The following is a 72,089-nucleotide window of genomic DNA, read 5'->3' as shown; positions in this document are numbered from 1 at the left end:
TTGACTTTTGTTGACTTTTCAGAGTTTTAATTAAAATCAAAGAGTATTTTTAAAGGAAAAATACGATTTTATCCTCCTGTACGGCAAAATTTATCTGATTTTAGAAAACACATCAAAAACAGGATTAGCGCCTAACGCCAGACATTGGCGACTGGCGCTATTGTTGGCGCCTGGCGCCAATAAGCCAGCGTTGGCGCCAGCTCTGTTTTAGGTGCGCCAGACTCTGTTTTGATATTTTATCTTTTTGGCTGATTTTCTCTATAAATAACGTATTAAAAACTCCGTTTTCGATAACCAGTTTTAACCAGAATTCACCTACAACCAGTTTTCATTCATCGATTCTCTCATTCTCTTCTCATTCACCATCTCTCTCTCTCTCTTTTTCTAAACTCGCTTTAATTTTTACATACAAAATTCCGCATTCGCAAGATCTAGAAACACCTAGCCATATTCGAAGTTGCCTTCGCTCTAGACGTGAAAGGTTTAATTTCTGAGGGTTTGGTCCCAAATCTCTCTTTCAATTGTTTAGTTTAATTGTTTTGATTATTATTTTCCTTTAAGTTACTTACGTGTGTATTTTGTTATTAGAAAGAAGTACCAGGCATCAAAGTAAGTGCTTTAATTGATTAATTCATGTTATGATGTAGAAATTATGCTTAGATTGTTATTATGATTCCTAGTATCATTTCTAGGGTAACTCTAATATTAAGTATGATTAAAAGTATGATGGCTCATATGTTCTTCCTAATATTTATGGTTGTTAGTATCATGTTAGGGTTAAAGATTTGATTTTTATTGCTTAGTGACATGTTAGGGTTTGTTATTAATCTTGTTAGTATCATGCCTAAGATCTTGCTATGCTTTAACACGATTATTATTATTATTATTAATATGATTGTGATTATGATGATTATTGTTATGATTATACTTTATGAATTTATGATTATAATTGTTACAATGATGATTATTTTTAATTATGATCATGATTATTTTAATTATTATTATTATGATTATTTTTATTATAATTTATTATTATTGTTATGTTGCTTGATTATTTATTGTTATTTCTTGATCACGCCTTTTATGCATGTTTAAAGGGAATTTGTACTTGTAATCACGCTTAATAAGATAATTAATAATCTTGTTTAGAGTTAATATGATTATAATTTCAAGTGATCGCCAATAATAGTTTTATTTGTGCATTAAATTCAACCAACATAGATTAAACAGGTTTAGGGTTAATCCTATTGATTGTATGTTAATCAGAAAGCGCACATGAATATGATCAGAATAAAGTAGAGGCATATTATTAGGGTAGGTTCAATCTCTTTTAGGTTGGATTTGTACCTTCATCCCCGAACCCTTATTTGGTTCAAGGCCTTATGGAGTTGACAATCTCTTGGATCGTTAAGGGGTGTAACCTTCACCCTGTAAACGGTTTACAAGTTCCTAAAAAACTTGTTGGCGACTCTTTTGCTCTATCTTCTTTCCCTTTTGGACACCACCGTACTTTAATGTATGATCACAGTGGGGTTCAAGCAAGGGGATTAACGCTTGAATTATTCCCTACACTTAGGTTCATGCATGAGTCGGTTTTTCCCGTCATTTGAGTTAGGGGTACATTCTATTCCTAATTTTTTCATATCTCTCCATCTACATAATCTTTTCATTCTCTACATGATTTCTCCATATCACAACCTTCATTCTTCCTACCTTCCTCCATCCATGCATGTTGAATCGAGTTTGAGTCATGTGATTGACAAACAAAAAAATGAGGGTAGTGATGAAACAAATGCACAAGGAAAGCTTCTCACCAAGATCTCATGCTTTCTTCTTCTTTTTTTTTTTTTTTCAAACCCTTTCCCCAATAAGTCTAGCATAGGCACCCTTCATCCTCCTTGAATTTATTTCTTAGACTTTGATTTTTACCCTTCACTTTTAAAATAAAATAAGTATTTATTTCCTTGCATATGATCATAGCATTGCAAAAAAAATAAATAAATAAATAAAATCCATGTGAAACTAAGCACAAGGTATACCAGTGATTTGAGGCACCCCTTGTAGCCACATCATATCACCTTTCACCCTTCAAATATGCAATCCTTTTTTGGTAAACCACTTTGAGACTCGTCTAACGATAGACCCTTCATTTTTCAACCCATATCTACCTAACTTTGGGATGGGATTGTGTGCAACTTATACAATTTTCATAAAAAACTTGAGTGACTTCAAAATATTAAAATAGCAAAAATAGCAAAAGATAAATAAAAGTGTAAAAAAAGGGCAAGTGTTCCAATGTCTTTGATATGAAAATGTCTTTGATAAGAACACGTCTCAGATTGCGTCTCTTATCGAGTGCTCGGTACCGTGCCTGAGAAACATGAATGCCAAGTGAGTGATAGACCGCATGATCGGGATTGCCCACACTTATAAAAATGAAATAAATGCTAAATCAAAAGAAAGAGCTAAAAAAGAGTAGAAAACCTCAAGCATGAAAATACAAATATTCAATAGCAAAGTTGCAAACCTTGGGGGCTTATCAAGGGTCTTGAGCTTTTATCCCCTTCTTCTATAACCTTTAGCCTAACCACGTTACAACCCCTTAAAAAGACCTCTTTGAGGTATACAAACACTTATGCGAGGTTCGGCTAGAGCTACGTTCGGCCTGATTCCTAACGGATACGTAGGTGTAGGCGTCGCTCGAAGTGCGCCTACGTTAAAGCATGTTGTGAATATGCTTGGCACTCATAGGAAGTGGGAATTGACATAATACGATTAGAGACAAGGAAAGTAGGGAGCCGCCAAAAAGTTTTTAAGGAACTTGTAAACCGTTCACGGATCATAAAAAGGCAACCACGATAAGGGACAACGATAGGCAACAACGATTGATCCGTGAAGGTTACACCCCATTCATAATCCATGAGATTACTAACTCCATATGGTTCGGAACCACGAAAGGAGGATCGGGGATGATGGTACGAATTGAGTCATGGAGTCACATTCGCCCGTATTGGCCTCTACTCGATTCTTATAGTGAAAAGCATTCCTGCGATCTCAAAGGCATACAAACAAAATATTAAATTTGCTCCAAACAATTATTAAGCTAAATTAGTTTAATATTAATGCAACACATAATTCTAAAATATTTTGATCACTTGATTAAACAACAAGATTAAAAAGGAACCTAAACCGGTTGTCTAAATTATCTTATTAGGCGTGATTTTCAATTACATATTCCCTTTAAACATGCAATATTGTGATCATAAAAAAAATAGAATAAACATTAATATTGGAAGCAATTTAGCAATAATAGCGTTAGTCAAATTAAATATAAAATAACCTAATCATGATACTAGCAATAAGAAAATAAAATAAGAGTAATTAAATTAATTAATTACTCACATTCCGCGCGTTCCTTTAAAGTGCTACATCATGAATAAATTGTTAGTAACTTCAATAAAAATATAAAGTAAAAGGAAATTAAATTAAATAAAATAAATATAGAGTTGATTTGGTCCAAACCCTCAGTTAATTATACGGAAGAATAGGGAGGCTAGTGCTTAGGCTAGTGCTTAGGCTAAAGAGGGAGAAGAGAATTAACTTGTGATCAAGCTTGTTGATGATTGAAAAAGGGGTGATATGACCTCTATTTATAGGGAAAAAAGAGGGTCGAAGAATCAAGAAAAGATCGAGTTCGAATCGGATTAAAACTCTTGCGATAGACAGCAGTTTTTGCGGTTTTTATTTTTATCATATCTTTTGATCCAGAAATTGGAATAAGATGAATAAGATATCGTTGGAAAGATCTTGAAGTCTAATTTCTAAACCAATTAGAATCAGACTAAAATATTTTTTAGAATAAAAGATATGGCTGAAATAGTGAGACAATGTCAGTTTTGTATAGAGTTTGACATTTTATTAATATCTTTTCCGTTATAGCTCGGAATTGATATTATAATATATCATTGGAAATATAATTTCAAGGGCTATTCAACCATATAAAATTTTGATAAAAACTATGAGGCGCAAAAATAATATTTGTCTATCTTTGAACGTCTTTCAATTCGGATAGAAATAGGATTTTCAAAAAAAAGGAGTTTTATTCAATTTCAAACTATTTAATCTTATCATTTCAAAAAGGATAATTAGGGTCTTTTAGAAACTTATAGAAGCTTCTAATTAATCCTAATTGGATTAGGAATGGGAATAAATAATTTGGACCCTCCACATGATCATTGGGTCGTAGGTAAGGTGGGCTTAGGTTCGGTTTGGGCTCGGTTTAATATTTTGGCCATAACTTATTCGTTATAACTCGAATTTGGGCTTATAATATATCGTTGGAAAGCTCTTTTCAAGCCCCATCCAACTATTAAATCATTAGACCCATATTATGGACCAAAATAAAATGGATTAAACGTTTTAGAAAAAGGACACGAAATGAATGATTTTAAAGGATACGAAATGAATTATTTAGGGTTTAAAGGCACGAAAAGAGGAAAATAATTTATGGTTTGGGAAAATGGGCTATAAGTTGGGTTGGTTTATGAAATGGAAATATGGATTTAAGCACTCCAAGATTAAATACTAAACCCGACCAATAATGGCGGTGAAAGGTTGTTCATCATCGGGTTTGGTTTTGGGGAGACATTTTTAGGTGTCTACAGAAGCCCCCACTTTGACTGAGTTTGTAGAAACGTCAGTTTCGAAAACGATAGAAAAAGTATTCGATAAGGACGGAGAATGATTTAAGATGTTCTGCGATCCTAAATCACTCTGTATACGCCGATACCTGCAGAAAAATATTAGTTCCACAGATAAAAGAGTAAAGGGATAGAATACGTATCTGACACCAGTGTATCGGTGACAAATGAGTTTGGTATTTTCCTATGCTTGAAGGAATCCACCTGATGACGTTTGTTGAAATTCTTTCCATGCTTGAGGAAAGCCGACAGATGAGTTTGGTAGCTTTCTAAGCCTGAAGAAACCTACTGGATGACACTTTCCATGCTTGAGGAAAGCCGACATATGATTTTGTAGTTTTTCTATGCTTGAAGAAATCCACCGATAATGCTTTCCATGCTTGAGGAAAGCCGACAAAGGAATTTGGCGGTTTTCTATGCTTGAAGAAATCCACCGGATAATACTTTCCATGCTTGAGGAAAGTCGACAGATGATGATATTGCAAGTCTCTGTGTATCTAGAACCTTGCGCAGTGAATCGTCTTCGCTTGGGAGATGATCACTAAAATGATGATGGTTCGCTTGTCCCCGAACGTGGGCTGTTGATGGTCCGCTTGTCCCCGGACGTGGGCTGCAAATGGTTCGCTTGTCCCCGAACGTGGGCTGTAGATGGTCCGCTTGTCCCCGGACGTGGGTTGTAGTTGGTTCCCTTGTCCCCGAACGTGGGTTGTAGATGAGACCTGCAAAAATAAATATGCCAATGGACTCGTATATATTGTGATTGACTTTACCACTGACTTGACCAAGTTTGACTTGATGTGACATGACATGTGTATGACTTGTGAGTGTGTGTGTGTATATGTATGTGTGCAGACACAAGCCAACGAAGATGCAAAAACAAAAAATTTCCGTCAATTTTTGTCATGAGTGGAGGGTACCGACTTTCTCCCGAAAATGAAAGACATGAAAAATGAAATTTTATTTTCGAACTTCCCTCGATAAAAATTTTGAAAAAGTTTTTGAACTTCCCCAAAATAAAATAATGAAAAAGGGAAGAAGTTTTGAACTTCCTCGTTGAGCAAGACAAAATGAATCTCATGGATTGAATTGCTTTTCTTAAAAGTAATGTATGCATGATGCATATCCTTAGGCCAGGAGGCTAAGGACAATTACATCATGTGACACGATAGATGAATTAACTTAGGTCTTGGAGCTAAGCATCATTTATGGTGTAAAGAAACGATCTTGAACTTCACTTAGGTCTGGAAGCTAAGCACGTATACAGATGAAGTGATTATTGCATAATGAACGTTGCTTAGGTCAAGGAGCTAAGCACGATATGCTTTGTATGATTAAAAATCATTGATATATAAATGTTTCTCAGCACATTATGCGATGCATGAAACAATGAATATTGCTCAGGTCAGGAAGCTAAGCAAGTATACAATGTTTCTTCTAATGAATGTTGTCTTTAAATATGATGAAACATGCACAGTGTTGAAACAAGATTTCATGATAAGGGCTCTTAAAGGGAAGGATGATTGATATGGATATGGATGTGTGAGTGAAGTGTGTGAATGTGATACTAAGGCTGGCTGCAAGGGTTATGGTGATGGAAAAAGATGTGAGAAGAGTCAAAGATGATGACTCTTTAGGCTGGGTAGGCTAAATGATGTGGGTTCAAGCCCCCAAGTCTAGCATTGGATATTCTTTGACTTGATCAAGCATGGATATGAATATAAATGTGAATATGAATGTGGCCGCACCTCGATGTGAGGTTGCCTACGTATCCGTTAGGAATCAAGCCGAACGTAGCTCTAACCGAACTTTGCACAAGTGTGTGTACACCTCAAAGAGGTCTTTCAAGGGTTGTAAGGTGGTTAAGCTGAAGGTTTAAGGAAGAAAGGGGTAAAAGGCTCAAGACCCGAGAGAAGCCCCTAAGATATGCAATTGTGTATTAGACTTTGCAAGTTTTATTTTTCATATATTTTTTTGTTTTGAATTTCTTTTTTTTTTCTTTTTTCCATTCTTATGAATCAATGTAGGCAATCTCAGATCATGCGGTCCATCACTCACTTAGCATTCCTGTTTCTCAGGCACGGTACCAAGCACTCAATGAGAGACGCAATTTGAGACATGTTCATATCGGAGACATTGGAACACTTGCCTTTAGACATTGTTTTTTTTTTATTTACTTATTCTTTTCCCTTTTTTTTAAATTTGAACTTGCTTTCTGATTGTTACAAAAATTGCACACCTTCCCATCCCAGGGTTAAGTGAATGTGGGTTGAATAAATAAGGTCAATCGTTAGACGAGGCTCAAAGTGGTTGACGAAGAAATGGATATGTGATTAAATGGTTAATAGGGAATGACAGGGTTCCAAAGGTGCCTCAAGTCATTGGTGTACCTTGTGTTTAGTTCGGCAATTTTTTTTTTATTTTTGCTAATTATGTGATCGAATGTAAGAAAGAGATGCTCATTTATGAAGAAGGTAAGAAATGTGACACATAGACACATGGATAAGGAGAGCCTATGCTAGACTTTTTAAGAGGAGGGTTTGAAACAAAAGAAGAAGAAAACATGAAATCTTGGTGAGAAGCTTGCATCGTGCTTTGTCTTCATGATTGTTTATGAGTTACTTCTTGCCGCCTGGTGAGGAAAAAAGTTTGTTGTTTTTTATTCTTTGATTGGAAGGAAAGAAGGAAGGAGTGACGTTCCCCTTATTCTTCCAACTATTGGCTAGTGATTTTAGACTCAAGTACTTTGTAAGGATGAACTCACTTAATGCATTCACTCAATACTCAGATTGGAAAGGAAGAGTGTAAGAAACAATTTTGAAATCTGATGGGAAAAACTCCACTCATTCCTATTACGACGGAAAACGACGCATGCATGGTCCTAATATACGATCATAAACAATATAGTAAATTACTCGAAGACAAAGTGTGTGCAATGACTCAACATGTGTGATTGGGTGAGTTTATTAAGAATCGTGGTATGATCGCATGGCTAGACATGAAGACGTTGTGAAAAACAAAGGACCCAATGACCAAATAGCATGGAAGACTAAAAGACAAACTAACTTGATTAATTTTGTCCAATTTTAATGTTTATGCTATTTACTAGGTGAAAACGGTCCATTGTAAATCGTTAGTCATAAATAAGATCAACCACAATCAAAGACAAAGAACACATGTTACGGTTAGCACAAAAATCGATCACAAGAAACTAGGAAGAGGACTAGGAATCTAGAAGAGTTATGACTCATGGGTATATAAAAAAAAAATAAATAAATAAAAAAAAAAATCTATAATCCTATGTTATATGAGTTGACAAGGATTAAAGGACTTGGCTAAGACTAGCTTGACAAAATTTTATATTATTTTAAAAAAATAATAAAAAAGGTAACGCTAAAAAGACACCTAAACTGGACAGGCTGTAGTATATCGGTTATTTTACTTTTGATCTGTGACTCTGATTAGGACGAAACCAGCTCCAAATGAACGATAAAACCCGGGGCTACAGATCTATAGGTGGCACGACACGTAACTCTTTCTAGAACTCCGGCTATGACCAAAACAAGTTGACTCTTATGCAGTATACGGGAATAAAAATCCGAGTTGACTCAAATTTAAAAAAATCTATGACTCGACTCTAAAAAAAATAAAAAGGGTTTGATAAGAGAAAAAAATAATTAAAAAAAGTCAATAAAAAAATGCACATATAAGCATATTGTCACGCATGATGCAATGAAGTTCGCAACCTAAAGTCAAGTTCTATGTTCGACTATGGTCAAGCTTTTGGGTGTCAAAGGGTACCATGGTTAAGAGTTTGGACGCGTTAGCAAGGCAGACTCCCTTGAGGGTGTATGCCAACGGGCGGCTCCGCGATTTCGTGATGAAATCGAACTCGACTCCATGGTTTGGGTGGATTTAAAAACTCGGATGAACCCTTATTACCATGAGCGTTTTCGGGTTGATAGAGCATAAATCCCCCGGGCTAGCCACATACGTAGAACACATACTATTGTGGCAAAATAGGTAAGCTAAAATGCATATGCAAATGTGACAATGCCAATTAAATCACAGGAATATTTTTTCAAGAATCTTTCAAGTCTCATCCACTCATCTCAATTAAATACCGATCACTCAAATCAATAAATAACCAAGAATCCTCCCCAGTGGAGTCGCCAAATTGTAGGCGTCGCTCGAAGTGCGCCTACGTTAAAGCATGTTGTGAATATTATTGGCACTCATAGGATGTGGAAAATGACATAATACGATTAGGGACAAGGAAAGTAGGGAGCCGCCAACAAGTTTTTAAGGAACATGTAAACCGTTCACGGATCATAAAAAGGCAACCACGATAAGGGACAACGATAGGCAACAACGATTGACCCGTGAAGGTTACACCCCATTCATAATCCATGAGATTACTAACTCCATATGGTTCGGAACCACAAAAGGAAGATCAGGGATGATGGTACGAAGTGAGTCATGGAGTCACATTCGCCCGTATTGGCCTCTACTCAATTCTTATAGTGAAAAGCATTCCTGCGATCTCAAAGGCATACAAACAAAATATTGAATTTGCTCCAAACAATTATTAAGCTAAATTAGTTTAATATTAATGCAACACATAATTCTAAAATATTTTGATCACTTGATTAAACAACAAGATTAAAAAGGAACCTAAATCGGTTGTCCAAATTATCTTATTAGGCATGATTTTCAATTACATATTCCCTTTAAACATGCAATATTGTGATCATAAAAATAATAGAATAAACATTAATATTGGAAGCAATTTAGCAATAATAGCATTAGTCAAATTAAATATAAAATAACCTAATCATGATACTAGCAATAAGAAAATAAAATAAGAGTAATTAAATTAATTAATTATCCACATTCCGCGCGTTCCTTTAAAGTGCTACATCATGAATAAATTGTTAGTAACTTCAATAAAAATATAAAGTAAATGGAAATTAAATTAAATTAAATAAATATAGAGTTGATTTGGTCCAAACCCTTAGTTAATTATACTTTTCACGCCTTGGTTTAAGTATAGAACTTTGGGTATTGTATGGACTCCTTGGAGTGCTTAGGGGAAGTATTATGGAAGAATAGGGAGGCTAGTGTTTAGGCTAAAGAGGAAGAAGATAATTAACTTGTGATCAAGCTTGTTTATGATTGAAAAAGGGGTGATATGACCTCTATTTATAGGGAAAAAAGAGGGTCGAAGAATCAAGAAAAGATCGAGTTCGAATCGGATTAAAACTCTTGCGATAGACAGCAGTTTTTACGGTATTTGTTTTTATCATATCTTTTGATCCAGAAATAGGAATAAGATGAATAAGATATAGTTGGAAAGATATTGAAGTCTACTTTCTAAAACAATTAGAATCAGACTAAAATATTTTTTAAAATAAAAGATATGGCCGAAATAGTGAAACAATGTCAGTTTTGGATAGAGTTTGACATTTTATTCATATCTTTTCCGTTATAGCTCGGAATTGATATTATAATATATATTGGAAAGATAATTTCAAGGGTTATCCAACCATATAAAATTTTGATAAAAAATATGAGGCACGAAAATAATATCTGTCTATCTTTGAACGTCTTTCAATTCGGATAGAAATAGGATTTTCAAAAAAAAGGAGTTTTATTCAATTTCAAACTATTTAATCTTATCTTTTCAAAAAGAATAATTAGGATCTTTTAGAAACTTATAGAAGCTTTTAATTAATCCTAATTGGCTTAGGAATGGGATTAAATAATTTGGACCCTCCACATGATCATTGGGTCGCAGGTAGGGTGGGCTTAGGTTCGGTTTGGGCTCGATTTAATATTTTGGCCATAACTTATTCGTTATAACTCGAATTTGGGCTTATAATATATCGTTGGAAAGCTATTTTCAAGCCCCATCCAACTATTAAATCATTAGACCCATATTATGGACCAAAATAAAATGGATTAAATGTTTTATAAAAAGGACACGAAATGAATGATTTTAAAGGATACGAAATGAATTATTTTGGGTTTAAAGGCACGAAAAGAGGAAAATAAGTTATGGTTTAGGGAAATGGGCTAGAAGTTGGTTTGGTTTATGAAATGGAAATATGGATTTAAGCACTCCAAGATTAAATACTAAACCCGACCAATAATGGCGGTGAAAGGTTGTTCATCATCGGTTTTGGTTTTGGGGAGAAATTTTTAGGGGTCTACAGTAGGAAACCTCACATTGAGGTGAGCCTGTAATAAAATTGCATTCATATTTACATTCACACATCATGATCATATCAAGGGATATCCAATGCTCATCCCTTTTCATTTAGAGCTAGACTTGGGGGCTTGATCTCTACATCATTAGCCTACCCAGCCTAAAGAGTCAACATCATTTGACTCTTCTAAAAATAATATCTTCCCACAAACTTAGCCCTTGTGGCCTAATTTTAGAATCACTTTCACACACATCACAGATACATGACCAAATATACTTTCCCTTAGGAACCCTTTGTCATGAAATCTTAACACAACACTGAAGCATGCCTTGTCATATCATCATCAATCATCATTGCATAACAAAGTGCAAAGTGCTTAGACTCCGTGCCTAAGTTACCCAAATACTTTCATCATGGAGTCAACAATTGAGATAGCCTAGGATGAATTAATTCTTGCACAACATTTGACTAAGCTCATTCAACATGCACCTTCAAAAACTTTGTTTCTTTCTTTTTCGCGTCTTTCTTTTTCGGGAGAAAGTCGGTACCCTCCAAAAAAATGACGGAAACTTTGTTCTTTTTTGCATTTTCGAGTCGCACGATAACAATACAATGCACACATGGGTCATGAGTCACACGTGTCAATTCACCTTGGGTCAACCTCAAGTCAGTCAGTCGAGTTGAGTCAACCTCGAGTCAATCACAGCGAGTCAAGTTTATACCTTGAGTCGTGTCAAGTCGATGAGTCAAGTGACATTAAACCTTAGGTCAACCCTAAAATAATTAAAGAGATTAGAAAAGTCCTATAGTCAAAGATAAATACAGATGCATCCCAGCGGTAGCAAGAGCGGAATAGGGAAGACCCTACTCCAGCGCCAGACGACAACATCTAGCGTCTGGAAACAGATTTCAGCGCCTGGCGCTAGATCCCAGCGTCTGGCGACAGAGCCAAATCGCAGCGCCAGAGGCATTGCAGCGGCGACAGAACGCTCAACCACTCAGAGCAGTTATTTCAACCTCTTTCAGCAATTTCGGGTTCCTTGGTACGCCAGTTAGCCCCTATAAGCAATTTGACATGATTAAGTAGTCGGCTTGATTACAATCGTAATAAGTGATCGACCTGACGAAAGATCGTCTCACTTAGCTTAAAGCGCCTAAACATTGGCTCATCGCAAGACACCGAATACTGGTTCATAAACAGCAGAGGCACCGACATAATGGTTCACAAGTAGCAAAAGCGCCGACGTACTGGCATAGCAGATGCAAAGTTCAAGCGAGCTTTAAAGATCGACAAGCGTTGGTCTTCGGAAGTTTTCTTTGGAATATTATCGCAACAAACATTCAAGTATCTTTCAAGCTATTTTGTTCAGAGACGCGTGGACATTTCTTTCAAGCTCTTTTGTTCAGAGACGTGTGGATATTCCTTTCAAGCTCTATTGCTCAGAGACGCGTGGACATATCATCGAAGCTCTTTTGTTCAGAGACGAGTGGACATATCATCAAAGCTCTTTTGTTCAAAGACGCGTGGATATTTCTCTCAAGCTCTTTTGTTCAGAGACGCGTGGACATTTCTTTCAAGCTCTTTTGTTCGGAGACGTATGGACATTTCTTTCAAGCTCTTTTGCTCAGAGACGCGTGGGCATATCATTTCAAGCTCTTTGTTCAGAGACGCGTGGACATATCATCAAAGCTCTTTTGCTCTTAGAGACGCGTGGGCACATTATTCAAAAGCTCTTTGTTCAGAGACACGTGAACATATCCAAAAGAACCTCTGTTGTTTAGGGACGCGTGAACATATCCAAAAAAGCTCTATTGTTCAGAGACGAGTAAACAACAAAACAGCAAGATGGCGTTCCCTAGATTATGGAAGGTTGTCACAACGACAAATGCAGCAGCAAATCGGTTACCCCAGAGACGTGTGCTCGACGGTGCAAGATATGCGTTTCTTAACTCTCTTATCTGTTTAAACGACTAACGCTAGTTTGCAGGTATCGGCGTTACAAGAATAATTCTCCGTCCCTATCGATAATTTGACTTTTGTTTTCGAAACTTGCGTTTCTCCAAACTCAGTCAAAGTGGGGGCTTCTGTAGACACCCAAATGTGTCTCCCCAAAACCAAACCCAGTAATGAATACCTTTCATGTCATTTGATTATCGAACAAAGAGAAAGTGTGAAAACTCTAGTGATGAGGATGTTTTTATTAAAATATCTCTAGCTTCTTTCTGTTTTTGAAAATATTTCTTTTCTTACCTTATTTATGAAAAACGTGCATTCCAGTTTAGTTTGATCCATAATAAGGATCAAATAATGGTGTACTTGGATAAGGCTTTCCAACGATATATTATAAGCCCGATTCCGATGAATAATGAGGAAGTTATGGCCAAAATACTAAACTGGGCCCGGTTTGGTTTTTATATGCGGCCCAATGATCTAGAGGAGGGCATATTATTAATTATCATTCCTAAAGCTATTAGGATTTATTATAGGCTTCTAGAATATTCTAGAAGGTTCTCTTAAATCCTAAAGGAGTTAGGATTGATAATTATGTTTCAAAGAGTTTGAAATTGAATAAAACTACTCCTTTTTAGAATCCTTGTTTTGTACGAACTGGAATATATTCAGATTTTATGTTCGTGCATCATAATCTTTATCCAAATTATATATGGTTGGATAGATCTTGAAATTATTTTTCCAATGATATATTATAATATTAAATCCGAGCTATAACTAAAAAGATATGAATGAGATATGAAACTCTATCCAAAACTGACACCCTTCCACTATTTCGGCCATATCTTTTTATCTACAAAATATTTTAATCTGATTCTAATTGGGTTGGAAATTAGACTTAAATAGTTTTCCAATGACATATTATATGCATTATTTGGACTTCCGCATCAAAAGATATGATAAAAACAAAAAAACGTGTGAAACTGATTATTAGCGCCTGACGACAAGCTTAGCGCCTAGCGCTAATGACCAGCATCTGGCGCTAATCGTGTTTTATTCTCGTTGAAACTCTGATTCGTTTTTTTATCCATCCGACTTATTTTCTCTATAAATAGCCTCCTAAAACCTCCGTTTTCAATCATCAATTCTCATCAAATATCACCAACTCTCATCAAGAATTTCTTGATTCTATCCCTCTTTCTAAACTAACTTTTTACAAACTCAATTCCTCACACATTAGCAATAGACATGCCTAGCATAGTTCGAAGTTGCCTTCGCCCTAGACGTGAAAGGTTTGATATTTCTGAGGGTTTGGTCCCAAATCTCTATTTCAATTATTTAATTTAATTCTTTGATTTTATATTTTCCTTGAAGTTACTAACGTGTGTATTTTGTTATTAGAAAGAGGTTAGCGGCATCCAAGTAAGTGATTTAATTGTTTAATTTATATTATGATATAAAAATCATGCTTAGATTGTTATTTTGATTCCTAGTATCATGTTAGGATGTTTTATTACTTCCTAGTATCATGTTTAGGGTAAAGAATATAATGTCAATTATGATTTCTGTGATACTTCCTATTTTCTTTCTAATATTCATGTTAGTATCATGTTAGGGCTATATATTTGATCTTTATTGTTTAGTGACATGCTAGGGTTTGTTATTAATCTTGTGAGTATCATGCCTAGGATCTTGCTATTATTATGCTTTAACATGATTATTATTATTATAATTATTATTATGATTATTTTTATATTTTTTATGATTATTATTTATGTTTCTTGATATTTTTATTTATATTGCTTGATCACACCTTTTATGCATGTTTAAAGGGAATTTATACTTGTGATCATGCTTAATAAGATAATTAATAATCTTGTTTAGGGTTAGTTTGATTATAATTCAAGTGATCGCCAATAATAGTTTTGTTTGTGCATTAATATTCAACCAACATAGATAAATAGGTTTAGGGTTAATCCTATTGATTGCATCTTAATCAGAAAGCGCACATGAATACGATCAGAGTAAAGTAGAGGCATATTATTAGGGTAGGTTCAATCTCTTTTAGGTTGGATTTGTACCTTCATCCCCAAACTACCAGTCATGGTTCCAGACTTGTTGGAGTTGACGATCTCCTGGATCGTTAAGGGGTGTAACCTTCACCCTGTGAACGGTTTACAAGTTCCTATAACTTGTTGGCGACTCTTTTGCTCTTTTTTCTTTCTCTTTGGACACCACCATTCTTAAGTGTATGATCACAGTGGGGTTCAAGTTTGGGGTAATGCTTGAAATCTTCCCTACAAGTAGGAAGACACGACTATGTACTAGTAGCCATCAATTACTTTACTAAGTGGATCGAGGCCGCTTCTTATGGGCACGAGTACGTTAACATCACTTCTAAACATGTCGCAAAGTTTCTCAAACGAAACATATTTTGTAGATATGGAGATCCACATAAACTAATTAGTCACCAGGGATCTCAATTCAAAGCGGAAGTTGAGACCCTCTTAGCTCATTACAAAGTAAAACATCATCCCGTCTCCATATATACCTCAAATGAATGGAGCAATAGAATCGGCGAATAAAAATAAAACAGTGATCATTGAGAAAATGGCAGAAAATTATAAAGACTGGCCGAACAAACTACACTTCGCCCTATGGGGTTATAAAACATCCATACAAATATCATTAAGAGTAACTCAATACTCCTTAGTTTTCGGCATGGAAGCAGTTGAACTAGAAATACCATCCCACGCATCGTACTCAAAAGTAAGCTACCGAAAGCTGAATGGGTACGAGAAAGGTATGAGGAGCTTTTATTCCTTGATGAACTACGTACAATTATAAGCTTTGCATCATGTACAAAGTCTACCAACGACGCATCGAACGACACTTTAACAAACGGCTACGACCCCGTAATATTATAGAAGGTGACTTTGTACTAAAAGAGGTTGGGGGTCCACCAACCGATCCAAGACGGAAATTAAACCTAATTGGATTGGACCATACCGTGTAATTGAAATTCTATCAGGAGAAGCCGTTCGATTAATGGATATTGATGGCAATGAAATTCATCAACTAATAAACATTGATCGACCAAAAAAGTATTACATATAAAAATCCGGATAAAATGGTTCATTCATAATTAACAATCATATCTCTTAGCATTCAAATAAACACGTTAAAACTCATAACACTTGGGGGGGGGGGAATAAAAAAATATATACCATTCAAAGTGTTCGGATTTTTTCGAATTTTATGAAAAACTTCTTCACACTTGGAGGGTAATAATGATTAAAATAATGTTTTTTTAACGCTCGTAGCTCAAGTGTCGCACGCAACTAAATGAGTTACGCGCGAATGTCACACGCAACAGAATAAGTTGCGCGCGCAACCTTGGACGTTGCGCGCACAACCTGACGCCTAACTACGAACCCAGGATTTTACGCTTGAATAAATATTGATTTTTACTTGCGATTAAATTAAGGGCGTTTCCAAGCATTATGTGTACTCGGAAAACAACAAAATAAAACTTTGATTTAAATTATTTAAACAAAGTTTGATTAATTTTTCATTTAATTTCTACAAAAGGATTAAATAAAAATAATATATCTTCGCAAAGAACTATGCAAAGACCTGATTTTATAATACGAATACATAGGCAATATTTTTGATTCCGGTCATATAAATAAAAAAAAAGAGCTCATTTTTATTCCAAACAAGAATAAAAAAAAATCATAGAACTTGATAATAAAATTATAAAAAAAATAGTAATGATTACACTTTATTCAAACAAAATTAAACTATTAATATTGTGTAACACCCTAAGGTTTTACTATATCCTCAATCATCACAGTTGAAGGAGGAGTAGTTTCCATTGCAGTACTCTCAGCAACCTTAGAGCTTTCTCCTTCTGTCTTCTTTTTAACGCAAACACTGTTTTTAATTTAGATATAGGGGACCTTTCAACTCTTTTTCCCTTGTCTTTAGCGTTGGATGGAGTCTTTTTACGGGGATTTGATGAAGGTTCTTTAATCTTTATTCCTTGTTGCGCGGGTTTTGGAGCAACCTTCCTCTCGGGTTCTCTTGAACGAGCCTTAAGTGATGTGGAGAAGTCTAATTTTCTTCTCACTCCTTTGTTTTGACCACTTGTGGCCGATTGCATCGAAGGTTTGGGTGAATTGCGAGTCGAGGCGGCTTGACTTTGTTGACGAGCTTTGTTTAACTTTCTCTTATCCGCCGCGTTCATCCAAGCCTTGTAAAAGGAAGAGAGTATTATGCTTGCTGTAGGATTTTGCACCACCCACTTAGGAAGACTAGAACAATATTCCATCCAACGTGGGATCCTTTTAGCCTTAAAAGTCACATCCTTGGGAGCATCACAATCCTGTAAGTGGGGGAATAATTTGCTTCATCCCATATTGTCTCATTACCCTACAAGAAAAGATGTAAGTAGTACTAGAAAGGCCTAAAATCCTAATGTTGGGACAATTGAAACTGTTTTGAGTGTTTTTGTCCCTCGTGAGAGTTACGTCACAAAGATTGGTTCGGCTCGAGCTGCATCTGCAAAACAACGGAGACTCCGGTTGTAGGAGCTCCGCCTCGAACGATCAAGTTAGTAACTTGAAAGAGAATAAAGAGTGCGGAAATTTAGGTGAGTATCTGCTTGGATTTCAAGCTCAGGTGTTTCTCTGATGTGAGAGAAAGTAGGTGTAATCAATGATTAATTGTGTCCACAAAATGGGGAAATATCTCCCTATTTATTTGGTCGTTGGAAGATGTGCCCCTATTTAGTCACTTGACCTAGATTTCATTGGGCTGGGCCGTTTTACGGAGCTTCTTAGGAATTGGGCCCTTGAAGGCCGCAATTTCAGAAGGTATCTGAAGGGAACACGTGTCAGATTGCTATTGATCCACTTGGACCAGCCTGGGTTTGACACGTGGATTTCTCTTATTGGTCCATATGTCTAGGGTATTTTTACCCTAAACAGAAACTATTCCTGATTATACTACTTATGTTCCACCAAGGAATCTTAAACAAGAAAAAAGGTGATTGATCTAAGTGCTTGGGACTATACCACTTCTCTTTGCTAGATCTTTGTTTAGAACACTTATGGACTCCTTGTTCGGGAACCTCCACCGTAGTAACAAGCAAAGTATTAAAGTGGTGAGTGTTTAGGACAAGAGGGTTTGGTAGCACACAAGTTTACAAAGTTTCTGTTAGAGTTTTAGGTTCATTTTCGTTTGTTGAAGCCTCGTATTAAGCCTCTATTTATAGGGAATGGATACGTTTAGGGTTTTGAGCGTTCTACCGCAATAGGTGTCGCGCGCATCTGAATGAGTTGCACGCGACATCCCAGTGCAAGTGATTTAAATGCGCTGCTTTGGGCAGCGCAACTGAACGTCTTGCGCGTGGTAACATGGTAAGATTCGATTTTATTTTTTTATTAAATTTTGAATCTTCCGCAAGTGCATCATTAGCAGTTGCGTCGGGTGTCACGCACAACAGATTAAGTTGCGCGCGCCAGACCAACGTGACTCATTGAGATGCACGTGGATTTCTCTGTGGCAGCATTGATTTTTAACCTAGGGGCCTCTAAATCCGTCATAATTAGGTTTTAACGTCGGGCTTAAGCCTAATTATGATCGGGCTTAATTAATTTTGACCTTAATTTATTTTGTTTTGGGTTAGGCTAGTCATTTTGCGTTCTCGTGATTTAATCAGTTGTCCATAAGCATTCTTCATGTTGATCCAACGTAACACGAATATGGTTTTTATTTATTGTCATAGCACTTCCTGTCGAGACAGAAGGCCAAGTAGATGTCTACAACGGGTTCGAATCTTATGCACCTCTCCGTTCAAAGTAGAATATTAAGTGCAGGGTATGAGGAAGGTCTATGGTGCTAGGGGTAAATATGGTATGGTTTGGTGTGGTTTGAATCCAAACTAAAATGCAAAATATAGGTTGGTCAATTTTCAAACCAAACCAAACCATATTAGCATTGAAATTGGACTTAATTAGACTGTAATAATATGATTTAGTGCAGTTTGATTTACAGTTTATGATGAGACGATATTTTTCCCTAAAAATTGCAAAACAATACTTCATGAATTTATATTAAAGTTTAAACAATTAGCCCAAAGGAATTATATTGTAATACTAAGTTAAAATAAAAATAACAATCAACTAATCAAGTGCTAACACAAACAGAGTAGTAAAAATAACAATAAATTGATCATCATAAATTCATAATACATTTGTAAAAAAATATACATATTAAATTATAGTCATTAATAATTGGCAGCAACAACATATTGGCAGCAACATGACAAGAGTGACAGCACCAGGTGCTACATTTAGAGCTGGCAAAAAGTCGTGTGGTGTCGTGTTCGTGTTCGTGTTCGGTTTTGCGTCAATTTTGTGTTATTCATAAAATTTATCAAAATATGTAAAATGTGAGATAATTGCATAATTTAACCACTTTATCTAAATGGCTCGTGTTTGAGTTAATTTCGTGTTGTGTCGTGTCGATTTCACGTTTTCTCTGAATAACTTTGTGTTCAAGTCGTGTCGGTTTCGGTCATGTTAGAGATTGGCAGCTCATCAGCTACATTATGCGATTTTCATGTTTTATTTTATTTATTATATAATATAAACTTCATAATAATAATTTTTAATTTAAAATTTATATAGATATCAAAATACGGTTTATTGGTTTACGGTTTGTTTTGTTTATAATTTTTGAAAAATCAAACCATAAACCGTATTATCAAAAATTCGAAACCAAACCGTATTTTTATAAACCGTAAACCAAACCAAACCTCTTAAATATGGTTTAGTCGAATCCCTCTTTTTTCCAATCCAGTTCCTCCGGTTTGGTTACAGTTCAGACCACACTGTGTACAACCCTATATGCTGCATCTACCCTTTAAGCCCAATGAGCTCTTGTGTAAAAGGGCGTGATAGGGTATAAAACATATCCATGAATCTCATCCAATACCTTTAGCTTTTGCTTAAATTGGTCATTTAATAGATCTTTAAATTTTGTATGGTATGATTTTGTAACATGTACTATTATTTTTTGGACGGAACCATATGTACATATCATACTAAGAGAGAGATTATCATACTTGTCTAAAATTTAAATACAAACACGAAATAGAAAATAATAATAATAATAATAATAAAGAACTCAATCGCATAATCACATCTCTATCAACTATCAAGTAATCAGCTGATCATTGAATGCTTTACCTGACTTTGTGGCTCCTTCACGAATGTCCTTAATAGCTACGCACGTAGTACTGTAGCGTTTATACGTACCTTTTGACATTGGTAAAGTGTAATTGTAAAGCTAATAAGCTATAAATAGCTATAGCATTCTTATAAGTTGTATATACTATAATTTTCTGCCAATTTTTATCATAAAATAGCCAACCAACGAGGTATGTTTTCAGGTGCTTTATTTTTTCATTATATGCAATTAAATTGTCACATTACTAGCTAACTAATACAATTATAAAACTATACAATAACTGATTACTAAACTGAATGTAGGTGTTACGTTCATAAACAGAGAGCAAAAAATGGTGTTTACAGTGGTTTGTGCTGATGAATCACAAGCATTGCATCAGGATCCTACTTTTTCTTACTCCCTAACCGCCGCTAATGACAATAATGGTGTCGAGGCAAAAAAGGAGCAAAGTCACAATGGCCGGAATAAGCACACCCCTTGCAGCCTTGACATCAAGGAACCCAAGGCTAACGATGAGCTGACCGGAGAAACGGAAGCTTATCTGGCTGTTGTTTTGGCAAGATACTCGGAGAAATGGCTTGAGAGGACCAAAACCAACCTAGGTGACGATCATATTTTGATTTATATAATTCAATTTATAATTGCTGATTATTACTAGAAATCTTTATTCTTAATTAATATGATTTCATAAATCTTTTAGCTTAGTGTCTTTCAATGCAGCTGCGCTGCCGGCTGCCCAAGTATGACCAGTTGTTAAAAAAAAAAAAAAAACCTATTAAATTAAGTAATCCCGTATTATATACAAGTTTTACTTACTGAGGAAACTTAAATAATAACAAAGTAACCCCTACAACACTGACAGAGTAATTTTTATATTTCCAACTAAGTAACGTCTATTACCCTAATAGAGCAATTCTTATAATATAAATTGAGTAATCCATGAAGACTCGTTATACCGTTCGGCTAGCCTCATATAAAAGTCAAAGTCAGTGTAGTGTTATTATTATTATTTTTTTTTATTTGTTTTTAATGATTAGTATCGTTATAGACATGAATATATCAAGTTTTTGCCCCATACAAAGAGGTGTAAATTCGGATGTCAGGGTCAGATTCGGTGAGAGTGGGTCTGATTAGGTCTAATTTCAAACTTAAATCATATACTAAATTATTATATCCAATGCGAGTTGAAATCTGAATCGGATATTTTTTGTGTCAGTTTCATACCGGGTCGGTTGTCAAGTTTCAACACCTTTCTACCCATGCATGATAATTGTATGTAGCGGCGGAACTAGAATTTTCAACAGGGGGAACGTCCCATAATTTGACAAAGATTTAAAAAAAAAAAAAAATAAATAAAAAAAATAAAAAATAAATAAAAAAAAATACTTGAACACATAAATTGTATATTAATTAAAGTTTAACAACCCAAAAATCCAAAATGGCTAATTATATGATCCAAGAAAGATGAAAAATAAATACATAATCTTTGGGTATTCATTCTTTTAACATGAATTGTCAAAGATCAGGTTGTTTTTCCATTGCTCAATGTGTTTGAATTAGATGACTTATTTTACATTTCATAATTATGAAAAATATGAATTAATTACCAAATTGTTTGTTTAGATTTACGGAGTTTCAAATAATGTGTGAACATGAAAATTTTAATTTTAATGACTTAACAAACATTAAAAATAAATTAAAACCATGAAATTAACAATTTTTAATTCATTATTTCAACAAAACAGCAAACTCATTAATTCGGTGGTGATAAACTTGTCATTAAGCTAGTAATAGACTGTTACGGAGTAGTATTTTTTAATCGTGTTATAATTTTATTATTTAATTATTATTAAGTGAACAAATTAAAAGTCAAATTATATTGATATCTTCAAATTGTGAAGAATTAGTGCATACATGATACATGCCATTGTAGAACTAAATTAAACACATACACATTGGACATTAATCGTAGTCGATCACTTGTTTATTCACATTACATATATTCCCTCCATCCCCAATTAATAGTCACTTTTACCATTTTTAGTGACTCAAAATGTTAGTCACATTTGCTTTTTTCAAGTACCATTAATATTATTTTTTTACCTAAATTCTCTAACATTTGCAAAAATATTTGTGCAAATTAAACTTTCCCATATAAATTTCACTTTTCTATGTACTTTAATTACTTTCTCTCTCTATTTTTTTGCATACCCAATATAAATTTACTTTTTCAATATACTTTCTTTATTTCTCCTCAATTTCCGTGATTTTTTTAACAAAAATGACTATCAATCGGGGACGGAGGGAGTAATACCGAGTAATAAAAGTACTCCCTTCGTTCCCGGAAGAACGATCCTTTTGAGTTGATTTCGCGTGTAGTAAGAAAATAAAAAAGATAATAGTAAAAATATATTAGAAAGTGAAATTCACATAGGGTTTGCAAAAAAGTAGAGATAGAAAGTAATAAAAGTATATGGAAAAACAAAATTTATATGGAGAAGCTAACTTTGCACAAGTATTATTGCAAATTGGAATATATTTTAATGCAAATGGGTCGATCATTTGGGAACAAAAATTGTACCAAAAGGGTCATACTTTAGGGAACGGAGAGAGTATAATTTTAACCAAATAAATTAAATAAACAATAATCTAAAATATCCAAATTATAAGGCGAAAAAAATACTATACTTTCTATGTACTGTATATTTTCTCTCTTCAAAGAAGAATTCAAATGGCTTTCATTTTATCAATGGCCGCCATTATCCCGGCCCCTTTTCTCCCTCCTACGTATCAGACTATCTGCCAATTCTCATGTTCTTTTCATTATAGAGGAGATATACAATATAATACGAAGTATAACTAAATAACTAATTACAATAAGTTGTTATGTTGTATTTACCTATTTATAGAGTTATTCAAATAATTGTTGTTATATTGTATCACCTACTTTTTTTTTTTTTTTGAGGGAAGCATCTGCGGTAATATTATTAAAAGAGGTCAATTTCCGCAAGAGTTAAGAGACTGTGCGGAAACGGCCCAAAACTCACAAATTCAGTACAACCTCTAGAATCCCAACGAGCAATGTTGTGGGCTAGAGTATTACCCACACGCTTTACATGAGACACAAAACAACTATTAAAACACAGAGAGAGAGAGCAAATATCATCTAATAATAAACATAAGGGATTAAAGCCTTTTGCCTTCTTCTTGATACCCACTCCAACATTTGACAAATCTGTTTCCAGCTGCACATTTGAGTAGCCCAGCCTAAGAGCAACTTGGAGCTCGAATCTGCAAGCAGCCGCTTCAGCTAGCTCAGGAGCCCAACCAGCCTGCTCCCTGCGCACAGCAGCTACCAGCACTCTTCCCTCATGGTCACGCAACACAACACCCAATCCAGTCAACCCACCAACATATGCATCGCAATTAATTTTTGTAACACCTTCGACTGGGCGCAGCCACGAACTTACAAGAGGAGTGTTCTGAGTACCATGCCCCATAAAAACTCTAGCAGCATATTCACAATATTCGCCAACTGAACGTGATAAATTCGCCGCAACACTAACAGCACATACATCTTCAGTGTTGAAAACAACCTTGTTACGGCACCACCAAGCTGCCCACATAAGAGTGGCCATTGATCTCAAATCGCCACTTGACACATTTGAAGCCAACCAAGCCAATCTCGTCCCAAAATCAGAGGAAGGAGCCTGCGAAATTACAACATTGAAACTGCTTGCAGCCCAAATACTCTTTGCTGCCATACACTCGAAAGTAGTATGGATAATAGACTCCTCACCCTCACCACAAATCCCACAGGTTTTGTCATCAACCAGATGTCTATAATGCAACCTTTCACGAACAGCTAAGAAGCCCTTGCTAGCACGCCACAAAAAATGGGCTAGCTTGGGAGGACCCTTCATGCTCCAAATAATTTTCCATAAATCATCAGAAGCATTCGGTGTTGCAGGACCTTGTTTGCCAAGCCAATAAGCCGATCTCACATTAAACTCCCCATTTTTTGAAGGCCACCAGCACATTACATCCCTAGGAGAACGGTAAGACAACGACAACACTAAAATTGCAGCCTGATCAGCAGCCGAGAAGTTTTCCTGAAGCACATCCACACGCCATGATCGAGTAACATGATCAATTAAATCCGAGACACACAAATTCAGATTACTGTGAGGAAGAGGAGTAGGCACACATATGGCAGAATTCCCTGGCAACCAAGCATTGTCCCAGACAGAAATATTGCAACCATTCCCCACCCGCCATTTCAAGCCCTCCAACAAGAGTGATTTGGCACCCCACATACTCCTCCATGTGTAACTAGGATCGTACCCACGATTTGCTTCTAATACATCACAATTTTTAAAATATTTCACCTTTAAAATAGAGTATAGAAGCGTACCATGGTTGTGGTGGAGTCGCCAACATTGTTTAGCCAACAATGCTTGATTAAAAACACACAAATCCCGAAACCCCATACCACCTTGATGCTTTGGCTTGCACAAATCTTCCCATTTTTGCCAATGTAATTTCCTTGCCTCCTCAGTAGATCCCCACCAAAATCGGGCAAGTAATCTATGAATGTCATCAATGATTCCATCCGGAATTCTAAAAATACTCATCATGTAAGTCGGTATGGCCTGAGCCACCGCTTTGATCAAGACTTCCTTCCCCGGTTGTGACAACAGTTTCTCCTTCCATCCTTGCACCATATTCCAAATTCTCTCTTTAATGCCCGCAAAAATTGCCCTCTTAGATCTCCCAATGATAGTCGGTAATCCAAGGTACTTCACATGTCTAGCTACCTCCCTAACCCCAAGGGTATCAATGATTTCACTCCGCCGATTAGTGCTCACTTTTTTACTAAAAGCAACTTCAGTTTTATCGAGATTGACTTTTTGGCCTGAAGCTCTCTCATATTGGCTAATAATATTAGCTATCACCGAGCATTCTTGAATATTTGCCCTAGAAAAAAGTAAACTATCATCAGCAAAGAATAAATGTGATACTCGAGGCGCACCCTTACAAATTCTAGCACCATGGATAAGATTGTCCCTAGTCGCTTTCCCAAGCATAGTAGAGAAAGCATCTGCACAAAGTAAGAATAGATATGGTGAAATAGGATCCCTCTACCTGAGTCCCCTAGTAGGACTAACAGAACCCGAAATCTTCCCATTGATCTTGAAAGCAAAATTCACACTCTGCAAACAACTCATAATTCTGCCAATCCAAGCACTCGAGAAACCCATACTATTCATAACCTTTTCCAAAAACACCCATTCAACCCGATCATAGGCCTTGCTCATATCCAACTTCATAGCAATGTTACCCTCCTTCCCTTCCCCTCCACGCTTCATAGAATGAAAAATCTCAAAAGCCACGAGAGCGTTATCGGAAATGAGGCGTCCAGGAATAAACGCACTCTGATTAGGAGAGATAACCTTGTCAAGAAACCCCTTCAACTTATTAGCCATTGTTTTCGAAACAATTTTATATATCACATTGCAACAGCTAATCAGCCTAAATTCAGTCATCCGTGATGGGGACGTGCATTTTGGGATAAGAACAATACAAGTCTTATTCACATCCCTCAAGTCCACCTCACTTCTCCACCAGCTCTTCACAAAAGCAATAATATCCGAGCCAACAATATGCCAAAATTTCTGAAAAAATAAAGCATGCATACCATCGGGCCCTGGAGCCTTGTTCGGGTGCATCTGAAAAAGTGCAGATTTAATCTCCTCATCAGTCGGCTCACAATCCAGCAAAACATTCATATCTTCCGTAACCACCCGGTCTATCCCTTCCAAAGCATCCTGAAACCCCGTCGGAGAGCTTGTAGCAAAAAGATTCTCAAAATAAGCAGAAATGAGGCGCTCCAAATCAGCTCTCTGTTCGAACCAAACCCCATCATCACTCCATAACCTCGCAATTCTGTTTTGAGAATTCCTTTCACTTGCTTTACGATGAAAATATTTTGTATTTTTGTCCCCATCTCTAAGCTCATTTGCACGGGCTCTGGCATGCCAATACGATTCCTCAAGCTTATGTAACGATTCAAGCTCCACCACTAGCACATTACACCTTTCCAACTTACCCCCATCCATCGGCCCCTTTTTTAGCTCACGGATCTCCTCCTCGACGGCTTTAATTTTCTTCTTCACAACACCGAAGGTAAGGGCAGCCCATGAAGCTAACTTCCCACTACAAACTGCCAGACGCTGCATTATACTCAAACCCGCACCATCACTCCACCCCTTCGCAATAATCGACCCACAATTTTCATTGGAGAGCCACAACGATTCGAACTTGAAAGCATTTCCACTATATGAGTCCGAGCATTTTTTCTCTGTAGACATAATTATGGGAGCATGATCCGAATTAATCTTGAAAATCGGCATATTAGTCACTTCATAATTCGGAAATAACCAACACCAATCCTCATCGGCAAGAAATCTATCCAACCTCTCCCTAACAAACGTCTCCATAGAGTTGCCCCTTTCCCAAGTGAAAATACTCCCCTTAAAACCAAGGTCACGAAGAGAACACGAGTCCATTGCACCACGAAAAGCATCCATACACCTCTCACTCCTTAACACCCCACCTTCCTTTTCCGACAAACTAACAATTTCATTAAAATCACCAAACATAATGCAAGGCACATTACATTCTGCTTTGAGAGTGGACATCAAAGACCAAGTCAAGTGTTTATTAGTTTGTTCCGGCCACCCATAAATCCCAACCGCTCTCCACATTGCAATATTATTATTATCAAGAACATCAATAGCAAAATGGTGCATAGAGTAAGACACAACATTCACATTAACATCCTTCCACCACATCCCAATACCACCGGAATTCCATTACTACTAACACAAACACCGTTCACATAGCCACATTTATTTTTAATTTTATTAAGTCTTTTATCATCAATCATAGACTCCATAATAAAGACAATATTCGGCCTATCTCTCCAACATATATCTTGGAGAGCTCTACCTGTCCACGAGTTGCCAATCCCGTGGCAGTTCCAGCTTAAGATTTTCATTGTTTTTCGAGGGCTTGGACATTCCCAAGACCCTCTACTTTAGATACAACAAAATTAGAAGAAAATTTATTGTCACTTAACTTCAATTTTTTCTCAGGACAATTGTCAACAAGAACACGATCACCATCAGCTACAGACTCGGCCGCTCTCTTCTTTGATAAAATGTTTCCCTCACTGCCTTCAGTCACATCCATATCCACAGCCCCATCACCACGATTTTTTCTCTTGAACTTTGACTTACATGCTGTAGAAATATCATCCCCACAAGTCTTCTCTGTAGTCACTGCCTTCTCCATCCCTTGTGATACCGAAACCTGCTTCTCACATGTCTTCACCTTACTACTCGAATATGTAGAATTTGCAGCAGCAATAACTTTTTGCGTAGCCGAAGGACGTAGAACCATTGCACCAGTCTCATCAGCCACGGCCATCAAGGATATAGCACGGGGTTTCGGAGTAACATCATTGTTCATCTTCGGAGAAGCAAAGAGAAGCTTCCTGGAAGCCCCTGGAGGGCCAAGACGAATAGCAGCAAGGTCGTTGTACTCCGAGCGCTGCACCCTTCCCTTAACAGCCATTTTTTCTCCCTTTCTCGCTCAATTGGGGGTACCTTGGAGCGATGAGGGGATGCAGTTAAGAAAGGGCCATATTGAAAGACCAACGGGGAGTCATCATTGCACTTATCCTTCTCTTCACAATCTTTGTCAATATGGCCAATTCTGCCACAAAAGTAACAGAAATCACATAGCCTCTCATGCTTAAATCCCACCCACTTAGTGAGTCCAGACTCCACAGCAATTTTGATCCCACGGCGAAGAGGTTTGTGAATATTCACGAGCACCTTAACACGCATATATTCCTCCCAGCAAAGAGGATCTGATTCGTCGACTTCTAAGCATTCACCAATGCAATCCCCCACCTCCCTAGCAAATTGAGGGGATCGTCTTCCAAACGGCACATCAAGGAGTCGAATCCAAAAAGGACATGAATCAAAAGAAACATCAGAAGGTTGTTCATCAGCGCAGACCTCCTTTAGCAGAAGGATTTGATTGTCAAAATCCCAAGGACGGCCTTCCAACACCTTCATCTTATCTTCCTCAGCAAAGAACTGGAAAACAAAAAGGTTGGTATCGATCGAGCGGATTGCGACATTGTCATCAATACGCCATAAATTCTTAAGCACTCGTTTCATAGCATCAACATTAAACGGTTTCTTAGTGAGCAGTTTACCCACGAGAGACAGGGCTATCCTTTGATCAAAAGGATTCTCATCAATCATCGAATTCGCCCCATCAAGAACAATGTTTTCATCATCAGTCAATTTTAATTTCTCCCACGCATTCACCGATTGTTCATCCATGGAGACAGAAAACACACAACACTCAGCAATGAATCAGAATAACAGGAAAATCTATTTCGAATAGCACAAAAATTTTGAAAAAACACGAAGAGGAACCCTAGTAGAGAGAAAACATGTAAACCCTACTCGAGGGACTTATTGTATCACCTACTTATAGGTAAACCATTTTTTTTTTTTAAATTTTTTAACAAAATAACCTTAATTAAGAAATTTTTATTCTAAAAAATTAAGAAATTTATCCTTTTTTTTTTTTTTTTTGACATTGGAAAAAAGCATAATTACATAAATGAAGAAACTGTAACAGACGAAATTAAAAAGGATGCTGCATCCTTGGCTATTCTATGTGCCACTTCCACTTTTGCCCTATTTTCCTTGCGAATAATACACCAGTTAAAGCTCTTTCCCTTTTCCTTGATTTCAGAGATGGTCCAATCAATTGTTTTATCTCTAGCCCTCCCCTTTTGCAACAGATTAACCAAATTTGCAGCATCTGTGACAAAGACCATACTACTTAAACCTTCTTGGATACACCATTTCATTGCAAGTAGACATGCCATAGCTTCCGCATGGAGAGCGGAACTTGCCATTCCAAAATTGCAGCCATAATTCTTAATCAATACTCCATTCTCTACTAGAGCCCAACCTATCCCCATCCTCTTTGTTTGTTTATTCCAAGCACCATCAAATTGTATTAGTAGATTAGAGAAACCATGATCAAACTTCCCTAAACTTGCCAAGAGGAATCCTGGTGGTCGTACTGGATCTAAGTCTGTTGGGTAAGAATCTTCAAACCCAGTCGTATCTTGGTTGATAAAGGTCTGGTTTTCTTCCATACGCTTGTCAATCTTTTCCAATATTTCCTCTGCAGGCACCTTGTTCCCTCTGAAAATGAAGTCATTCCTTGCTAACCATATCTCCCACAGGGTAGCCACAAAGATTGGAACTCTCTCACTCTCGGATCCATCCTGACTATAAAAGAGTCGGATATAACATATTAACCACGTTTGAATAGTACTCTCTAAGTTTTCCTCCGATCTAATACCAAGGCTTCCACCAAACCATACCTTCCTTGGAGTATCACATTGTCTTAAAAGGTGATTCATATTTTCTTCTTCAATTTTACAGATTTCACACAAGCTCGAGGCGCTAAGATGACGAAGATGCAGATTACTCTTAACCGGCAAACCATTATAAAAAACCTTCAAAATAAAAATTTTCCATTTCGGTAGTAGTTTCTGTTTCCACATAAACTTTAGAAACTTTATCTCATCAAGTGAATTCTATCATTCTGGACTTGTTTATCGAGTAAGAAGGCGTATCCCGATTTCGTGCTAAAGTCTCCAGTCTTGGTAAGATTCCAACATAACACATCCTCTCTGTCTGTTTCCGGCAATTCCATAGCCTCGATTGCTCTTGCCTCTGCTAAAGGGAAAAAATCCCGTAGTTTCCTAGCATCCCACGTATTATTTTCTTTATTAATAAAATCACTTACCTTGCCTCTTAAGACCTGTCGGAGAGTTACATTTGAATTTGGCTCTGGAGTTCTTCCATTAACCCAAATATCCCGAAAAGCATAAATTTTTTCCCCATTTCCAACCTTCCAACCATGACCATCTTTAAACTTTGATTCACTACTTCGAATACCCCTCATTCCCCATGAAACCCTTTTGTTCTTCAAGGAGAGAACCTTCCCTTTTAACAGCATAGAAGGGCACTTCATAGCATAGATTCTAGATACCAATAATTGCGTGTTATTGTGCATACGCCAGGCTTGCTTCATTAGTAAGGTATCATTAAGGGCTTCAATATTTCGGATCCCTAAGCCCCCCATTCCTTTAGGCAATTGAGCAATCTCTTTTTTTACCCAATGAATACCCTTACTACCTTCATTCCCCCATAGGAATCTCATCACCAGACTCTCAATCTTGCTAGCAATAGCATAAGGAAGCTTGAAGCAATTCATAACATGTGCTGCCATCGAGATAAGTACTGTATTTACCAGAATTATTTTTGCAGAGAAAGAAATGTTGAGAGTATTCCAAGCCAAAATTTTCCCCGCAATTTATCCACTAGAAAGTTAAAATTTGAGCTTCTACTTGGAAGGAGATCAACTGGAGCACCAAGGTGATGTCCCAGGTTTGTTGTTTTGTTTATTCGCAAGATACTTTTATAAGCATCCTGCTTTCCCAGGGTAGTGCTCGGACTGAATTTGATAAAAGATTTGTTTAAATTCAACTGTTCCCCTGAGATCTTACAGAATCGACCGATAATAGTAGAAAGAGAAGTACATGTCTCTTCTGATGGATGATAAAACAAAAGGACATCATCCGCAAAAAATAAGTGATTAATCCTTAGGGATTGTCTCGAAAGCTTAATACCTTTAATAAGATTGATGTCTTCTGCTAGCTGTAGCATTCGTGAAAAAATATCCATACAAAACAAAAATAAATACGGAGAAAGGGGGTCACCTTGCCGCAAGCCACAGTTGGGACTGAAATTTGAGGAAACACTTTCATTTATCAAAACTTTGTAAGAAACTGTTGAAAAGCATTGTTTACACAGCAAGATCCAATGGTCCGGAAAGCCGAATTTCTTCAGAACCTTAACCAAAAAATCCCATCTTACTCGGTCATACGCTTTGCTCATGTCCATCTTTACCACAGCCAAATCTGCCCCCTTCTTTCTGTTATTAACCATATGGAGAAGCTCATGGCTAAGAAGGATATTATCGGACATATGTCTCCCTGGTACGAAAGCATGTTGGTAATCCAAAATAAGATTTGGAAGGACTAGCTTTATTCTATTTACCATACATTTAGAAGCACATTTGTAGATGGTATTACATAAACTTATTGGTCTAAGATGCCCGACTTCTTCTGGATTATCAATTTTAGGGATCATAACCAAAATGGATTCATTCCAAGACTTTAGGATAAAACCACTATTAAAAAAGCTAGTAATGCCCTTAATCACCGAAGGGCCAACAATATCCCAGTGTTGCTTGAAAAATTCTGCATTATAACCATCTGGACCCGGGGATTTATCACTCTTCATTCCAAACATGGCATCCTTAATTTCCTCTGGAGTAATACTTTTTTCAAAAATTCTTTTATCGTTTTCTGATAAAATAGGTAACTCCATTTCCCTTAAAACCGAATCAATCTCATCCCCATCATTTTCTTCCAACTTTGGGTCATACACATCTTTTAAAATGTTTACTACAAGAGGGATCACCTTATCTTGCCCTTCTACCCAAACCTCATTAGAGTCCTTTAACATGCATATCTCATTTCTTCTCTGTCTTTGTTTCATTTTAGAATACATTTATTTAGAAGAAACGTCTCCTTTTTTTATCCAAACCTGTTTAACTCGTTGCTTCCAGTATAGAAAGTCTGTATCAATCTTTGTAATACTAGATTTTAGAAGAGTAATAAAATCCATACCTTCCTCAACCGTATTAATTCTTGAGGCTTCGTTAGCTAAGGTCTCAGTGAAATCATTCCAATTTATGCCCCAAAACTTCCTATATTTTAAGCACCATTGTCGTAGTAGATGTCTTAATTTCTTCATTTTTTGTTGTACCACAAACATATGTAAGCCATTCACATTTGCCTTCCAAACCTCTTTAATGATGTTGGTAATTTCCTCAAATTGGAGACACCAATTCTCAATTTGATACGGTCTTCTTAGGACAAGCTTCCCATAGTCCCTATCATAAATGATTGCACCATGATCCGAAACAGTAAAGGGTTGGTGAATCACACGGCCATTCGGGTAGTCCTCCATCCAATTATTATCACAATATGCTTTATCAATTCTTTCCAAAACTAGAGTATGATCCTCCCTTTTATTAGTTCAAGTATATTTTGGACCTAGGTACGGCACCTCCAATAATCTTGAATGGAATCTCCAATCCATAAATTTATTCCACCCTTTAATAGTACTAGAACCCCCTAATTTGTCATAAGAGTGTTCAACTTGATTAAAATCCCCAATAACAAGAACATTGGGATTTAATCTAACTTGTGAAAGTAAAGAAAACCACACCTCCTCCCTTTTTTCTAGGTTAGGAGCACCGTACACAAATAATATATTCCATTCATTACCATTAGGTTCTACTACATTACAAGCTATAATATTTTTTGAAGAGAAAGTACATGAAATATTAAAAGAGCTCCAAGCTTACACAAGTAAGCCCCCACTAGATCCTACCGAGTCCGATCCGAAAACAAAATGTGGTGAACTAGATTGGAAAACAGTTACACCTTTTTGGACTGTCATCTTAGTTTCCGAGAGAAAAAAAAAACATAGGCATAAATTTTTGTTTGAGCCAAAGGACATAGGATTGTTTAGAGGATCCGACATCATTGATACCTCTACAATTCCAAGCTATTGTCTTCATAATAAGTATGGGAACTGTGACGGGCCAGCTTCCACACCTTTAGTGTTAACACCAAGCGAAAGTTTCAGATTAACTGTGAGAACATCATCAACACAATCATCACATTGCATGTTATCTTTCTCAAACAAAGAAACAGAATCATCAATCTTCCTTTTTTTTTCAAGCAAGGAAGATACCTCTTCCCCTACTTCCACTTCCAGATCACGAGCCATATCAATATCAGTGATCGCTTTTGAGTACAAGATTGTACCCCCCTCTCTCCACATATTAAATCCCCCTTTCTCCTGTAATTCCAACAGACGCATTTTTCGCCTTTTGAAACCCCAACCAGTAGAAACAAAGTCGTTTCCATGAATATTACCAGTTGAACGAGTCCTTGGTAATGTAGAGCTTGGTACCCGTTTTTTTGCCCAAGTAACTCGATCAGTAACTCGATCAGATAAATCCGGAAAGCTAAAATCAGTCTCAACACAAGAAATATCAGAGGAAGAGGAAGAGAAATCTGAACTTGGCGAGTTTGGAGGATTTCTCCTATAGTCTGGAAGAGCAGGAACATTTGCCAAATTTCCAGCAAATATTACATTATATTGAAAATTATTTGTGACAGGAATTTAAATAATTGGATGTACCTTTGACCTTGAGTTTTTGCGCTTAAAAAGCTTGCAAAATCGTTGAAGAGCTTTAAGCGGTCTACGTCTAACACCTTGTCTTACAGGGAGAATATCATGAATACTCCGACCACGAGGCAATTGGGCTTGCGGAAGCTGAACATAGACCCCTACATGCTCTCCTTCTGGAATTTGAGGTTGCAGACGAGTAATCATCATAATCAGTGAAGGAGCTGCGTCTAATCTCAAGCTTTGCAATGGTATATCTTCCAGCAACCCTGTTCTTCGCGGCACCTCATGAACACCATCATTCCCACTATGAATTACCTCTTCTCCGCCCAAATTAACCTGGGTTTGATTAGCCCCTTCATTAATTTGGAGAGATTGAGTAGAGACAGGTTGAATTGCTATAGTTATCGGAGCAGTTGCATGGGTAACAAAGCGGGTTTGACTTGATTCACCTTGTTAAAAATTCCAAGTCCGAGCCTCACCAAACCCATTGTTAGCTGGGCTATCATCCTGCATGACACCTTTCAATTTTTTATCAGTAGGTGAAGAGATTGAGAGCTGGTTACCTCGGCTCTGATCCGGGCTCGACATATTCGTGGGGTAATACACAGCATACGGATCTTCACCCAGGCCAAAATGAGTTCCTGGCGCAAGAAAAGCTGAAGGCAACAGCGCGTCATGCACCGTTGGATCATCACCATAGAAGTCATCAGGATTATGTTAACCTTCAACCACCCTATCTTCTGCTGGCATCACATCATCATCAGATGTAGCACCGTCCCCCTCTTCCTGATTAAAATCCTCTCTAGCAGGATGAAAATCAGGTTCTTCATCATCATCATTATTACCCTGGTCATCAGAGTTATTATTATCGAACCCAATTGGGCCAAAATCAGGCCCAACTTCATCATTCTCCATTAGATTAAGAGGAGTATTTCGATAGCGGAAACGATCAGGCAGCCCCTGTATCATGTTAGAGTAATAAGGGATTGAGGTAGGGCCATATAAGACCCTCATCCCATCCCTATCACATTGAGCTAAACGATTCCTCAAAAATCTACTAGCAAAATATTCCGAAACATGACAATGGCGAGTATAATGCCCAACACAGCCACATTGTTTACAGAATTTAAAGACACCTTCGTACCTAAAGTGAATCCAAACCACCTGGTGGCCATGAATGGGCACATAGCATCCTGGAATAAGGGGTTGGGAGGTATTAATCATCAGCTGCGCCCTGAATTCTAGCTCTTGTGGTAGAATTCCCTCTTTTTCTTCCATTCTGACCACATATCCAACTTGCCTAAAGGCTTGTAGAGCCCACTCTCTATGTAGCAAGCCCAAAGGTAGGCCTACCACACGTACCCATAACCTAGAGATCTGGAAACTTACCGCTTGTGGGACCATTGAAAAGTATGCTTGTCTAAGATTAACTACTCTTCCATCCAGAATCGTAGTTTGCTGCTCAACCAAAGCGTCTGCATCCTGCTGAACGGCACATACAAACAGAACAATATTGCTCACTCTATGGACTATTATATCTCCTCTACTAGTCCATTGAGTATTTATTAGTCCCTGTATCAAGGTCGGGTGCGGTGGGTAATCACAAACAAACCTTGCAGCGACAGTTGAAAGCCAATTAATATTGTCTGGAATCTCAGCATCAGGGGGATCAAGTACAACCCCCATTCTGAAGCTAGCTAAGAAAGTATTTGTGGGGAATCTTCTTCTATCCATGTTTCAAATTTAGAAACCAAGTAATAAATAGGGTTTAAAATGCAGAAAGGGTTGTGTTTTGATTGAGAGAAACTAACACAAAATGCCTGTATATAAAGAGGAATAGAAGGTTGAAGGTCAGAGTATAAACTAATTGTTCAACCTCTTTTTTGCATGTATTCAAACAAGCAAAGCCGGTGATAGGGGAATATGAAAAGTTTGAACAAAAGAAATCAGAAGGATGGCAGATTCAAAGATCACGTTTGTTGAGGATCAAAGAAGCAAGAACACCGATTGGCCAACAAGGAAAAGCAAATCTTTGAGCCCCTCACCAACACTGGAATCAGGGCCAAATTAAATTTGCATGCTACAGTAAACCCTAGATTTTCTTGGGAAAAAGCAAAAGTCCAACAGAGAAAACCTACTCACAATTCTAGTGAGATAAACTCTCAATTTTTAGAGAGAGAAGGCAGAAATTTATCCTACTTATGACATTAATGAGTCTTATTGGATTAAAAAAATTTAAAGGTTGTTGAGATAGACGATTCTAGCGCGTCGTGGTCAGGGTTTGGATCAGGGTTGGGTCTGGTGGGGGCTGGGTGAGGGTAGAGGTTGTGGAGGTGTTGGTCACTTGGTTGGGTTGGTGGTTCTGGTTTTTGTTTTTTTTTATTATTTTTTTAGCTAATTATAGTTAATTTTAACTCACCATTTTCTTAAATATGGTTATTTGTGGGAATAGATTCTCAAATAAGGTCATTTTTCGTACAATAAAAAAAGGATGATTTCTATTTTAGTGTTACACAAGTTGGGGGCTACCATTGACAATTTAAAATACTCACTCTTTTTATTTTCCCATTTGTATTTTGAGTGAATTCCAATATACAATTGTGAGGTCTGTGACTAATAATGTATCTAAAATAAGCTAGTTTGTGTTATATTATAAAATTTATTGGAATTGGTTAGAGTTTAGTATTAATATTATTTTTATTTTTTTTTACGGGAGAGTTTAGTATTAATATTTAAAAATACTCTCTCTGTTTAAACAGGTTTGTGATAACGTAGAATTTACAAGAAATTTTAAGGACAACAATAATCCATACTATATGTACTGTCTATACATATTGTGAAAGTTGATAATGTCAAAATTAAAAATGTTACAAGAAATTTTAAAATTAACTATGAAATGTATGCCGAGTTGAGTGGAGTAATACCTTGATCATGTTCAGTTCATTTAACTAATTAGGCGAGTCCGAGCATGATCACGAGCTTACAAGTGAGCTCAAAAATCTGTTCAAATTCGGCTCATTTAGTACAATGTATGTTCACGAATGGTTCATGAACGGCTCACGTCGTTTATTAAATGAGTTGATAAATGAGTGATTAATGAATGAGCTTAATAATAAACGAGCTTTTATAATAAACGAGCTTTTTACTTTTGACATTTGAAAATCTCAAAAGTAACATAATAATTAAATCTTAATCACACCGTATAAACTTAAGAATTAAATTAACAAATGTGAATAATCAATAATTCATGAATATAAATGAACAAATAATTCGTGAAATAAATAAACGAGCTATTCATGAACATATCTGAACGAGCATATCTATGTTCGTATCCAAGCCCATTTATCAAACGAGCTTCAAAAGTTCAAAATTTGTTCAAATTCGACTCATTTATTAAATAAACGAACATGAAGTTAATTAACTAAAAAAAAACTATGGTTGAGTACTTCCTCCATTTAAGTGGCTTTGGAGCTTTCTTAATCTCCTCCATTGTAGCGTGCGTATTCTGAATTTACTGAAGTTGCTACAGAATTAGGATCTTATATCAATTTGGTTAATTTTTTGGTGTTTAAGGGCTGACTAAGTTTTTAATGTATTTATTATTTTAATAATTTTATAAACAACCAAAAAAAATAAAAATAAAAATAAAAATAAAAAACTAATTTAATAATTTTACAATTTTGAAATTCAAATTCAAATTATTTCCAAACAATAGAGTAAATTTGAAATCAGTGCGTTTCTGGTGCGGCTGGCCTCACCATGCGGCAGGGTACCAAATTAGCAAATGACAAAGTAACCCCCAGACAAAGTAACCCCAAGACAAAAGTAACCCCTGACTGACTTAGTAACCCTTGACCAAGTAACCCCTGACTGACCTAGTAACCCCTGACCTAGTAACCCCAAGTGACCCCCGACCTAGTAACCCCTAACGTAACCCCCGACCTAGTAACCCCTAACTGACCTAGTAACCCCAAGTAACCCCCGACCTAGTAACCCCTAACGTAACCCCCGACCTAGTAACCCCTAACTGACCTAGTAACCCCAGGTAACCCCCGACCTAGTAACCCCTAGTAACCCCAAGTAACCCCTACCGCCGACCTAGTAACCCCTAACCTAGTAACCCCAAGTAACCCCTAACCGACCTAGTAACCCCCAACCTAGTAACCCCTAGTAACCCCAAGTAACCCCTGACCGCCAACCTAGTAACCCCTGACTGGACCTAGTAACCCCTGACTGGATCTAGTAACCCCTTACCCACCACCAACAAAAAACTACCACCAACAAACCACTACCAACCTAAACCACCAACGAAACCAGATCTAGAACCCAAAACCACGAAACCACCACCACCCATCCACGAAACCACCACTACCCACCCACGAAACCACCACTATATTCGTTCTTCAATTAAACAAAAAATTAAGTAATAAAATTTAACAACTTACAAGTTATATAATCATCAAAATCTTCGCAAATAAGCTTGAATTTAACATCGTAGAACATAAATTTCCAAAAGTAAACCATTAATGAAGTTTGAAGAAATTTGGGCTAAGAAGATGACACCATTAATGAAGTATTGAAGTTTAAAGAAAAAAGAGGAGAGAGGAATAAAATTGGGGGGAAAAGGAAAATGTTGTAGAAGATGGAAGAAGAACAGAGGAGAGAGAAATAAATTTGGGGGAAAAAAATGTTGTAGAAGATGGAAGAAGAAAAGAGGAGAGAGAAGAATTTTTTTAAAAAAAATATATATGGTTGGCCGCACCGTACGGCCAGCCGTATATGAAACTTTGTGATTTGAAATAATGGACGTATAAATCTCAATTTTTCCCCAACAAAATTTTTGGAATTGAATTTTAATATTTGATATTCCAAATTTGTAATAAAGCACTTGAAATTAAATCCTTTATCCAAACACTACATAAACTTATTTGTAATCATTTAATCTAAATTTATTTTATATTGATTTGATATATTCAAAAATTATTTTTTTAGCAATAAAATAAAGGGAATTTTGCAATGGTGACCCCCAACTTCTGCTACGCACCAATGATGACCTCCCCTTTTTTCAATCATACAAATGACCTCAATTAAAAAGTTATCTCACTTATGACATTAATGAGAGTTAATTAATTAAAAAAAACCAACTATATGATTAGCTTTGGAAAAAAAAAAAACTGAAATGAAAAACAACCACCTACACCCTCATCCCCACCAGATCTAGCCAGCAATACCTCCCACCCAACCCTCTCATCTGAAACGCCACCTCTCTCTCCTCGATTATCCTCTGACCACCAATTTACCTAGACCCGAACCCTATTCTCACAAATCTCTTCTCTGACCTTCAATTCTCGGCGCCTCGCCGTGGATTGGTTTTGGTTGAGGTCTTGAGGAGAGGTGGTGGGTTTAGTGTTTGATGTTTCGATTCTGGGCAGAGATCAAAGAAGATAAAGAGATCAAGAGAGGGAGGAGGAGAGGGAGGAGAAGAGGGAAGGATATCGAGAGAAGGTGGAGGAGAAGGTTCGGCAATTTGGGGGTTGTCGGGGTTCCGAGATCAGCGATCTAGTGGTGGTGATGGTGAGTAGGAGGAGAGGGAAAGAGGGTTATAGGCGGAAATTTGGGAATCTGGCTTGGCGGTGTTTAAGGTGGAGTTGGCGCATCATCACCAGCGTTCGGGAGAGTCTAGGTTGCATCGCCGACAATCAGAGGAACTTGGTGTAGCATCGCCGACGATGGTGGCTGGCAGGGCAGTTGGTGGGTTGTTTTAAGTGGTTACGGTTAATTTTTCTTTTATTATTATTTTTTTCAAAAATATAAACCTACCATGCATAGTTAATATTTAATGAAATAAGGTTATGAGTGAGATGAAATTTTTAACTAAGGTCATTTTGTATAATAAAAAAAAGAGGTCACCATTGGTGCGTAGCATAAGTTGGGGGGCACTGTTAAGAATTTCCCTAAAATAAAACAAGTTGAAATAAGATGAAGCTAACATACCTTTAAACATAAAACTCATTGAGCTACAACTAACAATTGAATACAGGATATCCGGTGAATTTAGACTTTAACTATGATGCTCTTGGTCATTTGCGACAATTTTCGATTAACAACGCCGGTGATCCATTTATTGCGGGCAACTATGGTGTGCACTCAAGGGACTTCGAAGTAGGTGTTTTAGATTGGTTTGCTCGCCTTTGGGAGATCAAGAAGGATGAATATTGGGGATATGTCACGAGTGGTGGAACAGAAGGAAACCTCCATGGTCTACTTGTAGGCTAAGTTAAGTGAGCACGATATCAAATTTTAATCAGTAAAACTCAGTATAAGTAAATAAATATATATATGATGTAAAATCGGTCAATTAATAAAAGGAAATTTTGACAATTACCACCTTTTATATTTTTTTTATTTTTTTTTATTTTTTGAAAATTATCACCTTCTATTTTCAAAAACATCAAAAGTTATCACCTTCTTGCCTCGATCCCAACTACCATATGATGTCATTCTGGACTCACTCTTTCCCTTCCCTCCCTATTTCCCTCCCATTTCTCATTCTTAACTCGATTCTCATCTCCCCTTTTAATTTTTTCCCCCAAAAAATCAGAAAATAACACTTCACTCCTCCAAATCAAAATTGACGAAATTATTGGTGGTTTGGGGGAAAAAAAAGTGAAAGAGGAGTTGAGAATCGAAATAGGAATGAGAAATGGGAGGGAAATAGGGAGGGAAGGTAAAGGATTGGGCCAAGATGACGTCATGTAGTAGTTGGGAGGCAAGAAGGTGGTAACTGTTGATGTTTTTGAAAATAGAAGGTGGTAAATTTCAAAAAAAAAAAAAAAAAAAAAAAAAAAGAAGAAGAAGAATTGGGTAATTGCTAAAATGGACATAATAGAAGGTGATCATTGTCAAAATTTCCTTAATGAAAATAAGTGAAATAGTAACAATCTTTACTCCCTATGTTTTTTCTTTTTTTTAAAAAAAAAAAAAAATTGCACCGCTTCTCTTTTATGGTTGTTTAATTTTTATTTACATCACTTTTATATGGATCTTGCTAACGAACGTCTCAGGGCGTTGGATAAACATTTAAAATATTACCTAAAATGATAATAATTTTGAAAAGTATGACAAAATCACGCGTCGATCGATGTTATTAATGTTTATTTTAATTTAATCTTCCTACTTTTAGCTAGCTTAACCAACGCCTTCGGAGCGTTCGTTAGCTTTTGTTCTTTTATATATAGTAACTTTATACTATATTTTATTATTTCTCTTTCTTACTTTAAACCTCACTCAAATTAATTATCATTTCTCTCTCATAGTCCCCACTACTTAATACAAATTATTCATCCACTCACATTATTATATTATACCAAATTCATTATTTTAAAACTTTGTGCATTTGCAAGTGATGCAAATAAAAAAAATCGGAGGGAGTACTCGTCAAAATTTAGTTACATATGTACTTGTTTTAATTTAGTTTTGATTAGTAAAATCAAGCGACCAATGTGAAATTGTAAAATTTAGGGTTCGTTTGGCATCACTGTAGTTTTTTTTTTTTTTTCTTTTTTCCAAAGTCATATGACATTTGTCTCACAATGGCTTAACAATAAAACAAACTTATTAAATTCATGATAATATATTTTGAAAACTGAAAATTGTTTCATATTTTTGATTTTTTTTTTAAAAAAAAAAAAACAGAAAATAAAAATCAATGCCAAACAAACCCTTAATTTATTTATTTATTTATATATTTTTATTGTACAGGAGAGAAATGTTTCCTGATGGAATATTGTATGTTTCGAAAGAGGCACATTACTCGGTCTTTAAAGCTGCACGTATGTACCGAATGAATTGTGTTAAGGTTGAAACACTAGCTTGTGGGGTGATTGATTGCCGAGATTTGAAGGATTGTCTTCTTAAGAACAAAGATAAACCTGCTATCATGAATATCACCATAGGTAACTAATCCTTTTACTTCAATCTTTTCGTTATGATACACAATTAAGCTCAGGTCTAGTACATGATGATGCTCAATCGTTCAGTGTACATTAAAATATTTTGTTATTTGTTAGAGATATGAGATATCAGGAAATTAGACTTGTATCAACCAAATAAACGTGATGGTATGACCCATTTGCGGTCTCTTGTTGCAGGGACTACGGTAAAAGGTGCTATTGATGATATCGATCTAGTCGTACAAACACTTGAAGAGTGTGGTTTCCCACGCAATCGGTTCTATATCCATTGTGATGCAGCCTTGTTTGGTCTTATGCTGCCATTCCTAAATCGAGTTAGTAATTTAACTATCTTATAAAGCATTTTTCTTGCATTTTTGGACAATTTCATCTTATATGGTTAATTGCGACGAATCCTAGTACCAGGCGAAGACGAAAAATAATGTCATCTTACAATCTGCGGCTTAATAATAAACGTCACTTTTATTACGTACAAATTTACACCATGGCTATTGTTAGCTAGTGGTCAGCATATATATATATATATATATATATATATATATATATATATATATATATATATATATATATATATATATATATATATATATATATATATATATATTTAATGCAATAGTACGTAGTCATCATATTTCATACACACCCGTATCTTAACTACCGTACCATAACCATGCAAGACTTACACCATTGCCAAAATGGTGTAATTTGCTTAACTATACATCATAATCTATCAGAGAGTGAGGGATAACTCAAGTCGTTAGCCGTCTTGATTTGATGAGATTCTGAGATCGATTCTCATCACCCTGCCCTTGTGGTTCTCTAAACATCAAACAAAAACACAGATCATAATAATCCTTCATAGGTGTGGGTGTGTGGACGTATGGAGTGATTTGCCAAATTAAAATAATGTATTTAGATATAATCATATTATGGGAAAACTAATAGATTTTTAATAATTATGGAGTATTGATTTATGTTTGTATCATATCTATAGACTGTAGTCGTGTTTATACATCATTTTTCATACAACATACATATATAGGCTTTTTAAACTAAGGGCCTTGTGGAATTCTCAAGACCTCAAATTATTGCACCTCCTTGTAGCCAACCATCTAAAGCAGGAACTATACGTCTTATAGTTTTATGTCTCTATTTTTCTTGTAAGCATCATTACCTTTTTTTTTTTTTTTTTTTTTTTTTTTTTTTCACACTATTGTATTTACATCTTCTCATATCAATTTTATAGGCACCTCATATAACATTCAAGAAGCCAATTGATAGTGTATGTGTTTCCGGCCACAAATTTGTGGGAAGTCCAATGCCTTGTGGTGTTCAAATGGTTAGGATAGAACACATTAATGTTCTATCAAGAAATGTAGAGTATATAGCTACAATGGATACAACAATCATGGGGAGTAGGAACGGCCTAGCCCCCGTCTACTTATGGTATGCTTTGAACCGCAAAGGATACAATGGACTCAAGAAAGAGGTTCAAAATTGCCTAATCATAGCCCGTTACCTTAAAGACCGGCTTAGAGGGGCCGGAGTTAGTGTCATGCTCAATGAGCTAAGCAGCACCGTGGTATTCGAACGTCCACAAGATGAGGAGTTTATACGATACTGGCAGCTCTCTTGTCAAGAGAACATAGCTCATATAGTTGTCATGCCTAATATGACAAAGAAGACGTTGGATACTTTCCTCGACGAGCTAGTTGAAAAGCGTTCGATTTGGTTCAAAGACAGGAAAAATCAACCTCCTTGTGTTGCTTCTGATATTGGCAAAGAGAATTGTGTTTGCCCTTTGCATATCTGAACATTCGCTTGCTAGTTTGATGGTTTCATTAAGATGCACTACTTTTCATTTATTTATGTTTGGAAAAGTACAATAAATAATACAACCTTTGGCCGGTTTTTTTTTAATAATACAATCTTTGGATTATACCTAAATATTACAATCTTTAGGGGTCTTGTAGACACCCATTTGTGTCTCCCCAAAACCAAACCCGGTGATGAATACCTTTCGCGTCGAATCATAATCGGATGAAGTGAAAGTGTGAAAGGTATAATGTTGTGGTTAGTTTTTATAAAAACCTTTCTTTCTATTTTCGAAAACCTGCTCTATTTTATGAAAATAGCCAGTCCAGTTTAGTTTGGTCCATGACAATGGTCCAATAATGGTGTAGTTGGATGGGGCTCGAAAAGAGCTTTCCAACGATATATTATAAGCCCAATTCTGATGATAATGCGGAAGTTATGGCCAAAATAGTAAGCTGGGCCCGGTTTGGTTCTTATATGCGGCCCAATGATCTAGTGAAGGGCCTATTATGAATTATCATTCCTAAAGCTATTAGGATTGATTATAGTCTTCTAGAATCTTCTAGAAGGTTCTTTTAAATCCTAATTGGATTAGGATTGATAATTATGTTGTATGAGTTTTATTTGGAATAAAAGAGGTGTTTTATATGAAAATACGATTTTACCCTTAAACACAGAGTTTACGACTCGATTTTATCAAAATTGGATTCCGCATTGAAAGCGCGTGGAAAACCTTCTACATCGCCAAATGACAGGTTTGTCGCCTGGCGCTGCGCTGCAGCCCTGGCGACGAGCCCTGTCACTGGCGACAGAGAGGTGTTTTATTCCTTTTCGAACTCTGATTCTTTTTTATCGATTCCGGAATATTTTCTTGTAAATAGGGTCCCTGGACCTCCGTTTTTCAATAACCAAAATTCTCTAATTCTTCTCTCTCTCTCTCTCTCTAAGCTAAAGCTTATTCACTTTTCCTCTTTCTAGCCTAGCTTTTTACAAACACAATTCTTCATACATTAGTACTAGACACACCTATCCAAGTTCGAAGTTGCATTCGCCCTAAACGTGAAAGGTTTGATATTTCTGAGGGTTTGATCCCAAATCTCTATTTCAATTATTTAATTTAATTATTTAATTTTATTACTTTCCTTGAACTTACTAACGCGTGTATTTTGTTATTAGAAAGAGATACGAGGCATCAAAGTAAGTACTTTAATTGTTTAATTGATATTATGATATAGAAATCATGTTTAGATTGTTATTTTGATTCCTAGTATCATGTTTATGATGTTTTGATTGCTTCCTAGTATCATGCTTAGGGTAATTTGTAATATCAAGTATGATTAAAAGAATGCTTCCTATTTTCTTTCCTAATAGCATGTTAGTATCACGTTAGGGTTAAAGTTTTGATATTTAATGTTTAGTGACATACTAGGTTTTATTATTTATCTTGTTAGTATCATGCCTAAGATCTTGCTATTATTATGCTTTACCATGATTATTTTAATTATGATTGTTATTTTACTTATAATTGTTATTATGATTATTATTATTTTGATGATTATTATGATTTTGATTATTATGTTGCTTGATGTTTATTATTGTTATTACTTCATCACGCTTTTTATGCATGTTTGAAGGGAATTTGTACTTGTAATCACGATTAAATAAATAATTAATAATCTTGTTTAGGGTTAATATGATTATACTTCAAGTGATCGCCAATAATAGATTTATTTTTGCATTAATATTCAACCAACATAGATAAACAGGTTTAGGCCTATTATTAGGGCAAGTTATTTCTCTTTTAAATTGGATTTGTACATTCATCCCCGAACTTTCGTGACAAAAACTAACTCCTCTACACTAAAGCTTATATTAATTGTATGCAAAATTTAATATTTATTTTGAGCCAAGGAAGAGGCCATGGCCCACCCCAGCCCCCCTTGGCTCCGCTCCTACGTTAAACATGTTACCCATTACACGTGTCGTTATACAATTGGTCAAAATATTAATAAATAATTTTAGATTTTTACATTTTGATAAAATTATCTAACATTCAAATTTTTTTTTTTTTTGAATAGATCTAACATTTAATTAATTTCTAATTAAGTCATTAATAATGGTTTTTTTTTAAAAAAAAAAACATAAATTATGATTTATTTTTTAACAAATAAAAAATAAAAATAAAACCAACCCACCACCCAGCCACCACTTTCCCCACCATATAGCCACCTCCTCCCCCCTCCCCCGTACAAAGCACTTCCTGGAGACAATGCGGCTGACGCCCAACTCCCTCGGCCTAACACCGGCTGACTCACCCACTCCTTGCCCTCTTACCTTGACCTCCCCCTTCCCTAGTCTCACCGTTTCACCGTTGCACCACCCTAACAGCTAGCACCGCTCAGCAACTGAGAAACCCAATAAACCACAAGTTTGCTACTGCCACTGTGCATTTCAGCCACCTCGTCAACCACCAATTCAAAGAACAGAGCAGTCGCGCCTCATATTTTCAGCCCCAAAATGTCAGACCTCATAAAACCATATTAAAGCAATCAATTTAAAAATGTTGAACTCCTACAAACCAAAAATTAATTGAAGCAGTTTCTTTTTCAAATAAATATTGAGCCAAAAACAATAAAAAAATTTACAAATTAAACAAAAAATTCTTCAATTAAACTTCAATATCACCAAAAAAATAAAAAAAAAAAATCAAACGGAAAGGTCGTGGTTCTGATTTTTGTTGGCAGGAGGGATTGTTGGCCGAAGGTGGAAGGAGGGATTGGGGTTGTTAGTTGACGGGATTTTTGTCGGTGGGTGGTGTTTATGGAGGTCGCTGCATATGGGAAAGATGGGAGAGAAGGTGGATGCTGGGTGATGAGGGAATTGAAGTGGTGGCTGGTGGGTTTTTAATAATAATAAAAATAAAATAAAAATTTGGATATGGCTTCCTTCCTTTCTCTTTATCTTTTCTTGAGGAGTTAGAAAAAAGAGGCTTTTGCATTGCTGAAGCAGATCAAGAAGTTCCCGAAGACTCAGGATATTGAGGCACATGTTGCAGCTTATATCTTTACTAGGATCGACTTTTCTATACCTAGAGGAGTGGGGGTCTAGATTGTATTTCAGCTTCCCACTTATTTTCTATAGGTTGTATAACTTTATCTATTTTTGAGATATAATAATAGTAATAGTAATAATAATAATAATAATAATAATAATAATAATAATAATAATAATAATAATAATAATAATAATAATAATAATAATAATAATAATAATAATAATAATAAACCTTATTATTAAAAAAATAATTAATTAAATTGACAAAACCAATAAAACAAAGCCAGGTGTCACGGTAACCTGTAAAAACAGGTTACCAACCAATTATGTCTTTGTTAAAATAGAGACCCCCTAAAGGTTGTAATATTCAAATATAATTCAAAGGTTGTATTATTAAAAAAAAAAAAAAAAAAAAAAAAAAAAAAAAAAAAAATAGGGCCAAAGGTTGTATTATTTAATGCAATTTTTCCTTTACGTTTTGAGCATGTGTGTATCATTCTATTTAAATAATCAACATAATATAACCTCCGGTTCAGGCATTACTCACAACAGAGGGGTATTATTGAGATATAAAATATTCTTTTGTTTTGAGTAATGCAAACTGAAGGTAGTAAGAGAAATTTATACAGAGTTATAAAAAAGACATGAAGATCTACTGTACAAGTGTATTTATGATAGTGTTTATGATTTTATTATTCGAATATTAATGTTTTGTGTTTTAAGTACATATTATATATAGAGCAGTTTTTTAGAATTCTAGATATAATTAAGGGGGTTACTAAATGCCACAATGGAATTACTTATGCCGTGGTATTAAATGACCTTTCTACCATTATGACAGGTTTGTCATTTTACTGTACTAACATTATAAATGTCCGACTTTTCTTCTTTTTTCATGTCCACGGCAAAAAGGAAGACGTCATCATGCAACGTAAAAATGCAAGGCGTTATCATACAGCGTAAAATTGTATGGCGTAGTTGTTGCGTAAAATTTCACTTCTCCCCCAGCTTTGCGAGATCTACCTCTTGGAACTAAAAGGTAGAGAATTACTTTACTTTAGGAGTTAGCTCACGAGTCGACGGGCACGCCGAACCATTCAGGATCAGACACTTCTTGATTGGAAGAAAATACAGTAGTTAGTGCGCTTTCTAGCTTACCGAACAGTTAGGGTGTCGTCCACCCCCTGTATAAAGAGCGACAAGACGATGTCGCACCTATGTAGTCACATGCCCCCAGTTTTGAGACACGTGTACTCATCTTGTGGACAAAAGTGCTTAGAGAGTTGCCGATTTTTTTCTTTCTCACTAGATTTTGATTTATGCCTCCAGTCATGAGACATGTATTTCTATCTTGTGGACATCGAGTATTGCGTTTTGACAAGCGAATTGTCTAGAACTCTGTTTCGGCTGCGAAAGCCGAAATGTTTAGGCTAGGAAACCCTAAAGGCTGCGAAAGCCGGAAGGATGCGTAAGCCGAAACATTCTTTTTATCATCTTTTCAAATTGTCAAAATCAGGCTAAAGTTTCAATGACGTATCGAGGGACTTTAGACCAACGACGACATGATTGGGAGGACATTATCCCCTTTCAATTCTTTTTAAACCAATCTCTTCTCATGACATGACACCACCCAGAACACCTTTACTTGTAAAAGCATTCTAGAATTGCAAAGGATCAATCTAGATTCTTTAGCACGTTAAGACTAGAAAATACTTTTCTAGCCTTGATAGCTACTTGTTTCAAACACTTAGCAAATTAAGGATCATTTCGACATCCTTAACATTTCTGAAAGATTCTCTATTGAGAATTTTGCATAATAAGTCTTGGATTTAAATCCGTGGCTACTTTGATCCTCGTCTATTCTAGACACGATTAAAGTGGGGGCTAACTTTAGGCATCTACTTTTGGCCTCCTGTCCCGACAAGAAGTGTAATGACGATAAATAAAATCATCTTCGTGTTGGATCAAAGTGAAGAATACTTATAGATGACTGGCTAAGCCGCAAAGACACAAAACGACTAGCCTAACCCAAAACAAATACAAACAATGTCCAATTAACTAAACCCGATCATAATTAGGCTTAAGCCCGTGGTTAAGACTTAATAATGACGGATTTAGAGGCGCCTATATTAAATTTAATGCTGCCGCAGAAAAAGTCGCGTGCATCTCAATGAGTCGCGCTGGTCTGGCGCGCGCAACTAATTAAGTTGCGTGTAACACCCAGCAAACCTGCTAGAGATGCGCTCGTGGAAGATTCAGAATTTTGCAAAAATATAAAATCGAACCTTACCATAATACCGCGCGCAAGACATCCAGTTGCGCTGCCCATAGCAGCGCAACGAAATTACTTGCGCTGGAATACCGCGCGTAACTCATCTTGATGCGCGCAACACTTGCTGCGGTAGAATGCTTAAAACCCTAATTGCATCCATTCCCTATAAATAGTGGCTTATTACGAGGCTTAAACACACAAAAAAATAACCTAAAATTCTGGCAGAAACTCTTGCGAACTTGTGCTACCAAACCCTTTTGTCCTAAACACTCACCCCTCTTAATATTTGTTACTACGGTGGAGGTTCCCAAACAAAAAGGAGTCCATAAGTGTTCTAAACGGAGATCTAGAAAAGAGAAGCGGTAAATTCTCGAGCACTTAGATAAATCACATCTTGTTTTCTTATTTAAAAGAACTTTAATCAATAAAATAGTGTTGTTTGACCACTTTAAAGGGATATTTAATTAATCAATTCCACACAGTATCTTGCGTTAAATAAGATTAGAATTGAATAATTAATTGATTGATAGACCACTTAAGCCAAGGCAAATCTTAGCTTGTTTACTTTTTCTCCTTTCACGAATTTGAATTAAATAAAGAATTACGACTTTGCAATGTAATTCGTACGTGATTAATGCTTGTAAATAAAATCAACTAACTTAGTTTTAGTTATCAAGTTGCATAGATTATTGTTTGGTGATGAAATTGTAAAAAAGGAAGAGCTAGTAGAGGCCACACTAGGGCTAGAATAACAATTCTCCTTTAAAGGGAACGTTATTTTAGTACCCTCGCTCCCGAACTTATTTATGGTTTATGTTGACCAATTTGGGCATGGGTGAACTTACGATTTGTGTTAATTATCCCATAAACTCCACATGGGAGAAAGACATGAACGAGGATTATGGGTTTTCCTAAAACTCATTGGTGACTCCTACTTGTTTCTTACAAAAAAGCATAATGATAGAATCAATTCTAATTCAAGGTCCCCCAAAACAGTCAGGAATTCAAATCCGAATAAACTTTAACAAGTATAAAGTCCTAGGCTCTTAAAGGCCATGGGTATCTAAGGAAGGATCCCCTACGATGGGAACACCCTCCTTACACGGCCTAACTCCTCTTTTCGAGGCTACAGTGGCTCTTCAGCCTATGCAGCCGAGCTGTTACTTTGTTCGGGCGTTAGTGGAGTTCTTCTAGGACACCACTAACACGTTCCATCTTCCTTAGGAGGCGATGAATGTCACTCCTCTCGACTTCTCTATCATCACCGGCTTGGAGTTCCGGTTGACTGCAATTCCTCTTGTTAGGGACCTTACTCTTTCCTCCCCGGAGGTTTACGAGTTGATAGGCCCTATCGTTGTTCGGGCTCGCGTCGAGATTGGATTAGTACATACCAGTCGTCGATCTATCTGCCGGTCCTTGCTGGTGGTGGCTTTTTAAGATAATGCAACCATTCCGGAGCAGCGAGTACGCATCTTTGTTCTGATCCTTGTGTCAGGGACCTTTTCTCTAGACAAGGGTAGTCGAGCACTACTTTACTACCCCCCTGCTCTCCACGACCTTTTGTTGGTCGGGACCTTCAATTGAGCTTGCTTAGCCTATGTTGACTTCCTACTTGGGCTACGACTCGCCTGCCGCCAGCATAGCCTTGAGGAGAAGGTCACACTTTCTAGCTTCTTGAGGATCGTAAAGGTATACTCTATTTTTGTTTGGTCGAAATAAGCGTCTTTTGTGTATGGGCTTTCATTGATGTTTACACTTTCTTTGTCATCCAGATTTGGTTCTACAAATACTTCCCGGCCCAACCTTGGCACCTACCAGGTCATTGCCTAGAGGGTTCCCCATTGCTACTAGTTAGGGAGGCCATTATCCTGGTATAGTTGCTACTGTGCACGTGAGAGAGGTGTTTCTCTCGGTATGGATCATTGTTTCTATTTATTTTGATATTTTTTGTAGGATAGAGACTTATGGATGCTCTTTTTACAGGCCCCTAAGGTCCTCTACCATCCATGGGTGGGGTTGGACAGTTCTGCACTCGCTTACCAGTACACATCCCATATACATTACTTCTAATGCACATATGATGTTGTAGTGTACTTGGGCGAGAAAGTTACGGTACAACACTCCTCCGAGGTCTTCATCGTTCCGTCCCATCCTCTTGCGCATATGATGGACCAGACCAGCCTTCAGACTCACATGAATTCGGCACTGGTTGGTGTAGACTGGTGGAGATTTAGCCATTCAGGCCGATTGTATGCCGATCGGCTTTTGTCGCAGTTGGCTCCCCCACCTTGCATATTAGATGGGGATGAGGTGCGTCTTTATATCCTTTAATTTCTCATTTTTGGTAGCCTTCAACAATTTTAAATTGTCGGAGTTTACTTTTGCAGGCTGCAGCAGCGACCGTGGAGTTTGTGCCTTCAATATATCCATCACATACAGAGGACATATGGGCCGATCGAGGAGATGGTGCCCCCAGCTCCTAAGGAGTGGCATTTGGCAGAGAGGTTGATCCCCCGACGTCAGACCTAGGTGAGTTAACTCTTGCCTTTTTTTTCAATATGTGTATCTCGATAATCTTTTACTTTTTTAGTTCACACGCGAGGTGGTGACAAGAATGGCAGCAACTATGTACATCTTTCTTTGCCAGCTGGTGAGGTTGCGCCATCGAGCATCATGTCGTCGTGATGGTAATGTGGCACCGATATATCTCTTCACTTGCATTATTTTTGTCTACTTGTTTCTCTGTATATGACTTGGCTTATTATCTCATTTCAGCCTGCACCTCCGACGTGTACTCGTTCAAGGCCAGAGGTTTTGAGAGAGAGATCTGAGTTCAGACGTCACCGTACCTCAACTAAGAACCAGAAGGGACAAGAGGGTTTGGTTCATACTTTAGTATTAGATGATTCTGGCTCTTCCTTTGAGGGGGTGTCTGCGATGCCACCTGGTGGGGGTGATCTGACGTTGGTTCCTTTCATGGATGGCGGGACGTACTGGGCGGGTTCGCCGTAGCGGCAGCCGCAGCAAGAGGAACCGTAGAAGACGCGATGGGCTGGCCCTACACTCTCTATTCCGACACTTGGGGTGTAGATGATGGCAAGGGAGTGGCCCTACGGACCTTGCAGTTTTATGATGATCTGGGTATTCGTCCTCCGACGCCATAGCTTTGTACCTATGCATTTTAATTTATGTAATTTTTTTACTATATGGAACTTTTCTTTTTCGTGGATTTATGACTCTGTTAGGCATGATGTCTATACACTAGACTTAATATGCAAATTTTATTCTTGGAATTTACATTTTATTTTGTGCATGTTAGTGTGTGAGCTTTGTGACAAATTTGCGCAAAATTTACGTCATTTTTATTATCGTTGGAGGGTATCCGACTTTCTCCCTCAAAAAGAAAAAAATGAAAAAAGAAAATAGAGTAAATTAAAATAAAATTATAATAATTGAGACTTAAAATAATTTCTTCCAATCATCATAAATGTATGAGGATTTGTATTTACAAAATAGAGTTGGATAAATTTTAAAAATTTAGAAATCCCCCGAAAAATCGAACTACAAATCTGAGTCAAAGTCGAATTAATAGGCTCCGGATAACGTGTTGCAGCGTTGGACCAAAATTTTTATCGCGACGCAATATGCCTTGGATAAATTTTTTAAATTCTGAATATCCCTGAAAAATCGAAGTACAAATTCGAGTCAAAGTTAAATTAATTAACAAGCTCTAGATAACGTGTTGCAGCGCTAGACAAAAAATTTTATTGCAGCGCAATACGTTTGTCGCGATGCAATAGTCCTATCGCGACGCGATGGTCTTGATATCTCCGAATTTGTGTAGAATTCGGTTTTGCGTCGATGTGTCTACAAAAAGCCCCCTAATACGCCGGTTCCATCACAATTTCAAGCAAATAGCAATTTAGATTTTTGAATTCCCAATCCATTAGTGATGGCTAGGAATTTTTGTGAAGCAACCCGTGAGTGGTGTCGGTCTTTAACCACTAAGGAGAGGAAAGAGCTTTACTTTTTTAACATGGGGGTTTATTTGGCATAAAAGGGGTAGATCTTGATATTAACTTTATCCACGCTGTCGTAGAAAATTGGAATTCCAATATCCATTCCTTTAGATTTGTCGATGATGAGATTAGCCCTTTGCCGGAGGAATTTGGTGCGATTCTTGGTTTTACTTCCTTTGATTTATCAATGATCCCCATAATAAGTGAGTACTACTATAAAGATTTTGAGTGATTTTTTAACCTTAAAGGAAATGATTTGAAAGTCATAGTTGATGGCACCGAGGTTGATCTTAAAAAGTTCGCATCTTTTTATTTTAATAGACCAAATTCAAAGTCTTTCCATGTTTATAAGTGAAAAGCCTTCTTTTTGGCATGGTTCGACAATATTTGCTAACCAATCGTAGCACGCATATGGGTCAAGCTATTTTAGCCTGTTTCATGTGTAGACACCTACTTTTGGCCTCTTGTCCCGAAAGGAAGTGCGATGATGTTTAAAAAATCAGTTCTTCATGTTAGATCAAAGTTGAAGCGTTTATGGACTATGAAAAGAATTATGAAGTAAGTTAAAACCCACATATAAGACCAATTTATCTTAGAGCCTTGTCCAATTACTAATTAGGCCTAAAACATGTTCATACTGATATGTCTAATTTATATAGTATTTTACCCCCGTCCCTTGATCATAATTAGTAGTGTTTTTGGCTCTTTAGAGCCACTTTTATTACTAATTGGTGTTTTCTAGTATTTTCGTAGATTTGGTTGACTTTTGCAGGGATTTTCACATTTGGAGCATTTTCCCGATTCATTATGGAGCAATTACGAGCACTAGAGAAGCACGACCAGTTTTTATAGCCCAGGGCCGGTTAGAGCAATCGAACCGGTGATTAAGGGCTCGGTATATGTGATACCAGAGCATTTGGACCAAGTATTCAAGACCCGAAGAGTAAATCCCAAATTTCTTTAGCATTTTTACAACCCATAACACGATTGTGTTCATGGGGTCCAAGACCACAATGAAGTAATTTAACAGCAAGTGCATTAATTTCCATTTTCTCAAAATCTTCCTTATCAAATTCAGACATGGGTTTAGGTACTACCTCATTTTCACTAGTAGTTTTGGTAATTTCAAAATCACCAACTTCGATTACTCTCCAAACCTGGTAGTTGTCGGCTTTGATAAAAATCTCCATCCTGTTCTTCCAATAGGTGTAGAATTTCCCATTGAACATAGGAGGACGCTGCGTAGAGTAACCTTCTTCCAGTTTCTCATGATTGTTCATCTTGATTCCAGTCACTTGACTCGTCAGGGTTTCCTGATTTCTCCGAGGAACCTGCTCTGATACCAATTGTTGACTCGAATGAACAATACAAGAGGGGGGGGTGAATTGTATTGTGGAGGAACTAGGGTAATTTTTGCGAAATTCTTAAAGGAACTTAAACAAAAACTTTAAAGTGCAAGAGAGATTTTACGTGGAAAACTTCTTGGCCCTAATCAAGAAGAAAAACCACGACCACAAGGGATTTTAAACTCAACTCATAATAATAATAGGGCAAACAACCTATTACAAATTAAGACTCTAAACTCAAGTTCCTCAATGAACTTAAGTTCCCCCTTAACTGATCCCTCAATCAGTTAAGCTCTCGAATCTCTCTCTTTCTCCTTGCTTCACTCAAAGCAATTACACACTCTAGAGTTTACCCAAACTCTACCCCAATACAACTCAAGACAAAACCCCTAAGATGCTAAGTACAAGGACACTCAAGGACTTAAGTGGATTTTTGACTCTTTTCGAAAAACTAAGAATTGTAATGCTCAAGTGTACTTTTCAAAACAGAAAACTGATCCTATTTATATAAGAGGAAACCAGTTGAGACCTTACGTTTACCTTAACTCCCACTACATCACAACTTCCATGAAATAAGGAAGTGCAGTTCGTGGATGCTTGGGCAGCAAGCTGAAGCACACAAAAGGAAGTGGTTCCTTTATTTTCTCAACTTCCTTGACTAAGTAAAAAGTCGTTTTTCAAAATAGTTTTACCAAGTCAGATTTTCCAAAAGATTAGGATAAAATAAAAATAGAAAATATTTTAAATAAATAAGATATTTTTCACTTAAAAAATAGTTTTCAGAAATAAGATTAAATCTTGTTTAAAACAAGGAAAATAAAATCTTTAAAACTTGAAATTAAATCCACTTAAATTCTATCAATTTGCCACGTACTTAACATATATACAAGAAGTCTAAAATAAATAATAAAGATACAATAGACTCCTTGGAACACAATGAAGCTTCGACTCTGGAGCTTCAGTTCCTCACTAAAGGAACTTGACTACCGATTGTCTTCTATGCTTGTCCATAGCTCATCCTTTAGACTTGTTCCATGCTCCATTCTAACTCTAGAACTTCGTTGCGTATAAAACCTGTCAAGTACATCAAAGCTAATAGACAAAAGTTAAAGCCCTTATGGTTTGCTTAGGTTCCTTGAGTCATCATCAAAACTTAAGATCAACAATATTCCCCCTTTTTGATGAATGACAAACCTAAGAAAACTCATAAAAAAAATTGAAGAACAATCAAAGAAAAACTAAAAATCAGAATGAACTAGCTACAATTAAACAACAACTGAATGAAAGTTATACCTTCTATTTTTAGATGAATGGAGAGCTTGTCAACAATTGAGTTTTGCCTTCTTTCCCCCTTTTGGCGTTCATCAAAATTAATGCACACAAAGACACATATCTAAACACAACACCATTGTAATGGTTTGTGTCCAAAGCATAGAGCAAAGCACATATAGGCAGAAATAGTATGCAAATAGTCATAAAGCAAGCAAGCAACAGCCATATAAACAAAATGATGTTCCTCCAGAACAACAAAAACAAAAGAAAATACCCTGTTTTAAGTGTTTACAACCCAAAAGAAGCAAATAGAAACCAGTTCAAAGTAGAGCAAGTTCATAAAGTTTTAGAGCTAGGTCAGAAAGAAAACATCAAGCTTTAGGGGCAGAGGACTGGGTCTCTTCTTCAGCATCATTCTCTGGCACCTCCTCAATGACCAAGTCCTCCAATTTTTTCAAAAGATCAGCCTGCCCTTTGGAGAGAGTTGATGTGTTCTGGTGCATTGCTGAGGTGAGCTCTGTGGAAGCTTTCACCAAGTCTGATACTACCTTCTCAAGAGCTTCAATCCTTTGAATCAACCCTGGTTGAGTATCAACTAGTTTTTGCACTGTCTCTTTGAGAGCCTTAAGTTCCAAGATGGAACTCACTGTGCTAAAGCCAGCAAAACCTGAACCTGTAGGAAATGTTTTTTCAACAGAAGCTTGAAGAATGCCCTGTTCCCCCTGAGAACCAGTTTTCTCTTCAAGGATCCCTTGATCCCCTGGAGCACTGTTTCTCTCTTCACTCAGATCAACCACTTCAGCAGACTCAGCCTTGTCCTTCCCTTTTGACCTTATAGTCAACCTAGTACTCTTTCTCTTCCCAGAGCTTTGAGTACCCTTTGGATTTGACATCACAATCACCTCTTTCCTTTCCTGTTCACCTGCTTTCTCACTGTCCTCTTCCTCCAACCATTTATTCAACTCTTCATCCTCCTTTTTCTTCAAACCACTCTAATCCTGTTTAGGTTTAGAAAGGGATTTTGAGAGAAATTGAGTAGTTCCCTCAACAACAGTTAGATTTCGGGCTTCAAGTGTTTTGGGTTGGACATAATGGTTGGTTTTAAGCTTGAGGGATTCATAGTTAGTCATGGAGATTCCACAACTTTCAAGAAGAGTAATTATCAAATTGGCATACCCAACCTTTAAGTGATTGGCAAGACAATGAGTGAGGTGCTGGATCATCAAAGAAGGAAAATTTATCTGTATTTTGTTTTCAAGGCAATACATAAGCACGACATCAAGATGGTTTGCCTCATGCCTATGCAGCTAAATCATCAGCATCAAAACTAATTTTCTTGTTTTTGACTTTACTAACACAAACACCATTCACATTCTTAAAATTCGCACAAAATTCCTTTAAAGGTGCATGTGCAATCACATTATCATAACATTCACTAAACAGCTTAATCCAATTTTGTGCTTCAAGAATATCAAGAAGTTCAGAGTACTTACTCGATTCGCACCACTTTAGATTTATACAAAACCCAGGAATGAAACGTTCAGAGCTGGCTTCAAGCCTTTTGACAGCAGCGGACTTCGACTTTTCCCCCTGAATTGGTTCACCCAGTTCCTCATAGTCTAATTCCTCGATCTTCCTCTTTTTCGAATCACTGCGAGCCATGGGTTTGTTTTGGGGTTTTTCAGCAACAGTTTTGTTTGAAGTTTCAGTTTCTATTTCCATGGGTGATTTCTTTTGAGGAGAGTTTTGAATTTTGGGTGAGATTTCCATGGGAATTGGAGAGTTGTCACTAAATATGAGTTTGTATTTCACTGAGTGAGGTGGTGAGGAACAGTGGTTAGGGTTTAGCTTCATTATATAGTGGTGGAATTTAGAGGGGTGAGTTTGGTCGGTGGAATGGTGTAGAAGGTTAATTGAATGGGGTAGGTGTCGATTGATGAAGGATGGCACAAAACTTTTCACTTGGTCAGATTTTAATGTGATTTGACATGAAGGGTTTAGATTAATTGAAGATAAATTTTGATCAGGAACTTTGAATTGAATGCAAAAGGTCACGGGTATTTAATCAACAATTTCAAGGAACGATTTTGAATTTTAAAAGATAAGCGATGAAGAATAATTCAAAAGATAAGATTTTAAGTAGATAAAATTAATCAATTGACTAGTTAATTAATTCACAAAAAGATAGAATAAAATCTTATAGATTATTTCGGAGGAACTAGGAACAAATCAACATAGTTTGTAATAACACAGACATGCCTAATGCAATTTGATTTCTTCACATACAGCCACAATCCCATATGCATTGCCATACACTCTAATGCGTAGGACTATGTTTTCACATATACATATTGTGTAAGATACATATAATGCATGCATGATTGACTTATACCTTGGGGGAACTTGAGGTCTTCTTAACTCAATTGTATCATACCAAGTTCCATGCGCATCTTTTCAAATTTTTCCCTGCTCAAAGGCTTAGTAAGAATGTCAGCTATCTGATTTTCAGTTTCACAAAAATCTAACTTAATTAAGCATTTTTCCACATTATCCTTAAGGAAATGATGCCTTATGTGAATATGTTTCAAACGAGAATGATGAACTGGATCTTTTGAAATGCATATGGCACTAGTATTATCACAATAGATAGGAATGCAATTATATTTCATACCATAATCTCTTAGTTGTTGTTTTATCCAAAGTACTTGAGAACAACAGGCTGCAGCTGCCACATATTCAGCTTCAGCAGTTGACAAGGCCACTGTGTTCTGTTTCTTGGATCCCCAAGAAACTAGGCATGGCCCGAGAAACTGAACCATTCCTGAAGTACTCTTCCTATTCACCAAATCTCCTGCATAGTCAGCATTTGCAAAACCTTTTAAATCAAAAGTATCACTTCTAGGATAGAAGAGACAAAGATGGTCAGCTCCTTTGAGATATTGTAGGATCCTTTTTACTGCTGTAAGATGTGACTCCTTAGGATTATATTGAAACCTTGCACATAAGCCAACACTAAATGCAATATCAGGTCTACTAGCAGTTAAGTATAAAAGGGATCCAATCATACCTCTGTATTTGGTTTGATCTATGCTAGTTCCTTGTAGATCTTCATCTAATCTTGTGCCTGTTCCCATTGGTGTATGGTTGGTCTTTGCTTGGTCAAGGTTATATTTCTTCAGTAGTTCCTTGACATACTTTTGTTGGTGAATTGCAATACCTCTTTCTGTTTGTTTGATTTGTAGTCCAAGAAAGAAGTTGAGTTCCCCCATCATGCTCATCTCAAATTCACCACTCATTAGCTCAGCAAAGTACTTGCACAAGTTTTCGTTAGTTGCTCCAAAAATAATATCATGAACATATATTTGAACAACTAGTAAATCAGTTCCTTCAGATTTTAAAAACAAAGTTTTATCTACTTTACCTCTTTTAAAATCATTTTGAAGAAGGAACTTAGAGAGCCTTTCATACCAAGCTCTAGGTGCTTGTTTCAGCCCATAAAGAGCTTTATCAAGCTTAAAGACATGATTAGGAAATTGGGGATTTTCAAAACCTGGAGGTTGTTCCACGAACACCTCCTCTTCAAGAAAGCCATTTAAGAAAGCACACTTAACATCCATTTGATACAGTTTGAAACCCATAAAAGAGGCAAAAGCAATTAACATTCTAATAGCTTCTAATCTAGCAACAGGAGCAAAAGTTTCTTCAAAGTCAATACCTTCTTGCTGATTATAGCCCTTCACAACAAGTCTTGCCCTGTTTCTTACAATTGTTCCATATTCATCCAGCTTGTTCCTGAATACCCACTTGAGCCCTATAACCTTTTTGTGCTTAGGTTTTTCTTCAAGATGCCAGACCTTGTTCCTCTCAAACTCATTGAGTTCATCTTGCATGGCAATTATCCAGTCAGCATCCTTTAGGGCTTCTTCATGATTTCTTGGCTCAATGATTGATAGGAAGGCTTGAAAGGCACAGAAGTTCCTCATCTGTGATCTGGTCTGAGTTCCTCTACCAATATCACCTATAATAAGGTCTGTTGGATGAGAGCCTTGGTATTTGAATGGCTTTGGTTGAAACTCTCTGGCAGGAACTCCTATTTGAGGCACTTCTTCTTCAGCTTCTTCTGCATTTTCCTCGTTGCAAGATTCTCCATGATCTTGTTCCTCCGGGGTTTCGTGATTAGGAACTTCAACATTTTCTTGATGTTCTTGCTCTGGTTCCTCACTTACTTCCTTGGTTTGCTTGGAGGTTTCTTCCTCTTCTTCCCTGTCTCTAATCATACCAATTTCATAATCAATATTGTCTTGTTCCTGCACATTCATAAACATATTAGATTCATCAAATATCACATGAATGCTTTCTTCTACGCACAATGTATTTTTATTATAAACTCTGTAAGCTTTGCTATTTGATGCATAGCTAAGGAACACAGCTTCATCATTTCTTTCATCAAATTTTCCTATGTTCCTTTTCCCATTATTATGAACAAAGCACCTGCATCCAAAATCTCGAAAGTGAGAAATATTGGGTTTTCTGCCCTTAAACAGTTCATAAGGAGTCTTATTGATGATTGGTCTCATCATAACTCTGTTAATGATATAGCATGCAGTATTAATAGCTTCAGCCCAGAAGTTCCTTGGAAGACCACTAGCTATGAGCATAGTTCTTGCCATGTCTTTTAGAGTCATGTTCTTCCTTTCAACAACTCCGTTCTGTTGAGGAGTTCTTGGGGCTGAAAAGTTATGATCCATGCCATTTTCTTTGCAAAAGTCATCGAATCTTGAATTCTCAAACTCCGTTCCATGTTCTGATCGAATGTGGATAATTTGATTTCCACTTGTCTTTTGTACTCTTTTGGAAAAGGACACAAATTCATCAAAAGTTTCATCTTTGCTAGACAGAAAAATCACCCAAGTAAATCTAGAAAAATCATCAATAATAACTAAAACATATTTCTTTCCACTTCTACTTTGAACACGCATGGGACCACACAAATCCATGTGAATTAGCTCCAATGGTTTTGTGGTGCTGACCATGTTTTTGCTTTTAAAAGAAGACCTGACTTGCTTGCCTCTCACACATGCATCACAGATGTGTTGTATGAGGAACTTGACTGAGGGAAGCCCTACAACCAAGTTCCTTGCTCTAAGTTTATTCATGAGTGAGAAGCTAGCATGTCCAAAACGTTTATGCCATAATAAAGGATCATCATTAATGACACTTAAGCAGGTAAGGTTGTTCCTTGGAACAGAATTTAGATCCACAATGTATGTGTTCCCTTTTCTAGTTCCTTCAAGAACAACCCTTCCTGTTTTATCATTAATGATGTTACATGAATCAGAGGTAAAACTTACAGAGTTTCCTTTATCACAAAATTGTGATATGCTCAGCAAATTGTACATCAAACCCTCGACCAAAAGTACATTTTCTATTGAGTGAGAACTGGACCTTCCTACTTTTCCTTTAGCAATTACTTCACCTTTTTTGTTGTCTCCAAAGGTCACAGTTCCTCCTGGATAGGCCTCTAGTGAGAGAAACTTTGATTTATCTCCTGTCATATGCTTTGAACAACCACTGTCGAGGTACCACGTGTTGTTCCCCCTCACTAGGACCTGCAAAAGAACTTAATGGTTAGATTCAGGAACCCGGGTTTCCTTGGGTTCCTTGGACGTTGAAGCAATATCAGATTTCTTTACCCAAACTTGCCTAACATTCTTGCTAACAGACTGTTCCTTCTTGTTGCAAGTAGTAACAAGATGACCAGTCTTACCACAGAAGGTATATACTTTATAACTAGGCAGGTCTACATATTTTTTCTTGCCCTTATGCTTAGAACGTATGAATCCTAGACCTTCAGTTATTTTGGTTTGAGCATTCTCAATCCACTTAGGAATTCCAAACTAACTAATGCTTCTTTCTTTTCGAAGCTCCAGTTCCTTCTCCAATTTTGCCTTTTCAATTCTTAACTCGTCAAGATTATATTTTAATTTTTCAAAATCCTCATTGAATTTAGGCAAAGATTCAGAGGAGGAACTTGGAGATACTTCTGCATTAGCAAGTTTGTATTGAGTCAGTTCTACATTAACCATGATATTTTCAAACTTGAGTTTCTCATTCATTTCTTTTAAGAGAAGATTCTTGTCAAAAAGTTCAAAAAATCTACTCTAAACATCAGTTAGTTGATTTTCAATCCACGTACTGTGTTCCTTGCAGACTTTGAGAGCTCTTTGACATTCACCTAGACGAATACTAGTATGAGTCCAGTCATCTTCCAATTCAAATACTAAATCAATGAGAGCATCTTTAGTATAAGTCTTAAGCACATTAGGATCAAGGAATACCTCTTTAGCAAGCTCATCATTGTAAGACTTTTCATCACGTTTGGCCATCAAACACAAATGAGCTATTTCTTCTTCAGGCTGTTCCTCTTCATCCTCACTTTCAGAATCTCCCCATGCAGCAATCATAGCCTTCCTAATGTCTGTTTTGTTGAAAGGAGTTTTGTTGTAGTTGCTCTTAACTTGTTCCTTTGCCTTCCCTTTACCTTTCTCTGTATCCCAAAGTGGACACTCACGAATAAAGTGTTCTAGAGATCCACATTTGTGACAACCAGAGTCAGCTTTTGAAGTAGAGGGTTTCTTGGTGAAGTTCCTTTACTTGTTGTTTCGGTTGAACATTCTTTTGAACCTTCTCACCAGCATGGCAGCCTCTTCTTCATCGACTTCAGAGTCTTCTTGATCTCCAGCTTTGAGAGCTAAGCCTTTTCCTCGGTTTCCTTCACTGTTGCTTGTTCCTAGGTGCAACTCATGAGTCATGAGGGAACCAGCAAGTTGCTCAATATTGAACTTTGTGAAGTCCTTTGTTTCTTGTAAGGCCGTTACCTTGGCTCTCCATCTCTCATCTTGAGGGAGGCTTCTTAGAACTTTTTTGACCTGCTCATCAATAGGGATTTGCTTTCCAAGAGAAACAAGCTCATTAATAATGTTAGTAAATCTAGTTAACATTTCCTGAATTGATTCTTTTGGTTGCATTTCAAACCGTTCATATTTTGACATAAGCAGGTCAATTTTAGAGCGTTTCACTTCGTTAGTTCCTTCATGAGTAATTTGAAGTAAATCCCAAATTTCTTTAGCATTTTTACAACCCATAACACGATTGTGTTCATGGGGTCCAAGACCACAATGAAGTAATTTAACAGCAAGTGCATTAATTTCCATTTTCTCAAAATCTTCCTTATCAAATTCAGACATGGGTTTAGGTACTACCTCATTTTCACTAGTAGTTTTGGTAATTTCAAAATCACCAACTTCGATTACTCTCCAAACCTGGTAGTTGTCGGCTTTGATAAAAATCTCCATCCTGTTCTTCCAATAGGTGTAGAATTTCCCATTGAACATAGGAGGACGCTGCGTAGAGTAACCTTCTTCCAGTTTCTCATGATTGTTCATCTTGATTCCAGTCACTTGACTCGTCAGGGTTTCCTGATTTCTCCGAGGAACCTGCTCTGATACCAATTGTTGACTCGAATGAACAATACAAGAGGGGGGGTGAATTGTATTGTGGAGGAACTAGGGTAATTTTTGCGAAATTCTTAAAGGAACTTAAACAAAAACTTTAAAGTGCAAGAGAGATTTTACGTGGAAAACTTCTTGGCCCTAATCAAGAAGAAAAACCACGACCACAAGGGATTTTAAACTGAACTCATAATAATAATAGGGCAAACAACCTATTACAAATTAAGACTCTAAACTCAAGTTCCTCAATGAACTTAAGTTCCCCCTTAACTGATCCCTCAATCAGTTAAGCTCTCGAATCTCTCTCTTTCTCCTTGCTTCACTCAAAGCAATTACACACTCTAGAGTTTACCTAAACTCTACCCCAATACAACTCAAGACAAAACCCCTAAGATGCTAAGTACAAGGACACTCAAGGACTTAAGTGGATTTTTGACTCTTTTTGAAAAACTAAGAATTGTAATGCTCAAGTGTACTTTTCAAAACAGAAAACTGATCCTATTTATATAAGAGGAAACCAGTTGAGACCTTACGTTTACCTTAACTCCCACTACATCACAACTTCCATGAAATAAGGAAGTGCATATCGTGGATGCTTGGGCAGCAAGCTGAAGCGCACAAAAGGAAGTGGTTCCTTTATTTTCTCAACTTCCTTGACTAAGTAAAAAGTCGTTTTTCAAAATAGTTTTACCAATTCAGATTTTCCAAAAGATTAGGATAAAATAAAAATAGAAAATATTTTAAATAAATAAGATATTTTTCACTTAAAAAATAGTTTTTAGAAATAAGATTAAATCTTGTTTAAAACAAGGAAAATAAAATCTTTAAAACTTGAAATTAAATCCACTTAAATTCTATCAATTTGCCACGTACTTAACATATATACAAGAAGTCTAAAATAAATAATAAAGATACAATAGACTCCTTGGAACACAATGAAGCTTCGACTCTGGAGCTTCAGTTCCTCACTAAAGGAACTTGACTACCGATTGTCTTCTATGCTTGTCCATAGCTCATCCTTTAGACTTGTTCCATGCTCCATTCTAACTCTAGAACTTCGTTGCATATAAAACCTGTCAAGTACATCAAAGCTAATAGATAAAAGTTAAAGCCCTTATGGTTTGCTTAGGTTCCTTGAGTCATCATCAAAACTTAAGATCAACAATTTCTTTTCTCTTAATCTTAGTTGTTTATTTTATTCCTTTGATCATGTCTTGTTTTATTGCTTTGATTAGTTTAGTTTTTATTATGTGTGAGTAGTTCTATTTCTAGGGTTTATGGGGATCCATAAATAATATGAAGGGGTAATTTATTGTTGTTGATTGTCAATGCTAGATTAGTTTCCTATTGATTGATTTAATGCTCTGTGACTAGATTTGCGCAGATCTTTTATGCATGAGTTTAACAATATTGATTCGAAATTCGACAGATGAGAATTGATGTTTAGGTCTAGTTTCAATAGGCAGGTTAATTTATAAATGGTTGAGTCAAGATTCGAAAGATGATATTTAATACCCTGGAATATTATTTATTGGTGAACCTATGACCTAGATCCTTCTATTCATTGTTTTCTCCTTATTCTTAATCTTCATAGTTTAGTTCCTTTTGATTATAATATATTGGTTACTTCATAATCTAGATTATATTACTTAATTAGGAATAGAAAGACTCGTTTCTCTGTGGATTCGACCCTACTTCCCTATCTACATTAGTTAGAGGATTTAGGAATTACTTTTGATTAGGGGATACGACTTTACCTTGTCACATACGTGTTTAAACTTGATTAATAACGGACCTAAATGCGTCAAATGCAATGATTGGATCCAATGGAACCTACATTGTTGAAAAACCGAGCCAAACATATGAAACAAACATAAATATATCATGAAAAGCCTATATAAATGGATAGCCCTTTCAAAGAGCTTTCTAACGGTATATTATAAGCCCAACTCTGAGCTAAAACGAAGAAGTTATGATCAAAACACTAAATCGGTCCTTAAATCGACACCCCTGCACTCCAATGACCATTAATTTTTATCCATAAAATATTTTAACCTAATTCTACCAGCATTGGAAAGAAGACATCCATAGCTTTCCAATGATATCTCACACGCCTAAATCTGACTTTGCAATCAAAAGTTATGGAAGTTTTGAAAACGCGTTTTTGTATAAGGCAAACCGCAAACCAGCACAACTCAATAGGTTGCACGCGCGACTCATTGAGATTCCCGCGGCACCCTACGCGACTCAAAGAGTTGCGCGCGCCACCTGAAGCCGCGACTCTAAAACCCTAAACCTAGATTCCTACGCCTATATATAGGGGTCTTCGTTCAGCGCTAAACACAGAAAAAAAATCAGAATACTAAACCCTAAATTCTGAAAACTCTAATCCCTCTCAAACCTTCTTACTATCACACTACTTTTCCCTCTTTCTTTCTAACTACTCTTCAACCCTAATCCATCCATTGAAGCTCTTGAAGGTACAAAGAAGAAAGAAAGTCCATAAACGCATAAGACGAAGATTTAGCATAAAAGAAGAACGGTTAGTTTCCTGAGCACTTAGATAAATCACTTTTCTTTTATTGTTTAAATAACTTTAATTGATTAATTAGTGTTGTTTGATCACTTTAAACAAAATTTTAATTAATTAATTCACATAGTACTCTTTCGTTAATTAAGACTAGAATTTGAATAATTAATTGTTGTTTTATCACTTAAGACAAAGCAAATATTGTTTATTTATTGTTCTTTCACGAATATTGATATTAAATAAGAATAATGAGTTTTGAAATGTAATTCCCTCAATCAAAGGGAGACCCGTTTTCAATACTAGTTGTTAGGTTATGCTGTCATTTTTACAATATCATTTGGTCTCTTAGTTAATTTACAAAATCCTAATCTTAAGACATTTTGTAACGACATTTATTAATTCTCTTTTTGTTACCGTTCCCCTAACGAAGTAGTTCCTCCGGAATCCAATGAACAACAACGAGTTCAATCCAAGACCAGGAAAGCAACGAAGCCCAATGCCTATCGACAACACGGAGACTTGTATATGCCATCGGGCGACCGTCCGTTAAACTACCAAAGAAAAAAAGGGTTGATGTTGGTCCTTTTGCGGCCGAGCCTCATTCCACGTCAAGTAATGGTGACCCGCCGAAGACTTACTTTCGAACTGAGGGTTCGGTTCGGTCAGCCCCCTCGGGGGGATGTTTACGAGAAATCAATCGGGTTACTTTACTACCTTGAGAGGGGTCTTCTAAGTTTCCAAGGGACCCCCCAGACCCCACTCAAGCGCCGGATGAAACGGCTTGTTTGGCTTTCTTCTTTCTGCCTCAGCATATTCTTAGTCTAAAAAAGAGGAGTTAAAGAGCTCTTTCTGAAGAGGTTGGGGCGAATTCGGTTTTCTTCAGGTGCCGTTCTTGTGTTTTTTCTCTTTAAGCTTCACTCTCACAGCTTAAGGACGAATTTTGGTGTAGGGATTTTTCTCGGGATTTACTCGGTTTTTTTTTATAATGGGACTGGTAGGAAATGGGATGAGGGCGTTCCTTTCCTGCCTCCTTCGAGCTTGTCTATACGTCTTTCTAGCCTACGCGCGGTTCCTTTCGATTGGAGCGAGTTAGTTTACCCTTAGCTCTTGACCGCAGCCTCCCGGGCGAGGGCATTTCTGCTTACCAAAGAAGGGGATGTTTCTGCTTACTAGGCAACTGCTTGGCCGGCTTGGGGCAGGCTTGCTTGAGCGCATATATCCCTTTTCTACTCAACCCAGAAACAAGATTGGCGTGAATGAAAAAGCGTTAGGAGAATGATCGACTCTGTTATGTTAGAAGGGATGAGGGCGTTCCTTTCCTGCCTCCTTCGATAAGGAAGGGTCTCCCCTTCTTCATCCGAAGTATCTCCCCGGAACGAGCCCTAGTCAAATGGAATCTCTTTCCTTATGCTTCGCATAAGCAACTACGTTAACCCGCTCAGTCCAAAAAAGAGAGACAGTTTCCTTCAGCTCTAATGCGGATCTGCCGATCTAACTTTCTATCTTAAAAGCCTAAAGTCCTATTGATTGATTCAGCGAACAAATCGCCTCCTTCTTAGAACCCAACCCATTGAGGAGGGCCTCGGCCCGGGAAGGGGAGAGTGGCCGAGTGGTTAAAAGCGACAGACTGCCTACATGATTAATGCGTGTAAATAAAATTAACTAACTTAGTTTTAGGTATTGCGTTGCATATATTGTTTGGTGATGAAATTGTGAAAAAGGAAGAGCTAGTAGAGGCCGCACTAGTGCTAGAATAGCGATTCCTCCCTAAAAGGACAAACTCATTTATGGTTTATGTAGATCAATTTGGGCATGGGTAAACTTACGATTCGTGCTGAATATCACATGAACTCCACATGGGAGAAAGGCATGAACGAGGTTTATGAGTTTTCCTTAAACTTATTGGCGACTCCTTACTTGTTTCTTATAAAAAACTGTGATGACAAGATTAATTCTAATTCAAGGTCCCCCAAATAGTCAAGAATTCAAATCCTAATACACCCTAACAAGTGTAAAGTCCTAGGCTTCTAAAGGGCCAATGGGCATCTAAGGAGAAGATCCCCTACGATTGGAACACCCTCCTTACATCATGGAACAAATAGACGCTGGGAGGAATCCCATGCCATCAATTGTTGGTGAAACAATGCTTAGCTTGGATGAGTTGAAGAAAGACCCCATAGATCCACTCCGAGGATCTCCAATTTTATTACAGGTAGAAAATTAATACTTTTAATTACAGAATTTAAAAATATAATTTTTTAGCAATAATAATAATAATTTTACTCATGCAGGTTTGGCTAATAGAGAGACTTGGATTAATAAGTCCTCCTGACAACATAGACAAATACACTCCTAATTGCCTTGTAGAAAGAAAGAAGTGCTTTTCTTTGAAGATAGGTCATCGAGAGAGGAATATGATCTTTGAAGCTCGCGACTTCTCTATTAAGTGGGTCTTTCCTTGGTGGAAAATTGAGAAGATTGTTAGGACCAACGCTCAACCTGCCTGTCGTATCTCAAGATTGTCAAAGATGATATTTTATTTTCCCTGCAGGGTAAAATGACAATATGGTCTTGCACAAACTATCCCTTATGGGGGACCTTCGTAGACCCTATGAGCATCATTTGTCGCATGACATTAAGTGCTTTGATGATTATTGGTATGCTCGTCCCTTATGGGAAGTTGTCTACAATCGAGTGATTCCTCCTTTGTCTAGAAAGGTGAAATATTGGTTGCTTAACAGATTTCGGAAGGACAAAGGTAAAGCTCAAGGTGCAAGTGCAGAAAAGACACATATTAAAGATCATCTAGGTGACAAGACAATTCCTGCCAAAGACCTTCTAGGTTCAAAAGTTGAATTCAAGACTCCTGTTATGCCTAAGAAAAAGAGTGTTGCCAAGGGCAAGGAGAAAAGAAAGACTTAATCGATAAACAAAAAAGTGTGGGTTGAAAAGAAGGTTAGGGTGTTAGCTAAGGGAGAAACTATCTCTACTAAGGTTGTTTGTATATCATCTAAGGGAGCCCTATTGGTGAAGAGATGGATGATTAGGTTGAAGAAGAGAACGATTGGAAAAAGGGCTAGAAAGGAGAAGGCGGAGTAGAGCGTTAGTTGCAATGCTTTCAACTTATAAAACCATTTTAAAATATTTTTAAGCTATATTTAATTCCATCAATAATGTAATTTTTTATTTATTAATGCAATTTTAAGCTTTTTAATTAAATCAACTTTATTTTAATTTTTTTTTATCAAAGAAATGAAAATAACTTGAACAATTTCGAAAAGATGATTCAAGTACGGATGGCAAAACATCTTGAAATTGATCGAAATTTTCCAAGATTGACACCAGTAATTTGTTGCTGAAAATTCAAATCTAACGCGGCACGATGATCCTATCGCGGCGCGTTGATCTTGTCGCGGCGCGATAGGACTATCGTGGCCCGTTGTTCTCATTATTGATGCGATGTTGGCGCTGACTTAGCGTGTTTATGCCAGCGTATATATTTATAAAATTTTAAGTGGTCGCGTCCCGTAAAGGGTTGCCTATGTATCCTTGTTAAGGAATCAGGCCGAACATAGCTCTTTTGAGTATATAAATCAAGAAATTATGGGTAGATTTTCTTCAGTTGGTCAAGATTTGTCATATTTGAGAATTAATCGCCATCCACATCAGTTAGTTTTGCAGCACCTCCTGACAGGATAGTTTTGACAATGTATTGTCCGGACCAATTAGGCCTAAATTTGCCTCTTGGGTATATAAAATTTTTCCTTAAATCTTTTAACACCAAGTCTCCTACTTTGATGTTTCTTGTCTTGACCTTCTTATTAAAGTGTCTAGCAATGCGGGTTCAATAACATTGAGTATGATTTAGTGTTGGGGTTTGGTGAGTCCGACTCACCGCGGAAACAAACCCAAAAACAAGACCGCAATCGCAATAAATAAAACCATAAACATAATTAAATTAATCACAAGATTAAGATAAGCTAATTACCTTTGACGCGTGCTTCGCTCCAAAATGAGCTCTTACTTGAAAGCTTCAAGTCCCGCTCACACGGAGACCTCCAACGAAGTCCACCCGCACCAACAAAACCGACTAGGTCCAATGTCTTGGGGTTAGCAAGACCCGACCAATAAAACCCGAGTAATTATATTGAGTTCAAAGGTTTTCACTAATTGTGATGCCTTTTCCAACTCTTACTCAAGCATCATTCCCAATGCCCATACTTGGGTATTTATAGGAAATGATGGGAGCATCATTTACTCTCCCATCAATGTGGGATAGTATGATTTTTCCATTTTATTTTAATGCTAAAATAAAATTAATAATCAAGCTAGTAATAAATCAACAAGTGGCAAGCTCATGTGAGTGGTTAGGTGAGGACCACTTGGAGAAGGGGGGGACCAAACTTGCTCCCCACTCCCTCTCCCATAACCGGCCACCTCACTCAACACACACTCAAGGAACACAAGCCACATGGCACCCACCCTTGGGCACCAAGGCAGCCAAGGTGGGCTGCCATGTGCTGCTGTCCGTGGCAGCCACGCCCAGCAAGCCCAGCAGGCCCAACACTCGCATGCGGGCTGCCAGGCGCTGCTGGCCAGCAAGCCTAGCATGCTTGTGCGGGCTTCTGCTGTCCTTGTTCCATGGCCAGCGCTGCTAGGCAGCAAGCAATGGCCTAGCCATGCTGCTGCTAGCTGTGGCGAGCTGGCGCGCCTAGCGTGCTAGCTGCTGCAGCTTATTGCGGCATGGCATGCTAGCCATTGCGCGCACAAGGCTGCGCCTAGCATGCTAGCACGCACTAGGCAGCGCCTAGCCTTGCGATGCTAGCATGGGTGCGCTAGCACGTAGCAGCCAGCCTAGGCTCAGCTTGGTGCGCATGCTATCCACCATGCTAGGCCATACGCCCTTAGCACTCGGTTTGCTTGGGCATTCCGATGCTAGGGGTATTTTGGTCTTTTGTTGATTTATTACTATTTCTCGTCTCGTCTTTCACTATTTTTCGACTCGACTTCCGACGCTCGGTTTCGACGCTCTAAGCTCAAATTTCCGACGTCTAAATAAATATTACTCGGTCGACTCATTAATTCGTTCCGAATTAATTTGTCGTTTCGGTTTGTTGAATGCTTGGGTGTGACCCGAAGGGTTCAGTCAAGATTAAGCTGTAATATTAATTATTCATTAATATTACTGATCGGAAGCGGCCTCCACCCAGGCATTCCGATCACTTGACCTCACTTTATATATTAGCTTTCTAATAATTCTGAACCCACTAACGGAATAGTACACTTGTTCGAAGGACACCATTCCTTTCAATCTCCCACTTGTCCTTCCGGACAAGTGCGCATTTTGTGTACAACCTTTTTCCTATGCCGCTTAATGTCTCTTCATGAACTATAAGGTAAGATTTATTTTGTCATACTTATTACGTTTAGAAGTGTTTCCCGATTTCGAGTCCGACTGTCAATAAACAGATGATTTCTAAAATCCATCCGAGCACGGCCATGCATTTTACAGTCTCGCTCTACGAGAGGCCTTGTATACAACAAAGACATCTTCCCTATTTTAGTAGGGGGACATTCCCAGTCTTGTAATGTAGCTCCTCTTACTGAGAGGACCTAGTCGCCCGAGTGTTGCCGTTATAATCCCCTATTACGGCAGACGTTTGACAACATCAAAGCGAACTAGTACTCAAACAAGAGAACTCACAATACTCATGGTCGAGGAAATAGGTTCCGATAGCCATAATGAGAAGTATACTTATGACAAAAATTTTTTTAATTTCTTAAAGTATTCTCATAGGTCGATCCAGTATGGTTCTAAACCAATACCTGTGCAAATGATTTATGACAATCATGTCCTTGTAGCACATGAAACGGTGCTATAAATCAAACTACACACTAATCTCAATCGGTCATTAATCGTCCATCGTTTAAATGACCTTGATTAGGGATAATTTTCGATTATAATATTTAATGTTCACTTAATAGGTGTTTCCTTACCAAGACTGGTCTTGATACCCTATTTTGAATATTCTCATAATCGAATGGACTCATTATTTAATCCTAAACCACAATTAAATAGCATAACGGAGTAATAAAATATTGCATGAAATTTTACATTACTCCAAAACATGAATGGTTTTCCTTAGCGTCTTACATTAATTTTTCTCAAAATTAACTAAAACACTAAACAAGGAAATCAAAGCCAATCTCCTACATGCTTGATTCCCATTGCCTCAACGTGCTTGTTGTGCTTCACTTGAGGCAAAGGTTTAGTAAGTGGATCGACTACATTGTCATCCGTTCCAACTTTGCAAATTCAGATTTCACCCTCTGATTTCCATTCTCGAATCATGTGAAATCGCCGCTTAAGATGTTTGACCTTATGATGTTCCCTAGGCTATCTGGCCTGAGCAATAGCTCCATTGTTGTCACAATAGAGGGCTATTGGACCCTTTATAGAGGGTACAACATCAAGTTCACCAACGAACTTACGAATCCAAACAGCCTCCTTAGCTGCTTCAGCAGCTGCTAAGTATTCGGCTTCAGTTATAGAATCTGCAGTTGTACTCTGCTTTGCGCTCTTCCAACTAAACGCCCCTCCATTTAGACAGAACACATATCCAGATTGCGATTTGAAATCGTCTCTGTCTGTCTGGAAGCTTGCGTCGGTATAACCTTCCATAACTAAATCCTCTACACCACCATACACCAGGAATTTATCCTTGTTCCTTTTCAGGTACT

General features: G+C 37.1%; 1 pseudogene; it reads left to right on the top strand.

The window, feature by feature from the left end:
• The first annotated feature begins 20,445 nt into the window (after positions 1 to 20,445).
• On the top strand, positions 20,446 to 43,342 carry LOC145640279 (serine decarboxylase-like; annotated as a pseudogene).
• The last annotated feature ends 28,747 nt before the right edge of the window (positions 43,343 to 72,089 follow it).

Source organism: Chenopodium album, chromosome 7 (genome assembly GCF_948465745.1).
Source record: "Chenopodium album chromosome 7, dcCheAlbu1.1, whole genome shotgun sequence".
Taxonomy (NCBI): domain Eukaryota; kingdom Viridiplantae; phylum Streptophyta; class Magnoliopsida; order Caryophyllales; family Amaranthaceae; genus Chenopodium; species Chenopodium album.
Note: the sequence above shows the minus strand (reverse complement) of the source record. Positions and strands in the feature narration are given on the sequence as shown.